The sequence below is a fragment of the Leucopleurus acutus genome (genome assembly GCF_964270905.1).
Source record: "Leucopleurus acutus genome assembly, chromosome: 8".
Classification (NCBI taxonomy): Eukaryota; Metazoa; Chordata; class Mammalia; order Artiodactyla; family Delphinidae; genus Leucopleurus; species Leucopleurus acutus.
In genome coordinates, this window is record NC_139151.1 from 109448310 (window position 1) to 109515889 (window position 67580).

Below are 67580 nucleotides of genomic sequence, written 5' to 3' on the forward strand. Positions count from 1 at the left end.
TCTTGGGTCTGAAGTCAAGCACGTGAGGATCCGTTTCACTTACGAATTTGTCCAACATGACACTTAGCCCCTAAGGCGGGCAAGTCAGAGCCTGCTGTTTGCTCACTGGGAGTAAATGAAGCCTAAAGACCCCCCTCCACTCCCCGCCCCCCCCCACCAACCTGGATGCCAATCCCAGAACCCTCCACTCCACTTGTGCAGTTTTTACAGGTCTGTGAGTTTTCGGAAAGAGTCACAAAGACGGTGCAGGGTCCCCCGTGCCCCGTCGCCTGGGGCGCTGGTCAAAGCTAAGAGCCCGACACGGCCGCCTTGACTCACGTCACCGGCTTTTCCGTGCGTGTCCTCTCCTGTTCCCGGCTCGTGCAGGACCCACCACGGCATCATCGCCACGTCTCCACGGCCCCTCCTGTCTGTGATGGTCCCTCCGTCCCGCCTCGTCCTTGGCTGCCTGCCTCTGGGGTCCGCTCACTCGGGCTCAGGTGAAAGGGCCTCCGGCGTCTTCTGCTGAGATGGGACTATAGGGGTTTTAGGGTGGGGTCATGTACTATCGCATCACATGCTGTCAGGAGGTCCCCGACATCTCAATTATATCACCGTGACCTTGACCTTCATCACCTGGGTGGGGGGCATCTGCCAGGTTTCTCCTCTGTAGGGTGAGTCTTTTTCCCTTTCACGCTTCCTTCATTAGTCACTGAGTCCAGCCCACCCTCGAGAGGGAGGAGTCTGCACCATCCTCCGGAGGCAGTAGCATAGAAGGATGTGTGAGGTCTGTTAATGCTGCCGCAACAGTTAACAAAGAATCGGGGAGACTCAGGGGCTCAGCACCATCCGCTTCCCCCTTAAGGTTCTGCCCGCTGGTTTTAGTGTCCGTCCGTCTGTCCAGGACGTGCCTGCAGCAGTCGCTCCTGCACAGTTCTCACTGGACTTACTTTTAGGAAACTCAGTACCGTGTCACACTGGTCCCCAACGCCCTGTGTGCAGTGGCGGCCCTCATGTTCCTGTTGTGTGTGCTCATAGCACAGTGTTTTCATCCATCTGCCTACCGATGGGAATTTGGGTTATTTCCACAATTCTGATATGAAATGTGCTGCTGTGAGCACCCTTGTCTGTCTCCAAAGGTGGCTGGCCCGGGGTGTAGTGTCTGGGACGGTCAACTTAGTTTCCCAAGTTCCAGCACCAATGTGTGAGCCACAGCAACACGTGGGGATTCTGCTGAGTCAGCGGGCTTTTTTTTTTTTTGACGTATAGTTGATTTACAACATTATAGTAGTTTCAGGTGATTTACAATATTATATTACATTCACTATTTTTATAGATCACCCGGGCTTTTTTTTAATATTTATTATTTATTTAGGCTGCTCTGGGTCTTAGCTGCAGCAGATGGGATCTTCATTGCGGCATGTGGGATTTAGTTGTGGCATGCATGTGGGATCTAGTTCCCGGAGCAGGGATTGGACCCGGGCCCCCTGCACTGGGAGCGTGGAGGCTTAGCCACTGGACCACCAGGGAAGTCCCACCCAGGCTTTTTTTTGCGGGGGGTGGGGGGCGCACCAAGCGGCATTGGTGATCTCAGTTCCCTGACCAGGGATTGAACCTGGGCCACGGCTGTGAAAGCACTGCATCCTAAACACTAGACAGCCAGGGAACTCCCACACCTGTGTTTTTAGAGCTGTCTGGCCGTAAAATGTTGGCTGCCAAATGGTGGAAGGTGGTGCCTCTTGGTCACCTGGCCTGCGTTTCCAGATGGTTCCCTAGCTCCATGGTTTCAGCTTCTGAGTGCCCCTCTTTTGTGAAGTGTGCCCACTTTAAACTGGGCTGTCTGCCTTTTCTTATGAATTCTGGGAGCTCTTTGTATAGATTTCCAAACCAGCCTCTGCCGGCCGCTTGTGCTGTAGCCTCAGTGCACGCACTTAGCCCCACCCGGAACTACCCCTTTGCTACCAGAGCACCCAGCCCAGGAGGTGCTTGTCTGCTGCAATGAGCCCCATCCTCCGTCTGCTCTTCACCCCCAGGGAGAAGAGAGCCTCCGGATCCTGGTGGGGACCGAAGGGGACAGCCCCCTGCAGATGGACATCAATACCACTGAGGTGAGTCTCTGCTTGAGTCTCTCCTGGGCTTGGTCCCACCTACTGCCCCATGGCCCGCACCTGGCCCGCCCTGGTCCCCAGTCCCAGTCCCCACACCTCCTTCTTCTAGACTGAGGCCTCCGAGCCATGGGACTATGTCCTTGTGGCTGATCACTGCACCCAGAGAAACCCCAGGCAGGTCCAGCGGCAGCAGCAGTTCCTGGAAGAGCTCGAGAGGAAGGGCTTCTGCTACAGGGTGGGCGGGCTGAGGGTCTCGCCTGGGCGCAGGGGTCACGTGGGACTGGGCGGATCCCGGGGAGGTGTCTGGGGAGGTGGGCTGAGGCCTCGTGCAGGAGAAGGATATGAGGGGATAGGCCATTGGCTTTGGATGAAGGGGAGGGTCCCAATGTGGAGTAGAGGGTCCCATGCTGTCCCCCACCCTCAGGCGAGGGAGGACCAGGCGAAGGTGTTCTTTGGGATCCGAGCTGACAACCGGGTCTTTGACCGGTACCGCAGACTTCTCATGGAGCCCGAGGCTACCGCCCCCAGAGGGGAGCTGGCCAGGCCAACTTCCATCCCAGCCACCACCAGGTGAGAGGCTGGCCCAGAGTGGGGCCAGGAGGACCCCTGCCCACCCACATGCCGGTCCAGACAGGCAGCAAGGCTCCCAGGAGTGGTCCCAGGGTGGAGGGCCCAGGGGGCAAGGGTCTGTGAGTCAGTTTCCATGTCTGTAATATGGGAAAATGACAGTTCTCACCTCTTGGAGTGTTTGAAGGTTACATGTGACTATGTCCCCCAGATGCAGAATAGAAACCAGCCTTAAAGGGTGGGCAGAATTTGGAGAGGCTGAGAGGATCCTCCTAGCTGTCCCTCCTAGGCTCTGAGGTCATCTCCCTGGATTCACATCCTGACTTCTTTCCTCCAGACCAAATGCCCCTCCCTGGACATCTATCCCCTGCTTCCCAGGCACCCAACACCTCCTCTCTCTCCAAGCACCTGCTTCTCCCCACCCCGATCCTCTAGGCCTCCAAGCCAGCCCACCTGCCCTCCCCACAGCCCTCCTCCATCATCTTCCTGGCTCCAGCCCCGGCCCCCTGAACTCATCTGGGGCCCGATCAGGGAGACTAGTGAAGGACACTCCTGGAATTTGGATACGAGGCAGTGGAGGGGGGCTTCCTGTGAACACAGAAGGACTGGCCGGTCTTGGGAGGACACATGAATAGAGGCATCTTGATGGGGCCTGAGAGGAGCAGGCTGTGGGGAGTGCCCTGGGACACTCAGGGGGACTGTATAGTCAGATGCCCGAATGTGCCGCTTCCTGGCTGTGTGGCCTTGACCAAATTACTCACTCTCTCTGAGCTTCAGTCGCCCCATAGGCAAAATGGCTCACAGGGGTGCAAAGAGGATTTGTGCACATAAAGAGTGTGCTCTCGACGTGTGGGGGCTCCAGGTGGGACGGGTGATTGGAGGTGGGAGGTCTGGGAGGGATCTGGGAGAGACTATTGCAGGGCTGAGCATCGGGGCCCTGGGAAGAGAGAGACCACCCTGAGGGAGGCCCACCTTGGAACCATGGCACAGCTAGACCCTGGGAGGATTTAAGGAGGTGGGCTCCCAGAGGAGTCCTGGATTCTGGGCTCTGGTCAGGTGGTCGGGGGGCTCTGCTAGGACACAGAGGACCTGGCCAGATAGAGGGCCATCCTGAGCCAGCTCTTGTGTTCCAGAATCCAAATTGTCAACTTTGTGCTGAACAGCAAGATGGCAGCTGGTGGTAAGGACTGGATGGCAGCAGCCCACCAGGAGGGGCAGTCACACGGGGAGAACGGGACAGGGTCCTCCCTCACCCCTCACTCCCTTCTGACCCGAGAATCCCTGTGGCCACCAGACACGCTCCTGGATTTGGTGAAGGATGGGGTCTTTGAGGCCGTGTTTCCCCTACACAAGGTGAGTGGTGGGCCGGCTGGGAGAGGACCTGAGGGCAGGACCTGAGGCAAGAAGCTCTCACCGTCTGTCGCCTGTGCTCAGGGGGAGGAAGACCTAAAGAAGAAATGGGCCTGGTGGAGAAACATGTTCCAAGAGCAGCCAATTGGTGACATCAGGTACTACTGCCCCCCGCGGACACACCTGCGCCCCCGCAGGCAGGCTGCGCCCCCCGCGGTTATACCCACGCCTCCAGCAAACTGCTGTGCGGACTCGCATTTAGACACACGTTTAGATGCCCTCAGTACAGACGCTCCTTGCCCGCCCCCGCATGTGGCATGCCTCACCCCGGCGTTGGCGGTGGACGGTCACCCCTGCTGGGAGTGGCCCTGACGGGACGGCTGTGCCCCTAGGAACTACTTCGGTGAGAAGGTGGCGCTGTACTTCGCCTGGCTCGGCTGGTACACCTACATGCTGGTGCCCGCCGCGGTGGTGGGCCTCATCATCTTCCTGAGCGGGTTTGCCCATTTCGAAGCCAGCCAGATCAGGTGGGGCGGAGTTAGGCAAGGGACGGGACTGGGGGGTCAGGGAAGGGGCAGGACCGGGGTGGGGGAGGTCACGGAAGGGGCGGGGTTAGGGCGGGGTCGTGAAAGGGAGGGACTGAGGGTGGGGAGGAGTCAGGGAATGAGCGGGACGGGGGTGTGTAGGGTCATGGAGGGGGCGGGGTTGGGGTGGAGTCACGTAAGGGGGTGGGACTGAGGGGGCTGGGTGGAGTCAGAAAGGGGGCGTGACTGGGGTGGGGTCGTGGAGGGGCGGGGTCGTGAAGGGGCGGGACTGAGGGTGGGGCGGAGTCAGGGAAGGGGCGGCCTGGGGCGGGGTCCCCCAGGGGCCACAGGAGGGGCCACAGGAAAGCGCCGCCGACAACCCGGTCCCTGCACCCCCAGCAGGGAGATCTGTGATGCCCACGACGTCTACATGTGCCCTCGCGGCGACCACAGCCCCAGGTACCAGCGGCTCTCAGAAACCTGCGCCTTCGCCAAGGTTTGCGCCGGGGGGTGGGGGGGGGCACTGCGGCTGCTCGCCCGCGGGGAAGAGGGCCCAGGGGGTCCTCCCAGGGAAGGGAAGGCCGCCCCAGCCCCACGCGCCGCTCTCCCCAGCTCACCCACCTCTTCGACAACGAGGGCACCGTGCTGTTCGCCGAGTTCACGGCGCTGTGGGGTGAGTCTCTGCGGCACCTGGGGGGCAGCCGAGCTCCACACGCAGCGGGGACACGCCGTGAGGCCTCTGCTTTCTCCCGGCTGCAGCCACCGTGTTCCTGGAGTTGTGGAAGCGGGAGCGAGTCCGTGTGGTCCTGCAATGGGACCTGTACGGGTGGGACGAGGACCAGGTGAGGCTGAGCCTGTGACCAGGCCCAGGGCCCACACGAGTCTGCTGTGTCTGAGGGGGTCCCCATGTATGAGTCGCGGTTCCCGTGGGTGAGGAGTCCCGTGTCTCAGGCGTGTCCGGTGCCGTCCACAGGAGGAAATGGTGCTGGGGCTCATTGCCTGCCCTGACTACCAGCCCCGGCTACGCGCGGAGTACCGTCATCCTCCTGCTGTCTCTGTTGATGGTACTCCTGGGGCGCCCCTGGTGGGGCTGGAGAGCAGGTGGGGCGGCCCCCGGAGGCCTGCCCATCCTGGCCTCCCCGACCCCCGCCAGATCTGCCTGATGATAGGCATGGCCCACGTCCTGGTGATCTGCCGCGTCCTGGTCGCTGCCCTTTTCAGCTCCGCTTTGCCCTCCCTGGGAGAGCAGGTGACCACGGCCGTGGTGGTGACCGGGGCCCTGGTTCACTATGTGAGAGCATCCTCGTCATGACCAAGGCAGGGGTCGGGGCAGGGCGAGGGTGCCGGTGGGGGTGCGGCTCTGCTGAGGTCCGAGGTGAGCCCTCCGTCTCCCCTCCCACAGATCAACAAATATGTGGCACTGAAGCTTTGTGACTTTGGTGAGAGGAGGGACCCCCTGAGCCCCTCTCTGGCTACTGGAGGGAGGATTCAGGGCGGGGATCTTGGAGCCCTGGGGTGGGGGAAGGGGGCCTACGAGAGGGCAGGGGCTCGCACCTGGGAGACAGGTGGGGGTCGCAGGTGTCCCTGAGTTGTCAGGATAGGGACAGGCTGGGTGCGGGCTGTCATCGGGGTGAAGGATGGGGGAGGGACGGCCCCACATCTCATTCCAGAGAAGCCCAGGACCTTCTCAGAGCGAGAGAGCAAGTTCACCATCAAGTTCTTCACCCTGTAGTTCTTTGCTCACTTCTCCTCCCTTATCTACATCGCCTTCATCCTGGGCAGGTAAGGGCCACCTGCTCCCACATGCCTCCCTCTAACTCCTTTCTCCCCACCTTGAAAATAGAAATACCTGTTCTTTTTAATTTTTAAAGTAAATCATGCTCAGAACACCTGGAAACCCAGTAAAGAAATATGTGAAGGAAGCCCACAGCGAACCCCCAACTGTCCAATCCTCGTCCTCAGAGATGACACTGTAACTGTTTGTTGGGTCTTCCCAGACTTTTTCACACATTTAAGTACACACACATACACCTATTGACATGAGTGATTTTGTCGCGTAAATAATTGTATCTGCCTTACACTGAAAACATACTATGGGCGTTTTCCATGTCTGCATGGGCGATGAGGCTTTGTTCTTAAAAACATACTATGGGCGTTCTTTTGTGGGATGCCCTTGCATTTATTTAACCACTTCAGTTGGTGGACATTCGGGTTAATTCCGGTTTTGAGGTTTATAAATAAAGCTGCAGTGGGCATCCCGTGTAACACACATGCACATGCACATGCACACACTTCCCCTCACCTTCCTAATTAATGAAATGAACAGTTTTCGTTCAATCAACATATCTTTTCTTGTCTTTTCTGAAGAAAATAATTCCTCTATGTGTTCTCTATGTTTGTTCAAATGTTGTAAGTTACACATATACTGCCAATTAATCCCAAACTCTCTAGCAGAACTTTATTTATTTGCAAAATTTATTTATTCAGTTATTTATTTATTTTTGGCTGCGTTGGGTCTTCAATGCTGCGTGCGGGCTTTCTCTAGTTGTGGCGAGTGGGGGCCACTCTTTGTTGAGGTACCCGGGCTTCTCATTTCTCATTGCGGTGGCTTCTCTTGTTGCTGAGCACAGGCTCTAGGCGTGCGGGCTTCAGTAGTTGCGGCACACGGGCTCGGTAGTTGTGGCTCGTGGGCTCTAGAGCGCAGGCTCAGTAGTTGTGGCGCACGGGCTTAGTTGCTCCATGGCATGTGGGATCTTCCCGGACCAGGGCTCAAACCCGTGTCCCCGGCACTGGCAGGTGGATTTTTAACCACTGCGCCACCAGGGAAGTCCTTCTAGAAGAACTTTAGAAGAAACCAACTCCTGCCAGTATGTTCAAAGACATCATGAGGTCCTTGGAGACGCCCTCGTGGCATCTGTCCCCTTCTCTTGGGGCTGTGCTTGGCCCTTTCATCCTGGGAAGCCCCTCACTCTCTGCCGTGTAGGATCCCAAGTTTTCCAGTGGCTTCCTGTGAAAGGGTACATGGGAAATCATATGTGCTGAGTTTCCTCTTTATTGGGGGCCTGACTGAGCGTCTGCTGGAGAAAGAGTTCTAAGTTGGATATGGTTTTCCTCAGACTTCTGAAGGGTATTTTGGTTTCCGGCTTCCAGCGTTCTGTTCCGCAAGTCTGGCGTTAGTGTTCTTCCAACTCTCTGTGCATCTTCTCACTGTCCCCCGTCTTCTGGAATTTCTCAGCCGTGTGACTTGGTGGGTCTTTTTCAGTCGACGTGCTTCGGTAATTCACATCTCTCTCCTCCACACGCCAGCTTTCCTCTCTCTGCCGGCTGATTTCCACCATCACACAAACATGCTGTCACAGTTCTTTCCGGAAGTCTTCTCATCGGCGAACCCGGTTTCTGGTTCTCCCGCCTCGCGCTTCTGCCTCCCCGGTACTCTCACTGCCTCCTGGCGCTGACCTTTGCTCTCCTGCTGACCTCGGAACGTCGCCTGGCCCCGAACCCTGGTCCCTCAGACTCCGCTCTTCCCTTGCTCCCCCTCCATAGCCGTCGCCACCCAGGACGTGACGCGCATTTATTTGTTCACTGTCTCTCTCAGAAATGGCAGCTCCCCAGGGCGGAGGGTAGGGCGCTTGTCCTTCGCTGAATGCTCAGCTCCTGCAGCCGGCCAGGCGTGCAGAATCAATGCTGGTCAAATGGAAGGAAATTACCGGGCACTCACTGGGCCTGGAGCCTCAGGGCCTTCAGTTTTGAGAGATTTTCTCATGTACCTGATAGTCTCCTGCTTCAGCTCCCTCTCCTCCCTTCTGAGGAATTCTTTTTGTTTGGAAATTGGACGTTCTGAATTGATCATCTACTTTTCTTGGCTTTTTTTCTCCCATTCTGTTCCAGTTTCTTGGAGTTTTTCTCAGCTGTTTTCCAACCCTTCTACTGAACGTTTCGCTTCTGCTTATGTTCTCATTTCAGAGCACTCCTTTTGACATGTCAGATTCTTCACAGCCTCCTCTTCATGTCACCTGGACACCAGGGCTTTTCTTTTCTGAGGATGTGGCCTCTCTTTTTCCCTTCTACTCTGGCATTTCTTCTGTTCCTTTCGAGTTTCTTTGATGCTCTTTCTTTGATTGGTCTCTGATTCTGGTGTTAGAGACCCCCCCCCCCCCCCCCCGCCTTAGATGTCTTTTATTCTTGGCCACCTGTCCGTAATTGAGAAAGGCGTGTGCCAGTGGCTTTGCTCTGGACTATGTGTCTCCTGTTGGGACCTCTTGCTGTGTCGATTCCTGAAGGGGAATCCCTGGTCTCCTGCCTGGAGGCAGAAGGATGCCCGTCAGTATGCTGGGAGCCCAGCTGGGGAAGGGACACTGTGGGGTCTCAGTGTCCATTGGCCCAACCCTGCGATCTGAATCTTTGGTTGTTCAACCCCCTAGAAATGTCTTTGTCTTCTTGTGTGTGTGTCTCTTGTGTGTGTGGGGGGGTGGATTAGGGGTTGGATAGGAGGCCCAGAGGTTCAGCCGGGCCTGCCTCCCATCCAGTGGGTGCTCCCAAGCTACCAGAGGTGCCCAAGTCCTGGGGTGTTCCAGGCTCTTGGGCAGGGTTGTGTTGCTATTCAGACATCTTCCCTGCAGGCTTAGATCCAGCCTGATGTCTCAAGTGGGCCGCAGGCCTCCCCAGTTCCCTTCCATCTCCGAGGTGATGCCTGGCAGTGGGTGTGGGCAGCCAGCCATTTTAACTGGGAGTCGGCAGTGCACATGTAAATTGAGAGACATTGCTAAAGCACCCTCCAAAAATGCTGTGCTGACTCACAAAGCCACACACTGTGTACGTGACTGCACACTCCACGTTGGTCTGATGAACAAAGACCTTAAAAGTGCGTTATTAAAACCTATTAGTGAGAATCCAGCATCTTTCCAGATATTCTTTGGCCATTAAGTTTCTTTTCCTATAAGTTGTCATATCATCTGAGCATTTTTATAACATCAAGGTCAAGTGGATTCTCTTCTGACTCATCATGTCACATTTTACTGTGCTTCTTATCTGACCGTTTCTTTGTTGTGCAGCTCTTTATTTTTCCTGTTGTTTTTAATTGCCTTTTTTCCTCCTTGCATGTCTTTATCTTATCAAGGTTATCCAGCCTCTCCATGTCAAACTGCCTATCGCATGGAGTCTCTTTTCTCCCAGAGACCCTCCATTCTCCCCACACTGGGCTGGTGGCTCTCCGTGCCTCCTGCATACCTGTCTCCCTGGGACTTCAATCTGCTGCTTTCCTGGGTTAGGACCATCATTTCCTGGACTCCCAAGCCTCCTTCTTTCTTGATTTTTGCTTTCATTTATTTTGAGAAGGTATATCTGACAGGTAAACTCTCTGAATTCATGTATGTCTAAAGGTGTCATGTTCTACTGTTGCACAAGATTGACATGGCTGGGTATAGAAATCTAACTTCAAAACACTTTTCCCTTCTAGAACTTTAAAGACATTGCTCCGTTGTCTTTGAACATGCAAAATGGATGATAAGAAATGTGCAGAAAATCTGATTTTTGTTTCTTCCTAGTTGACCTAGAAGCTTTAGGATCTTCTCTTTAAACAGGGGAACAATCTAGGGTGGGTCTTTTCTTCACGCACTGTGCTGGGCAATTGTTGGCACCTTCCGATGAAACAGCCCGTGTCCTGCTTAGGCTCACTACGTTTTCTTCTGTTTTTCCTTAGGTTGTTTTTAATTTTTATTGGAGTATATGGTTGGTTTACAATGTTGTGTTAGCCTCCACTGCACAACAAAATGAATCAGCCATACACATACAGATACCCCGTCCCTTTTGGACTTCCCTCCCATTTAGGTCACCACAGTGCATTGGGTAGAGTTCCCTGTGCTCTGCAGTATGTTCCCATCAGCTGTCTATTTTATACATAGTGTCGATAATGCGTATGTGTCAGTCCCAGTCTCCCAGTTTCTCCCACCCCACCCCTTTCCCCCTTGGTATCCATACATTTGTTCTCTACGTCTGTGTCTCTGTTTCTGCTTTGCATATAAGATCACCTATACCATTTTTCTAGATTCCACATATATGTGTTATCATATGATGTTTTTCTCTTTCTGACTTACTTCACACTTACTTCACTCTGTGTGCCACTCTCTAGGTCCATCCACGTCTCCACAAATGACCGCATTTCATTCCTTTTTATGGCTGAGTACTTTTCCATTGTATGTATGTACCACATCTTCTTTATCCATTCCTCTGTTGATGGACATTTAGGTTGCTTCCGTGTCCTGGCTATTGTAAATAGTGCTGCTGTGAACATTGGGGTGCATGTGTTTTTTTGAATTGTGGTTTTCTCTGGGTATATGCCCAGTAGTGGGATTGTTGGTTCAGGTGGTAGTTTTATTTTTAGTTTTTTTTGGTTTTTTTCCTTAGGTTTTTAAAAATATTTTTTTCCCCTCTGCTGTCTATGGAATGCCTGGTCCTCTTGGGTTTCTTATCTTTTTCTCTCATATATTCCATCTCTGTGTCTTTACATTCCACATCTGGAAAGATTTCCTTCACTTTGTCTTTTTGCCTTTTTTTTTTAATGTTTATTTATTTATTTATTTGGCTGCACTGGGTTTTAGTTGTGGCATGTGGGATCTTTAGTTGCAGCATGCGAACTCTTAGTTGCAGCATGTGGGATCTAGTTCCCTGACCAGGGATTGAACCCAGGCCCCCTGCATTGGGAATGTGGAGTCTTAGCCACTGGACCACTAGGGAAGTCCCTGTTTTCTTTTTTAAGTTTAACAGTTAAAGTCTTAATTTCCAAGAGGGTTTTTATTTTTTTATCCTTTTATTTTTTTAAAGTGTCCTTTTCTTGTTTCCACAGATACAGTACTTTCTTGAGGATATCAATGTTCTTTTTTCCCCTTAAGTTCTCATCTGTTTCCTCATTATCTCATTTCCTAAAGGGTCCATCTTCCTGTTCCTTTATTGTAGTCCTTCTCTTTTGTACAGCTGGTTTTCCTCGTGCCTGAAGATTTGTAGCTGTCCGTTCATACTGAAGAACGAAGGACTGAGTAGGTTTTCCCTGGCAGGATGGGATATGTCTTTATAACTCACGTCTGCTGACACTCACCCGTTCTATGCTAAGGGCCTCACATTCATCAGCTCTAATCTGCACAACAGCCCTATGGGGTAGGGACTCTCTAAACCCCATTTCACAGATGAGTAGACCGAGGCACAGAAAGGTTAAGTCGCACAGTCAGCAGGCGGTGGGGCAGATGGAAGCCTGAGTCTGGCGCCTTTCGTGTACTGGCCCTGCATGTGGCATCCCTGGGAGGAGAGGGCAGGAGCCTGTGCAGCCACTCGTGTTTCTCTGGAGGCGGTTCCTGTTTCGTCACGAAGGTTATCAGTGTGTCTGTTTATAGTTCCTGTTTTTCATGCCGTGCTCAAAAAGGCCTCCCCTCCTCAACATTAAAAACATGTTCAGGGGCTTCCCTGGTGGCGCAGTGGTTGAGAGTCCGCCTGCCGATGCAGGGGACGCGGGTTCGTGCCCCGGTCCGGGAGGATCCCACATGCCGCGGAGCGGCTGGGCCCGGGAGCCGTGGCCGGTGAGCCTCGCGTCCGGAGCAAAACAAAAAAAAACAAAAAAAACGTTCAGCTGTGATTTCCCTTAGACGCTGTGGTTTCAACAGTTTAAACATTTAAATCTTTGATTCACAAGGAATTTGTGTTGCTGCAGGCGGCAAAGGAGGGAAGCCTGTTTTGTTGTTTTCCAAGTGACAGCCAGTTGTCCCCAAACCATTTGTTGACTGTTCCATCGCCACCACCACCCTTCTGTCACACAGTAAGTTCCATCATGCACTTGACCGTTTTGGCGCTCCGTGGATTCTGATGACTCTGGTCTAGTTCCGTCATGCACTTGACCGTTTAGGCGCTCCGTGGATTCTGATGACTCTGGTCTAGTACATTTCTGTGTCATTACTACTGTAATGCTTTCCTGTCAGATAGGTCTGGCGTTAATTTTCTTTTTCTCTTCTTTTTCACTTTTCCTTTTTTGTAGTTATTTACGTGTTTATTCTTCTAGGTGAACTTTAAAATAATGTTTGTCAAACTCCATCAAAATTCTGTGGGATTCAGCTTAAGACTGCAGTGAAATTATGCATTATTTAGGGAGCATTGACATAGATACTGTGTTAATTTTCTGTTGCTGACCACGACTTAGTGGCTTTAAACAACACACATTGCGTACAGTTCTCGAGGCCGAGAGTCCAAAATGGGTCTCACTGGGCTGAACGCAGGGTGTCAGCAGGGCTGTGCCCTGTCCGCAGGCCCCCAGGGAGAGCCCACACTCTTGTTTTCTTCAGCTTCTAGAGGCTGCCTGGCCCGCTCCGTCCTGTGTCTGCAAAGCCAGTGGTGTCAGGCTGGGTCCTTCTCATCCTGCCATCTCTCTGGCTCTCCCTCTTACTCATCTAAGGACTCTGGTGATTACAGTGGTGATTACACCCAGGTAATCCAGGATTCTCTCTCCATTTTAAGGTCAGCTGATTAGCAACCTTAATACCACCTGCCATGTCAGATAACATATTCACAGGTTCCAGGAATTAGGATGTGGTATCTTTGGGGGCCTGACGTTCCACCTGTCACAAAAATACAAGCGTAAGTTTTTCTATCGAAGAACAAGTTTCCTCTATTCAAGTCTTGTTTTAATGTTCTTTAGCTGTGTTATAGTTTTCTTCTTATGGGTCCCCCATATTTCCTGTGAATTTCACTCTGTTTTATAGTTTCTGCCGCTATCTGCGACAGATATGTCCTCCTGCTACATTTCTCAGTGGTTTTGTTGCACCTAGGAAAGCAAAAGGGAGTTGAGCTTGATATCAATTTTATATCCACTCTGAGCATTTTTCAGATTTACCTGCCCAATCGTTCAGTTGATTTATTTTGGTTTCCCAGATATATAATCGTATTTTCTACAACAAGTTTTTCCTTTGCAAAGTTACACCATTCTGGAATAGTAGTTGTCATGAACTGTAGTAACAGGAGTGCTTGTAGGACTTCACCATTGAGCATAATAAGCCCAACGTTTGGTTAAATATACCTTTTTTATCATGGAAATCAGGTGATTTAAACACAAAGTAGCCCTGTGTGCACAGTTACCTGGGGAGAAACTGAGGCCCCTCCTCACAGCCTTTCCTGAGCCTGTGAACAGCTGAGAGGTCCCTGGCGGTCCTGTGCGCACGCAGGCCTGTCTGGGTTAGCCTCTGCTCACCTGTGGGGCGGGTCTCCTTCCTTCCCCTCCAGGCCCCACTGCTCCCCGACTCCCACTCCTGTCCTGCCCCCTCTCTCAGCCTCGCTGCCCTTCCCAGGATCAACGGTAACCCCGGGAAGTTGGTGCGCCTGGCAGGGCTGTGGAAGCTGGAGGTGGTCAGTCTGTCCGGAGGCCTTACTGCCCTCTTCCTGAACTGCCCCAACCCCCTGGTCACCCCCAGGCCCCGTGCCTGACCTCTCACCCCTGCCCCCGCAGTGCCATCTCAGCGGCTGCATGACGGACCTGTTCGTGCAGGTGGCCATCATCATGGGTCTGAAACAAACGCTCAGCAACTGCATGGAGTACCTGGGCCCGTGAGGACCACCCTCCCTCCCGGGGTGCCACTCTCACCACAGGGAGCCCCCGAACCCACAGGACCCCACCTCCCAGAGCCAGCAGTCCCGAGGGGTCCTCAGCCCCCCTCCCCGTCCCCCACCCGGTCCTCCTCGCTCGCAGATGCCTGGCCCACAAGTGTCGCTCGATGCGAGCCACGTCCCAGGACCCCGAGCTGAGGCACTGGCGGCGCAACTACCGCCTGAACCCGGTCAACACCTTCAGCCTGTTCGAGGAGTTCATGGAGATGAGTACGCAGGGCGGGGCTGCTGGGCGGAGGGGCGGGCACCGCGCGGGGGCCCACGGTGACGACCCCCACCCCCAGGGATCCAGTAGGGCTTCACCACCGTCTTCGTAGCCGCCTTCCCGCTTGCCCTGCTGCTGGCGCTCTTCAGCAACCTCGTGGAGATCCGCCTGGACGCCATCAAGATGGTCCAGGTGCAGCGGCGCCTGGTGCCCCGCAAGGCCAAGGACATCAGTCAGGGGCCCGACGGGGCGGCCTGAGGGCGGGCGCTCCAGCCATGGGGGCATGAGCCGCGAGGCGCGCTGGGGCCACGCCAGTCCCCTTGAAACCACCGCTCTGAGCCATGGGGGCAGGGCTCAGGCCCCAGGAAGAGGCGGGGCTGGCAGGCACCTCACAGGCCTTTCCCCCCCAGGGGTCCCATTGAAGGGCCAGCTGCCGCCCTGCGGAGGCCGTGCAGAACGGCTTGACTCTCAGGGAGCTGAGGGAGAGGGGTCCAGCAGCTGGGCACAGGGACTGAGAGCAGGTGGCCTTAGTCACCTTGACTGGCCTCGCTGAGGTGGACAGGTGTCAGGGATGAAGCCAGGAGTTGTGGCGTTGGACATAGGCAGTGGGAGAGAGAAGTGTGAGGGAGACTTGGGACCAGGTTAAGGGGGTCTGCCCTGGGGAGGGGACCCAGGAGGTGCAGGCCTGGGGGCAGCCAAAAGGTTCAGGCATAAGATGGGGGGCGGAGACCTGAGCCCCTCCCTGTCCACGTCAAGAAGAGGGGTGCAGGAGAGTGGAGGCTGCTCTCTGTTGGCCCTGGCCCAGGTCTTCCTCATCAGGGACCTGGCCCTGCGGCTGCCACAAGCAGAGACATGATGAGGCCCTTGACCATCCAGGCTCCCAGCTTCAGGGGATCACCAGAGGTGGGGGGGCAGGGGGCGGGGAGACAGTGCAGGCCTCACCCCCTGCCATGGCCCAGGGACCTGGCTGCAGGTGCTGGCGATAATCGGCGTGCTGGCCGTCACTGCCGACAGGATGGTCATCGCCTTCACATCTGAGTTCATCCCCCGAGTGGTGTACAAGTACCGCTATGGCCCGTGCCGACAGGGGGCCCACCCTGCAGTCGAGTAAGGGGACACCGCCACACAGACCCTGTCCAGAGACCCCTGGGAAACTGGCCCAACCATGGCCCAGCCCCAGGGGACCCCAGGGAAGGGCTCAATGCTAACAGTATTGCCTGGGGTGGGCTGCCCTCCCACAGCAACCTGCAGACCCTGAGTGGACCCTGGGAGTGCTGACTGGGACCCCAGTAGGGAATTAACGTCCCAGAACCAGCTGTTTTCTGAGCAAGTGATACTGGAATGGCTCCCCTTCCAAAGGCAGACCCTTAGTGGTCTGCATGCTGTCCTCATCCAGTTCCTCCAGCCCTGCAGGGGGGCAGGTCTCCAGGGGTAGGTCTCCTCCAGGAAGGCTGGCAAGGAAGCCTCGGCCCCTGGCAAGGAAGGCAGGTGGTGGCCTTCAGCCTCCCCCAGGGGCTCCTCTCCCATGTACAGAGACGAAGGAGGGGGGTCTGCACTGTGGCCCACCCTGATGGCCCCCACCAGGCAGGGGTCGGTTACAAGCCAGCACCCCAGAAGCCTGAAGGGACTACACCAAACTCCTCTCCCCCTCCCCCCAGCTGCCTCACGGGCTACGTCAACCACAGCCTGTCTGTGTTCTACACCAAGGACTTCCAGAATCCTGTTGAAATAGAGGGCTCAGAGAATGTGACTGAGTGCAGGTTTGGACCCCCATCCCCTGTGAGCACCCTCTGAACTCCTGACTCCTGACCTCAGGTGCTCCCCACCCCAGGTACTGGGACTGTGGCACCGCTCAGAACTCCAACTTCACTGAGCAGCCCTGGTTCCTCCTGGCCGTCCGTCTGACCTTCCTCATCCTCTTCGAGGTGAGCCAACACTGGGGACAGGCCCCAGGGCGGGGCAGCTCTCTGCAGCCCTCCCTGGGCCCCTGCCCCCTAAAGTCCCTGCTCAGCGCACCTTGACCTCCCCACTCTGGCCCTCCCAGCACGTGGCCTCATGCGTCAAGCTCATTGCTGGCTGGTTTGTGCCTGATGTGCCTCAGTGGGTGAAGAATGAAGTCCTGAAGAGGAAGCACCAGAGACTTGGGGAGGCGGGGCTGCCGGGGCCTGGCCCTGAGTCCCGAAGTACCAGAGACTCCGGCCGAGAGCACAGACATGGAGCAGGCCCGGAGCCGGTCAAGAAGCCAAGTTGCAGAGCTGCTGCCACCACCGCCCACCCCAGCCCTGGCTGTGTGTGTGTGTGGGCGGGCTTTAATTAGACCCGCGTATATGTGGGGGTCCTGGGAGCCCCTGTATGTTTGGGGTGTCTGTGAGCTGCACACCTGTCCATGGTCTGGGAGACCTGTTCCACCTGTGAGGGCTCAGGCTTGGTACTGCCTGACTTGAACTCTGAGTGACCCCTGCCACCCAGAGAACTGGGGCGGGGTTGGGGGGGGAACAGTGCAGGCCTGTCCTGTCTTCTCACGCCGTCTCGACAGGAAAACTGGCCCAGTTTCCTGGGCCCCAGATCCTGCCCCACCCCACTGGCTCCCCTCAACCAGCAGAGTTTTCTCTAATAAAATAAAACTGCTTTGTGTTAATTTCTGGGCTTCTGGCCGATTACGTCTGTCCTCAGGGCTAGCTGGGAAACTGAGGCCGTGACGGGGAGAGGCCCGGAATGTGGTAGCCTCCGCCCCGCTCTGGTTTTCCGTGGGCTTCCAAGTGAGGGGTGCCTTACAGAGGTCACAGAGGTCTTACCCTCCCTGCACCTCGGGTTTAGGAGCGAGAGTCAAGGCAGGCTTCCTAGAGGAAGACAAAGAGCTTGGGAGGAGGAGCAGAACCGCACCAGGTGCTCCTGGGGACGGTGGAATTTCCGAGGAGTTCCTGGGGCACCGAGACTCTCGGGGCTGGTCGGGCCGGTTTGGCCTCTGCCCCCAGGCGCGGCGGCCGCGGCTCCAGGGGGCCGAGCGCAGGACCGTCTTGAACACCAGCCTGAGGCTCGAAGCAGGACATTTGGGTCCGCCCTCGCCCCGGCTGCTGGGCGGGGCTGCACCTGCCACCGTCGCTGGGGCTGTCGCCGCTGCGCACCTGGCCCAGGTGAGCCGCTCCACCCTCGCGGCCGCGCAAGCCCCGGGTCTTGTCAGCAGGTGAGTGCCGATCGCGGCTCCTACCTGCGGAGGTGAGTGGAGGTCGCCGGCTCCCGGGAGCCAGAACCGGGCCTGGAGCTTGGGGGGCCGAGGCGCCTTTTGCCCCGGGGAGCCTCTGGGCCGTGGCGGGTGCGGTTCCGCAGGAAGCGCCTCGGAGCCGAGCCCGTTGCCCGCGTCGCCCGGAAACCTCAGCTCACCCTCGTTCCGGCCCCTCCGGCCTTGCGGGGGCGTAGGGCCGCTCTTCCCGCTCCGCCCGACTTGGCCCTCGGCCAGGAGAGGGAAGAGGAGCGCCGAGGCGCTGAGGGACCCCGCCTCCGCCCCAAAGTCCGAGGCCAGCCCCGAGGCCTCCCAGAGCGCCGGGGGCGGACGGAGAAACCTGCTGGAGCCGCTGCGCACTTGTGTCCGGGCGGCGCTACAGCCGTCCGCGCACCCCGCCCTTCCGTGCGCGCCCCCGACCTGCCCGTCCCCGCGCCCCCCAAACGTGCGCGCCCTGCCTGGCTCACCCCACCCGGAGGAAGGGGGTACTAACGCCCCTCCGGGAAGGCGGAGCGCGGGTGTGGGGTGTGTGGCGGGCCCGGGGGTGCAGGAGGGGGCCTCTCGGCTCGCGGGGCCACAGCGTTTTGTGCAAGTTCTTTCCTTCGGGACAGACGTCCGGGGATGAAGCACGCGCCAGGCGCAGAGGGGCCGCCGGTCCCAGATGAGGGGGAGTCGCTCAGAGACTGGGGTGCTGAGCAGCAAATCAGACGGCTGGGCGCCTGGGGACAAGGCGCGGGCGCGCGCCCGGCGGCCAGGCCGACGCCGAGGCTCCGGGGAGGCGGAGAGCCAGCGTGAGGCCGGCGGGTAGGAGGGGCTAGGGCTTCCTAGGAACCGCGCGGGTGCAGCCGAGCGCGGTGGGCGGTGCAGGGGGCGGGCTCGGATTCGGAAGGGCTGTTCTCGAGAGTGCCTGAGGCGACGTGGGGTTTTCTGCTCACTTTGTGGAGTGGGCCTGGGGGACAAGGGAGGGTGAGGGTGGGCGTTAGCAAAGGGTGGACGGGCGGCCAGTCGCGGCTGTGAGGTGGTGGTGCGGGTGGGCATGCCGAGAGGCAGGCAGTCTGGCGGGAGCTTTGAGAGGCAGCAAAGCAGGTGGGGACACCAGGGAGAACCTAGCTCTTTGCCTCCTGCCTGGGCTCTCCCGGGCAGGTCACTGACTGCTGGCGGCCACCAGCCTGTCCATCAGGTGCTTACGCTGTTCACTCAGCCTCAGGGCCCACTGGGGCTCCTTGGAGGAGCTGCGGCTCGGTGGGGAAGGCGTGCAGTCAGGACTTCTTCCAGTTCTATTGGACCCTGAGCCCAAGACGCACCATCGTCCAAGGGTCTTGGAGGCCACGGGGGGGCGGGCGTTGTGCAGGGTGCCTTGGACAGGGTCAGATTAAGGATGTAGGAAAGCTGACGCTGCAGTGAGGATGCTCTGCCCCTGGAGGGTGAGGGCAGGGACAGGGACCACAGGGGACCCTGCCCGATTGCTATGAGCAGCGCCATCAGCCACCAGTGCTGGGCCCTGAGTTCCAGGTCAGTCCGGGATGGTGGTGCAGGGGGGTCTGTTGTGACTCCAGGAGATGTCGGCTCTCCACCACCTGGGCTCAGAGCTGGGAGCCTCGCTGAGGCCTCCTGTTCGCTCCCTTATCTAGAAGAGGGGGCTTAAGGTCCATGTGATACCCCAGCCCCCTTGTAACTGCTCACCATTTGGGGGCTACACCTGGGAGGTGGGCAGGGAGGGGGCCAGAGAGCCCTGTTCAAGGGCCCGTTATTGGTGAGAGTTTCCACAGGAGCCCCACCCATCACCCTGGCAGGTCAGAGGTCAGAGATACATCGGGGCTGCTCACTGGGGCCCGGGGAGCTACGTGGAGACACCCGCCCCCCGCCCCGTCTCCTGGGTGTTGGGACCGTAGGGAGTGTCCGGGAAGCAGGCCATACTGCCCAGCTCCTCAGGCGTGTGCAGGACGGCCCTGACTGGGGGTCCGCTGGCCAGGACCCCCACATGTCACCGTGGCCCCCAGCCCTTCTGCCTCCTCCCCGCTCACCCAGGCCTGGCCTTGGGAAGGGAAGGACGGTGCCGGTGCCGGTGCCCGGGTGGGCTGGGGCGGGCCCTAGAGGAAGGAGCTGCTTGAGTCAGAGTTACAGGAAGAGTGGGGCAGGCGGGGCTGGCGGGGAGAACCACCAACTGCCCGCCCGCCCGCCAGCCCGCTGGGGAGGAGGGTGGGTGCCTGGGTGGGGTTTAGGTTGAGGAGAGGATGTGACTGCAAAGCCAGGAAGCTACGGGGAAAGTTCTTATTAAAACGCACAAACAAAAGCCAGGTCCTCGCCGTGCTTGGCGATGCGTCTGGGGCAGCCGTGGTGATTTGGACTGGGCCGGGGGCCCAGCCGAGCAAACAGTTTGCTCCCAAGCACACGTGAATGACCTCAGTGACGGACATCCCCTCCTCAGGAGGAAAGAGCTGGAACCAGGTGACTTCGTGTTCTCGCTGCTCAGCGTGAGCCGTGTTCTCGTCCTTGGATGCCTTTTCCGGCCTGAGCCCTCTCCTCGAAATCAGGCCTGGCTGAGGGGAGGCCCGCAAAGCACGTGGCTTGCGTGTGCACGTGTGTGCGTGGTGCGTGTGTGCCAGTGAGAGAGCGAGGGGTGGTGGGAGGCTGAGGGTGGGTGTGAGGTGCAGTGTGTGTGGTGTGGGGTGTGCCAGGTGTGTGGACTGCCAGAGTGTCGGAGGTGTGGGGAGTGTGCACGTGCAGGCATGTGTGGGGCGTGCAGGGGGCGGTCGTACAACACAGAGACGATACAGAGGACGGGGAGGGTTGCAGCGGAGGGTGTGCAGGGGGACACCTGTCGCCTGGCCATGTGGTTTGGCCTGAATTTCCAGGAGGGTCCGAGGTTGCCTTTCCAGGGGTAGGAGGTCTTCTGAGGTTACAGAGGCCAAGGGGCCACTGTAGGAGTTGCCCTGGGACCCGCTGGGCTGGGGGAGGGGGCGTGAGCCGCCCAGCCTCCCATAGCCCTCAGTGGGCTTGTCCTCCTGCTTCAAGGGCCTTCCCAGGACTGCCCTCCACTCCAAAGGACTTCTGGAAGGAGCCTCCGCACCAGCCCCCCGGGAACGAGCCTGCCGCTCCACCGATTTCTGAGGAAATTCCAGCCCAGCCAAACCAGGGGCTTCCAGCTGATCACGGGGCCACATCGGGTCACCCGTGCCGAAGGAATGGGGGGCAGGCTAAGACTCGTCCCTGCAAAGCCTCAGGGGCCCTACGGGTGGGGGGAGGGCCTGAAGGAGCCGGAGCCCTGGTGTGTCCACTTAGCAGGGAGCAGGGGGAGGACTAGGTGCCCAGTAAATACCCGCTGGGCACCAGGGAGGAGGTGCCCAGGGCCCGGCTGCCAAGGAGTCTTCCTCAAAGGCTCTGCCACTGGGGCTTCGTGCCCCGCCGTTCAGCCCAGGTCACTGGAGAGCTTTTTGGGTCAAGAGGCGTGTGGCTGCTGCCAGTCTGGCCGGGAGTGGTCCCAGACCCCGCAGAGGAGAGAAAGGTCACCGTGGGCGGGTGGGGGCTTCCCTTGGACAACTATACGGACAGTGTGGACAAAAGTGTCTGGGTCTGAAGATGACAAATGGGTGGAGGCGCCAGCACAGGACCCAGAAGGAGGGCTGCCCCGTGAGACCAGCCTGACCCCCCGCTCACCCCTCCTGCCTCGACACCTCGGCCCAGTGCAGCCTCAAGTGCAGGGTTCACGCGTGCGTGGTGCACCCAGGACGGCGTCCAGAACAAAACCCCATGGCTGGGAGCAAGGCTCAGTCAGGCAGCCCAGCACTCGAGAACCCCGAGCCCCCCGGAGCCTCGGTACAGGCTGAGTGCGGCTGTACTGCAGCCCCCCTGCCTGTGGGTGGCAGCCCTGTCCCAGGGGACCTGGGAACGGGGCCAACTCCTGGGCTCACGAGGTGTGCCGGGAGTGCTGTCCCACCCTGGGCTGTCACCGCGTCCCTGGGGCAGATGACGTGCGGTCTAGGCTGTGCCTGGTGCTCTGGGGCCTCCAGGCGGCAGCTGGGGCAGAGGCAGTGCTTCAGTGGCCAGAGTTACACGTTAACTTATCCTGTTCTTGTTTAACTTGCTTCCGGGGATGGCGGCAGCCTCTGACCCATCCTGGTGCCCTGACTGACTGGCCACAAGGACAGAGAGTGAATCCTGCCCAGCCCTTGCGGGATCAGTCTGCTCGGCCAAGGAGCCCCGGGGAGCCGTGGGTGGCACCAGTGTCCAGCCTGCCTTGAGGAGGCCCCGGCCAGACCATGGCAGGTAGACGGCCAGAGAGGGATGGGCACGGGCTCCACTCCCACCTCCTGCCCCTCAGGCTGGCTCCACGCTGCAGTGTGGCCTGGCCTCTCTGCTTGGCCTCAAGCCAGGGGTACAAAGACCTCTGTTTGCCCCTCCCCTATGGCCCGGGGTCCTGAGCCCATGGTTAGGATGGGCCCACACCGTCTCCTGCCCAAGGCCTCTAGACCAGGCTCGTGGGGGTCAGTAAAGCCCAGGGATACTGGGAGTGGGCGCGGTGGGCGGCCATGGGGGCGGGCTGCTGGGAGACCACACTACCAAGATGACGGCGGGCTTCTATGACTACCGGCTCCGGCTCACCACCCCAATTAAAAGATCTTGGGGAGGTGAGAAGGCTTGCCTGTAGCCAGGAGTAGAGGGTCCTGGAACCCCCAGCTCCCATACCAGGTGGAAGGTGCTGACGCCCAACCCCTGACTCCCCCAAACCACTGGTGTCCAGCAGAGGGGCCGGGGCCTGGGCATCAGAGCAGTGGGCGACAGGTGCACACAGGAAATGTGTGCTGGCTCACGTCCTGGGTAGACAGGCAGCTAGGCGGGCCCTGCTGAGCTGGAGGGCGGTGCTGGGCCAGCTCAGCCATGACTCCGTGCTAACATCTTCTCTGGGGACGGGCAGCCACATCTGGGGTAGGCAGAACACATACGAACCGGCTGCTGCTGGGGTTAGATGTGCCAAATGCCAGGCCCTGTCCCCCGTGGGACGTGTGGACAGACGTGATGCAGTTACCAAGCAGCACATGCCACTGGCCACCGTGGTTTTCTCCTGGCCCACAGACCATCTGTGGACAGTGGGAGGCTGGCATCGTGGGCACAGCTAACCCACTCGGTCCTCTCTCTGCAGGAGCCTGCGACAGGGCCCCTGACTTCCTCTCCCCATCTGGAAACCAGGTCCTGTGGCCTGCCCTGGGCAGTGTGGTCACTCTGAACTGCACGGCCTCAGTGGTCTCTGGGCCCCACTGCCCCTTGCCCTCGGTCCAGTGGCTGAGAGATGGGCTGCTGCTGGGCAATGGAAGCCACTATGACCTCCATGAGGACTCCTGGTAAGAGATGAGGGTGTCCAGGGTCAGGTGACCACGCTGGATATACCCCGCCCCCCCAGTGGCCTCTCTGACCTACACCCTGGTCTGTAATGACCTGGACATGGGCTGGGGAGTGACTGGCCAGACATGCCATGGGCAGAGTGCCACTCTGGACGCACACTAAGAGTCAGTGACTGCAGGGACAGATGGCCCCTCTAGACACTCACCTTGTAGACCACCCAGGGCCGTGGGTGCCAGCAGAGTCCTACAGCCTGAATTACTCACTGACCGTCGGGCCAAGCCTAGGATCTGAGGACCCCCAGGACCCAGACCCAGGATTAGGGTGACTGTCCCAAAAGAGATCCACACCCCCTTCATGTTCTGGCCATTTCTCTTAGCTTATGGCCCAAGGACTGCCCAGGAGGCCCAAATCTGCAGCCTCTCTGGGTGAGTCCCAGACAAGTGGGGCTCTGGGGCATCCGGTGATGCTGTCGAGCCCCAGGTGAGGGGGTGGGGCCTGGTCTCCCCAGGGTCAAGGCCAACTGGTCAGAGGTGCTTGTGTCCAGTGTCCTGGGGATCAACCTGACCAGTACTGAAGACTTCAGGACCTTCACCTGCTCCGTCCAGAACATCAGCTCCTCTTCCTTCACTCTTTGGAGAGCTGGTGAGTGGGGTCCAGTGGGGCAGAAGGTAGGAGGGAGGCCTGGGGAGCCTTTAGGCTTGGAGGGTGCTGGGCTGGCTCAGTCAGTGGCTCTGTCCCCAGGCCTGGCTGGACACGTGGCCGCGGTGCTGGCCTCACTTCTGGTCCTGCTGGTCCTGCTGCTGGCAGCGCTGCTATACGCTAAGTGTCGACTCAATGTACTGCTCTGGTACCAAGACACGTATGGGGAGGTGGAGATGAACGGTGCGTGGGGCGCGGATGCATGGGGAGGCGGAGTCAGCCACAGGGCCTCCCTAGGCTCAGCTCTGGGTGGGGGGGATTGGCTCTGGAGGTGGGGGCGAGGAGGCATCCGTCCCTGGAGGGCACTGGAGAGATCCCAGTCCAGGAAAGGGGGTTGTCTCTGTGCAGCCCAGGAGGGCACAGGGCCGGCAGAAGGGGGCCACGGTAGCCTGGTTCCAGGGCTCCACTCGGAATCCTGTGCTGAGGAGGGGTCTAAGCGGGGCCCGGGGCCGAGATCTGCTGGATCTGCGTCTGGGGGGCTGGCCTGGACCCTGGGGCACAAGGGGGGAGGTTTAGGGGGCCCCGAGGGTGGCAAGCCTAGGCCTGGAAAGCGGCCGCGCTGACCCGCCGCCGTCCGCAGACGGGAAGCTCTACGACGCCTACGTCTCCTACAGCGACAGCCCCGAGGACCGGAAGTTCGTGAACTTCATCCTGAAGCCGCAGCTGGAGCGGCGTCGGGGTTACAAGCTCTTTCTGGACGACCGCGACCTCCTGCCTCGCGCGGGTACGGCGGCGCCCTGCCCCTTTCCGCTCGGGCCCAGCCCCGATGCGGGGCGCAGGCCCCGCCCCTGTTCCGGCCCAGACCCCGCCTTTCCAGGGCCACGCCCCTCAAAGCCCGCCTCCTCCCCGTGCAGGGCCCAGCCCCATCTCTACTTGGGCCCCGCCCCTGTTCCGGCCCAGATCCCGCCTTCCTAGGGCCACGCCCCCTCGGGTCCTCCTCAGGCCCCGGCTAGGGCCCCGCCCCTTCTAGGGCCCCGTCCGCACCGCCCCCGCCGATGCCCGGGTTCCCGCAGAGCCGTCGGCCGACCTCCTAGTGAACCTGAGCCGCTGCCGGCGCCTCGTCGTGGTGTTGTCCGACGCCTTCCTCGGCCGGGCCTGGTGCAGTCACAGCTTCCGGTGGGTCCCGCGCGGGGCTGGGTGGGCCCCAACTGCGCCCCCCCTGACTGTGCCGCCCTCGCAGGGAGGGCCTGTGCCGGCTGCTGGAGCTCACGCGCAGACCCATCTTCATCACTTTCGAGGGCCAGCGGCGCGACCCCGCACACCCTGCGCTCCGCCTGCTGCGCCAGCATCGCCACCTGGTGACCCTGCTGCTCTGGAGGCCCGGTTCCGTGGTGCGGAGGGGCAGGGGGCGGGGAGGGAGGGGGCTTGTGGATGGGAGCCCGTGGGTGGAGGTGCCATGGTCAGCCGCCCAGAGGAGTGGGCTCTTTGGGGCCAAGGAGACCAGGGTCTTTCCGTGTTGGCACCCCCTCACCCCCCCCAATTGTTCACGCTCGCTAACTGCCCCACCTTGGCCTCCAGACACCTTCCTCCGATTTTTGGAAAGAGCTACAGTTGGCATTGCCACGGAAGGTGCAGTACAGAGCGATGGAGGGAGACCCCCAGACCCGGCTGCAGGATGACAAGGACCCCATGCTGATTGTGCGAGGCCGGGTCCCAGAGGGTCGGACCCTGGACCCGGAGCTGGACCCTGACCCTGAGGGGGACTTGGGTATGCCCACCGGCCCCACCCCTGACCCTGAGAAGCTCAGCCTGAGTTGGAGGGGGGCTGCATAAGGTGGAGCCCCAAAAAGGGTCCAGGTGGCAGGGACTGCTCCCTGCAGCCCGTGGATGGGCTTAATTCCCAGCACCTCCCACTGCCTTTTTCCATGAAGGTGGTCGGGCCCGGGGCCTGACTGGGAACCTCCAGGATCTCAAATGCCACCATGCAGGAGGGGCAGCAGGGAGTGACCCTGGCAGAAGGCAGGCTGTGGGCGGCCCAGCCTCAGGCCTGGCGGTACCCCTCCCCAGGTGTACGAGGGCCTGTCTTTGGGGAGCCAGCAGCTCCACCGCATGCAAGTGGGGTCTCGCTTGGAGAGGGCCAAGGCAGTGAAGTGGATGTGTCGGACCTTGGCTCGCGAAACTACAGTGCCCGCACGGACTTCTACTGCCTGGTGTCGGAGGATGACGTGTAGCCCCTGCCCCGTGGAGCAGCAGGTTCACCAGGGACAGCTGGGGCAGGGCTGGGGTGGGTTTTTTTCCCACTCAGCAGGACCACGAGCCCTGTCTACCTGCAGCCTTGGGACCTCGGGGAAGGAGAGTGGGCCCAGCGACCCTCCTTGTGCCAGAAATAAAGTCCTTTGGAATCCTGCCCAGGTCTCGGCCTCTCCTCCCCTGGGGCAGGAAGGGGGTATGCAGTGTTCTGAGCAGAACATCCCACCCCTCACTTCCGTCTCAGGCACTCCAGGGCCCTGGATCCCTTCCTTTTCTTGCTCCATGGCCACCTGGTCACCGCACCTGGGTGTCCCCTCAAGCCCACCCTCTCCCCATCCTCCTCCGTCCTGAGCCAGCTGAGGCGTGTCTCTTGCAGCGGCCTCCTCAGGTCTCCCTGCTTGGGGCCGTGACTGTTCCCAGTCCCACTGTGATCCAGACAGTTCCTGGGGGGGCAGGCCCCTTAGAGACTTCAGGTTCTGAGCTTTGCAGAAAAAGCCTGTTGTTGTAAAAAATGTCAGTGGGAACTTTACAACCAACGGGCCTGGCTTGGTGAGATGGAGAGGTCCCAGAACCTACTGGACCCCAAGCCTCAGACAGCATGAGTATACCTATCAGGGCACCTCCAGGCCCAGGAAGGCAGGGCAGGGAGAGGTGTTGGATGCATCTGCCGCGTGAGCACAGCCCGGCAGGGCAGCACCGAGGCCAGTAGGAGTCACAGCTGCCCCAGAAGTGCTCGTTCCTCAACACACCAGGTCCCCAGCTCTGCTGCTTCTGCATCTCACTTGGCTTGAGGCTGCCTCTGCTGTCTGCCCCATCTCCTGCATTCTCTCCGCCAGCTCTCCTGCTGCTGGACACGCCCTCCTCCCTGTCCTGGGTCCCCTGACCTGGAGAGGCCCGTGTATGGGCCCAGGGGGGAGTGTCCTAAGGGGCAGGCATGGTTGCAGGCATGGTTGCTCTTGGAGACATTGCTGAGTCCTTGGGTCCGACCCCCAAGTCTGACCAACCAAAGAAGCATGAGGGGCTGTGGCTGCTGTGTTCACGGCCACCTTTATTCCCATTGCTGGCTGTTCCGAGGCACTGCTGGGCCACAGCCAGAGCCACCTCTGCCAGTGTGACCTGGCCACCACCCCACGCATCAGAGCAGCCTCAAGCCCTGCACCACCCCCTGCCCTGCGGAAGCCAATTCCCCAGCCGCAAGCCCCTGTCCCCTCCCCCGTGACCCAGGCCTTCAAGTTGCACGTGGATGGGGCTCCAGCGAGAGCCCCTGGGCCGTCATCAACCTTCTCCTCCAGGCCAGCTGGCGAGCAGCCCTGAGCTGAGCCCTTCCCTTGGAGGCGGGTCACATCGCACGCTCCTTCTCCAAGGGAGGCTTCGCCTACGGGCCCAGGAAGTCTTCCTTTCGGTAGCCCTTCTGCGGCGGAGAGGGGCCTGGAGTCAGGGCGCTGCTGCTCTGCATCCCGCCCCCCCCAGACCCCTGGTCTTATGGGTGCCCTGGGCCACGTGGGTTTCCGTGTCCTTCCCTGCCATCCCGTGCCCGCGCCCCACGCTCGCAGCCCCGCCTGCCCTGGGCCGCGGGAACATACCGCCCGGAAGTCCCGGTGGAGCTTGTTGTACTGCCACAGGTTGGCCAGGAGGCTGGAGGCTGCCCGGGAGGACTTCTCACTGTCAGGGCTGGGTGTAGGGGGCAGGGGTCAGTGGGGTGACAGGCTTGGCCAGGAGGCAGGGCGAGCTGGGGGGTGGGGGGGGCGCGGGGCTCGGGCCCTCACCTGTCCCGCGTCTTCTTGATGAAGAACAGTTTGTGGAGCCCGTCGAAGTAGAGCAGGTCTCGGGCGGCCACGGGACTGGCCACCAGCAGGTTGTTGAGGATGGCTATGATGTTCACCAGCACGTCGGCCGGGGGCGAGTTCTCAGCCGGGCTGCCGGGCAGCTTCTCTATCAGGTGGCTCACCACCTTGGTGGCTGCCAGCAGGTGGGGGTGGTCAGTCTCCATTGCCCGCCCCCTGCCCCGCCCCCTCGGCGCCTGCCATTCCCTGCGCCCCCTCGGCGCCTGTCTGTCCACCAGCTCTGGCTTCCCAGAAGCCGGCCGGAGAAGCAGCAGTACAGACAGAGTCCAGGCACGCGCCCGGCCCCCAGGGGAGGCAGAACCCAGGCCTCGGGACGGCTGGACTCACACAGCTCATCCTTGTTCCTGGCATTCCGAGACAGGTTTCGGATGAGGCCGGTCAGCGAGCGCAGCTGGTGGTGGTCAGCCGTCCGAACTCGGTCCAGCAGCGGGTTCAGGATGCGTTCCTGCTCCAGAGCCAGCCGGCTCAGCACGCCCGCCCACTGCCGGCAGGAGAGGGGCTGGTGAGAATGGGTGCTGGTGCCCCGTGGAGGCCCCGGGTCTGCTCCCTCCTGGCCCAACCCTCCCGGCACCTTCCTTAAACTCAGTGCAGACCCCGGGGGCCGAGGTGGCATCCTCCAGCCGCATCCTGCCTGCCTTCCTCTTTCGCTCTGAAGTTCTGGCCCCCCGATGTACCATAACGTCCGGGAGAGCGGGCTCCTGTCCCCCGTTCACCCCTTGCGTCCCCAGTGCCTCGCACCCCAGCGCGTGGCCAGGTGTGGTCCCAGGCCACCTCACCCTGCGGTCGCCTGCGGTGATGTTCTGCAGCGCGCCGGCAGCCGCTTCCGTCGTGTGCCGGTTGAGCTCACAGCGCTGCAGCAGCCGGTTGTACAGCGCCACGACCTGGGGGCTCCACAGCCACTCCAGGCCCTTGGGGTCCTTAGACACCTCGGTGAAGGTGAGTGCGTCGGCCGTGAGGGACAGCTGGGCAGGAGGGCGTGGAGGTCAGCCGAGGTCACCCGGGATCCCTGCTTCCGCCCGCCCCCCTGCCCAGGCCCGCACCCACCTCTCGGAGCCGCCGGCTCTGTGGCGTGAAGCAGCCCACTGCCTCGCCTGGCAGCGCCCCTGCCGTATCCCGGCGGCCTCGGCCCTCCAGCCGCTGAAGGGCCGACGGTGGCATCTCGTCGTACAGGCGGTAGGACAGGTTCCTGAGCACGCACACGGCGTTCTCCACGCTCTGTGGACAGAGGGCGGACCTCGGTCAGAGCAGGCTGGAGCCCCTCGGGCCCCGGGGCACTGGCTGAGCCTCACCTTATCCTCGCACTTGCCCACGTCCAGGGCGTGGTTGATATAGGTGACCAGGGAGTCCACGAGCCCGTGGCACTCACGCATCTTCTGGCGAGTGGCCTGGGAGGCCGAGCTGAGGTTCCTTTGGATGGAAGCAGATCAGAGACCCCCACTGGGACCACAGGCAGAGCCCACCCCTCAGGGACCCACCCGATGCTGAGATCCTGAGCACCAATCCCCTCCTCCCCCGAGCTGGGCTCTGCCCCTCGGCACCTCCGCATGCCCATCCCCCATTCACTTCTCAAAGTGTCCGGGGCTCCGGGGAGGTTATAAATATCAGATCAAATCCCTGATTTAAAGAAATTTGAGCCTGCAGCCCCTAGTCTGTTGACGTCTGGCCGGGGGCCACACCTGGCGGCCCGTTCCACTCCCGCGTCAGCGCCTCTGCCTCTCTGTCCACTTCTCCCAGACCCCCACCCCCGGTGGCCCCGCCTTGTCATTCAGATCTCAGATCCTAATGCCCCTTCTCTGGGCCTCCCCTGCCTGCTGCCCATCGCACCTGAGGAAGCCCGTGGCGTTGTAGAAGATCTCCGCTTCCGAGGCGTTCTGCTGGGTGAGGAGCGGTCCCCTGGCCCCTGAGAAGGGGCTCAGCACCAGGTCTGTGAGCTGCTCCAGCGTGTCTCGGGCCAGACGGTCCTTCAGGTGGTCACTGGAGGACAAGTTCCACAGGATCCCTGTGGCAGGTGGGGCGAGGCCGTGGTCAGGGACGGCCCTCCAGCCCCTCTGCCTCTTCCGGGGACGGTGCCCAGGGCCCCGCCTGGCACTTCGAGCCTCACCCAAGAGCCTCGCTGGGGAGAGCCTGAGTGTGACGTGTAGGGTCACGGGGCCGCAACAGCGCAGAGAGGAGGACGCTTGGGGACACGGGGCCTGGGGCTGGAGTCCAACTCCAAAGAGACATGCCACAGGGATGGCCGTGGGGACCGAGGGAAGGGTGGCAGAGTGGCGGGCGGGGAGCAGGGCCACCTGTGACATTCTTGCGCAGCTCGTCGTCCTGCTCACGCAGCGAACGCAGCAGCTCGAATATGCCGTTCTCCTCCACCAGGGCCAGCTTGTTGTCCGCGTTGTCGTAGACAAGGTTGCGCATGGCGCCCGTGGCGTGGCGCTGCACCTCCTGGTTGGCGTGGTTGAAGAGCTTCACCAGCCTAGCCACAGCTTGCAGGCTGCGGGCCTGTGGGCATAGCCACACGGGTGTTAGCGCTTGTGCACACGCTGCATAGGTATGTGCAAACGTATGCAGGTGTATATGGATGTGTGAGTACATATGCAGGTGTATGGAGATGTATGCAGAGGTGTGCAGAAACATGCAGATGTGTGCAAGTATGTGCAGGTATGTGCAGGTATATAGAGACGTGTGCATACACATACAGGTGTATGGAGATGTATGCAGGTGTGTGCAGAAGCGTGCAGGTGTATTCAGATTTGTGCAAGTCAGTCCCTCCTGCTCCTCCTCTGCTGAGGAGGCCCTGGGTAGATGGGGTCTGCCCAGGCAGCTTGGGGATCAGTGAGGGGTGGTCAGGGACCAGACAGAGGACAGTGAGTGAAGGGGGGCCCGTGAGGGTGGTAAGCAGGGGTGGTCACCTGCTTCTTGGCTGCTGTGTCACTGTAGCACTTGTGCTGAATGTAGGCTGCTCCCAGCACCTGCAGGTTGGGATCTGAGGCCATGAGGTACTTGACTGCCGAGGGCAGGTCAATGTCATCAAAGCTGCGGAGAAAAAAGGCAGGTCAGGCTGAGCCTGGGGACAGGCCAGGGTTAGGGCAGAGGCCCCCTCCCCGAGCCAGGCCCAGCTCACCCGCTGCTGAGCCTCTGCAAAGTGCGGTGGCCACCGTAGCTGTCCAGCCCACGCGTGTCCGGCAGGTGGCCCGAGTTGCCCAGGCTGATGCTGAGGCTGCGCACAGATGGCGCCCGGGTCACGGGCTCCAGGACGCCCCCTGGCACTCCCCCAGCTGCCACACGGCTGCGATGGCCGCTCTGGAACCGCTGCAGCGTCCGCACGGCGGGGGCACGGATGGTCCGGCTGGGCGGCCCCTCGGCAGCCTCCAGCCAGCCCAGGCCCCCAGCCCGGCCAGAGCTGGAGCTGGCCCGGCGCTCAGAGGCAGAGGCCCTGTAGGGGGAGGCGGCCGCCGGCTCCAGCCACTCCTCCACCACTCCGTAGCGGTCATCCGGGCCCCCGGCCCCCAGGCTGAGCGAGTGCAGGGACAAGGTGTCGTGATCCGCCCAGCTCCCCACCCCGCCACGCTCGTGGAAGGACGTGGGCCGGGTGGGCGGGGGCGCGGCGGGCCGGGCACCCCCATACCCTGCGGCCCCAAGGGCGCTGCCCCTGCTCTGGGCTGAGCTCAGCCTTCGGCCGGAGCTCAGGTCCACGACCGAGCGGGAAGACCAGGAGACAGGGCTGCAGGCAGGCCTGGCGATGGGCCGGAAGGTCTGTGGGGCAGGGAGGGGAGGGCAGTGAGGGCCGCTGGGCTTCCTGACGCTGGAGCCCCCAGAGCCCCCAGAACCTCCCTCACGGGACTCCGGGCTGTCACTCACCGAGGTGTCCCCGCTCCGGCCCTGGGAGCGGGAGCTGAAACCGGCCTGCAAGGTGTGGTACTGAGCCCGGCACGCACCTGCGGACAGGGACAGCGCAGCCTGGCTGGGCCGATGGCAAGGCACTGGCCTCCTGCCTCCCCTCCTGCCCTGAGCCCTGGTGGGGAGGCCAGTGGACTCTGGCGCAGGTACCTTGGTTTCCGGTCCCTGCCGTCACCTTGTCATCCCTCCCACAGCCCCCGTCCCTTCCAGCTGTGCCCCTCAGCGGGGGACGGATGTGCTCACCCTGCTGACCTCCCGGCTACCTAGTGTGCCAGGGCCTCCTTCCTCAGCTCCCCGATCCCTGCCAGGGCACAACGCCTGGCCACTGCCCCCAGGAAGCCACACTGACCTCCCGGGAGCCCATCCTGTGCTGTTGGTCACTCGCCGCGGACACAGTCTCCCTGGACCAGTGCCCTGAGGCGCAGTGCCCTGACCCACCTGGCCGAGCCACACCCACCCCTAGCCACACACAAGCCGGGGGCACCGGCGCCAGCCCACCTGCATGGCGAGTGGACAGACGGGCAGGTGGATGGAAGGTGGAGGGTGGAGCGATGGGGGGAGGGCGGGTTGGACCATCGGAAGGATGGGTTGGATGAGCAGACTGACTGGTGTGTGACTGGTGTGTGAAGGGGTATCTAAGCCGGGAGGATGGATGCTGAAGGGACAACTGAATGAATATGTGGATGACAGGTGGCGCGGTGTGGTTGGTCGGGTGTATAGGAAGAGCTGAGAACACCCGGAGAAGAGTTGGGCAAAGGTCAAACCAAGGCAGAGCAGTGGGAACGGACTGGGGGGCGCATCACCTGGGCAATGCCAGGGGCGGGGTCTTTGGGTTGGGGGGGTATTCCTGGAGTGGTCAGCCTCTGCTAGAGCCCCTGCTGTGGTCACACCTGGAGGGGGAAGAGTCCCATCCCCCGAAGGCCAGGGTAGAGTGACTAGGCTGAAGGGATTCAGGGTGAGGGTGAAGAGAAGGAGGGGCCTTGGACCCTCCCACAACCTCTGCCTCAGTTAGGTCTGGGGGGACTCCCCCACCCAGCACGCTCCCCAGACAGGCCCTGGTTAATGAGGCTTCTGGGCAGGGGCTATTAACCCTTTGACGCTAGTGAGGCCCGGCCTTGAGGGGGCACGGCCCCCACCCCCAAATTCTAATCCTCTTTCCCCTAATTAACCCCTCCCCGCTCCCTCCTCTACCCCATGACCCCTGGGCACCCAACTTGGCCACCAGCAAGGCTGAGGCCCAGGGAGGGGAGGACGCAGGAATCCAGCCAGCCCTGGCGGCCCCTGTGCTGGCTGAGCCGCTTATCCCCCGACCAGCAGCTGGTGGCCAGCACTGGGAAGGGCCCTCTGGAGATCACGCGAGCCACCGTGGAGCGGGGTCTTGGCCCCGGACATCCTGGAGGCTCCTCTTACTGTCTGACCTTGGTCCCTGCGGCTGCAGCTGGCAAGGGAGGAAGTGGCATTTCTAGAAGTGCCCTGAACTCGCTGCACACACTCATGCACACACACATACACACTCACGTACACCCGTGCACGTGCCCCATGCACGAACCGGGGTTCCTACACAGGGAGCTGCCTGGCCCTGAGGGGCATTCCCCCACCCGCTGCTCTCATGGAGAGTATCCGGGTCACCCCAGCAGGGCCTCCCCCCAGCAATTCCGCAGGGAGACCCTGGCCCAGACAGGCCGTGGCTCTCCTCCAGGAGTCCCAGACCCCGCCCCTCACCTTTCTGTCTGCTTATTCCTGTGGGGCATGGGGGGTGGACGCTACAGTCTGGGCGTCTGTGTCTCTGCGTTTGTGTCTCCAGGGGAGTGACGTGTGTGTCTGCGTGTCTCTGAGACCGTGTGTGAGCCCGTGGGGTGTGGGACCGGACGCGTGCGTGTTCTGGGTTTGCCGACAGAGACAGACCTGGCCGGCCACATGCCGCTTCTCCCGTGCCCCCCCTGGGGGGGTGGGAGGCTCAGGGCCCGGTGGGCAGGTGAGGCCCAACCCGACTTGCAGGGAGGACCCCGGGGTCCCTGCCAGGAGGTGGAGGCCTCACCTCTGGCTTCTCCCACGCCTGCAGGGGTAGGGCGGTGACTCAAGGCGGGCCTGGGTGAGTCAGGGAGCTGAGTCCGGAGTGGCCCCACCGCGGCCTCTGGCCCTCGCACCACCATGCCTGCTGGGGCCACCTCCACCCGCCACCGACCGTGGGCACCCGGCCAGCGTCTGCCTACCTGTGGCCGCCCTGGCCGCGCCGTCGGGCTGGGCCGGCCCGTTCTGCCAAGGCTGCTGCCCCAGCTGCAGGAGGCGAGCGCGGACCTGCTCCTGGACACGAGCTGCACGCAGCCTCTCGGCCTCTGGCCCTTCGGTGCCCCGGCGGTCCAACTGTAGGTCCGAGGGCAGCGCCAGGGAGCACACACCCATCTCGGGCTGCAGGGCCGACAGTAGGAAGTTACCGTCCTGCATGGCGGCAGGCACGGGGGCCGGGATTTGTCTCCGCTGTCTCTTCCCGCGCGGCCCTGTCCCCGAAGTCCCCACCCCGCTGGCTTTGCCCAGGGCTGGCCCGGAGACCGACCCCGCCCAGCCCTGAGCTCAGCTAGGGGCGGGGACACCTGGGCCAGGTGGGAGGGAGGGGCCCCGCTTAAGGTGGAATTTGGGCGGAAGAACAGGCCCTGCGTGACCAGGCACTGCAGCCATGGTTGGAGTGAGGCCTAGCAGGGGTCAAGTGCTAAGGGACAGCGTTGAGGATAGAAGGCTTGGAGTGGAGCTTCAGGGTGGAAAGGGGCTCTATGGGGCCCTCGTCCTGGTCCTTGGTGCCCAAGAGACCCCAGAAGCAAGAGGCGAGACGGGCCCACCCCAGGCTCAAGACCCTCCAGACCTCCATCCTGCAGACTCCGGAAGTGCTCCCAGCACCCCCACCCCCACCCCGGCCTCTGCAGAGCCCTCCGAGGGGCTGGCTAGCCCTCCTGGGCTCCCGCCCCCTGTGGAGGTGGGAGGCCTCTCCCAAGCCATGAGTCAAGGCTCAGCTCAGCAGGCGCAGGCGGGGCTGCCCCAGGGGGTTGACTCAGAGGGGCCCTCCTGCCCTGGCTGGGGGCTCAGGATCTGGCGTGCTCCAGGGAGAGCTCAGGAGTCCAGGCGAGCAGGGTCGGAGTTGTGTGGGGAGGGGAGGCCCAGCAGTCGGAGGTGGGAGGGGAAGGGCCAGGCTTAGCAGCGCTCGCCCCAAGAAGGTCTCCCTGGAGTGCCACCGCCAGCTGGACCAGCGCGCTCCAAGGCGTCCCGGGTAGGCCTGGCTTGGATCCAGGACAGGCCCCTGGCAGACTGAGTGGGGGCTGAGCCCAGGAGGGCTGGAGGGGTGTGGGCTGAGTGGCCTCATGTACCTCCTGGGTTCCCCTGGAAAAGTCGTCCTGGGGCCACCCTCACAGGCCTTCCCTCCCATGGGAGGCCCTGACCCTGGGCCCTGGCCCCCTGAAGGCAGGGGACGTGAGCCCCAGGTGGGAATGGTGGCTGGGGGCAGTGGTCTGGGGGTGAGGCGGGGTCGAGGTCAGAAGGCAGCCCTAGGGGTGAGGTCAGTGCTAGGGAGGGGACTGGGGGTGGGAGTCAGAGGTTAACGTTGGGGGTGAGAGAGGGAGGGGAGGGTCCCTGGAAAGGACAAGGTGAACCCTGGGGTGGAGCCTCCCGGCTCAGGGGAGGTGCACAGTGGGCGACCTACCCTTCTGGTGGTCCAGATACTGCCAGCCCCCGGGCTCATCCCAGAGGCCTCTGCTGCCGGCTGAGGAGTCCTGGGCTGCATCCTGGGCCCAGCACTGCCGTCAGGGCCTCAGTGTGGGACAGGACTGCCGGGGCACCGGGAGGGCGGAGTGGGAACGCCCGCACGCCCAGCGAGCTCATCAGACCGGTTGCTTCCCTGGGAAATGTGTTTTGTGTGGAGAAATCCCGGGATACAAGTTTGTACAGCGCTGAGTGTGCCTGGAGGCCCGCCCTTCACTCGAGTCCTCCTGGGCCCACCTGGCAGGGCAGCGGGCCTCGAGGGGCAGACTGCAGGTGGGGTCCAGAGGCCCTGGGTGGTGGGACAGGGCCGCAGAGGGATGGAAGGGGCTTTGGTGGGGTCGGAGCCGCACGATGGAGAGGAGGCGCCAGGCAGATACCCCCTAGGTCCGGTTTTCCACAGCCTGCGGGGCTTCCCCCTCCTCTCGGCAGGGAGGGCTGCGGGGGCCCCCAGGCTGTGCAGAGCCTGCCTGAGGACCTGTGGACCCCTCCACCTCCCCACCTCAGATCTCCTGCCTTTGTGGCTCAGTGCCCAGGGAAACCCTGGGGATCCCGGGCGAGACTTCTCTAACCACTGCAGGGCCTGAGGGACTGGCTGTGGCTTGGAACCTGTGTCCATGTGAAGCTCAGAGCCCAGTCCAACCCCTGCGACCAGCCTTCTGCTCCGTCCTCCCTGAGAGCCCCCTCTTCCTGGAGCCGGTGTGTAGGGAGAGAGCACGAGAAGGATTTTGTGCCGGCTAGAGGGTGAACTTCCTGGGGGAGGGGACTCTGTGGCAGATGGGGGAAGATTCGCCCAGGGAGCTTAGAGAACAGGCGGTAGGTCCTGGGAGTCTGCGTTGGTGCGCTTTCGGGTTTGAGATCCCGGGACCTGAGGGCCTGCAGGGGTGAGTGATGCTCTTACTTGGGAGGTGGGGGGATGGGGGAGCCTGGACTCTGCCCTGGGGTCTGGGAAGGAAGGGCTACGGGGGCCCAAGAGGGGCAGGTTAGCATTTACAACCCCGACAGCTTAGAGGTCGGGCTGGGGTATTTACTGGAGGCGGGGGACCCCAGGCAGTTGTTACAAAAGTCTCTGGAGGAGGGGTAGCGGATGGGGGGCGATATGGGGTGGTTTTCAGGTACGAGGGCCAGAGTAGGGGGCGGGTGGAAGGACGGATGCCCTCCTAGTGCTGGCTTTGGTGACCTGAGAGGCGCTCACTGTGAAGGGGCTAGGGGCTGCCCGGTGTGTGCGGCCGGAGCTGGAGGAGGGGTACAGAGGGCGCCCCACCCCACCTCTGTGGGGAGTCTGGAGTGGGGCTATTGGGGGCAGGAATGGAAGAGAAAAGCTTGAAGATGTAGACAGCAAAATAATATTCAAAACAAGATTCAGGAGCGCGCTGGAGCACAGAGAAGTTAGGTAGATTGTCCGGGGCCACGGAGCCTGCAGGGAGCGGGATGGATCAGCGCGAGGGCGCGTACCAGGCGTGAGGGCGCAGCGCGCCGCGGGGGCCGCGGAGGTGCGGGTCTTGCTGCTAGGGCTCCAGCCGTGCGCGTCCCGGCGTTTCCTGTCAGCAAACTCGCGAGCGTTCCCACGTCCCGAGGGCTGGGCTCCCGCCAAACCCAGCCCAGCCCAGCCCAGGGTTAGGGTTAGGGTCCCTCCTCCATGAACCCTACCTGGACTTGCGCATCGGGCGCTGCCCCGGATCCCCCTGGGGCGGGGCATCCTCTGCGACCCCTGGCGCCTCGCCCGTTTGGCGGGGAAGGTCGCCAAGGGTTACAGCCCCACCGCCACCCGTCCACCCCCTCCCCTCAGGTCTTCCGTCCACCTTGCCGGTTCTGCGCTCTTCCATGCGCTGGCGCTGCTCCGGGGCAGGTGTGTGACCGAGACAGACGCAGCTCAGGGAGCGCTCCTTCTGGGGTCGCGGGGTTGGGGGGACACAGACACAGCGGCCCGCACGTAATGATGCTGGTCTGGGTGGCGGGGCAGCTGAGGGCCTCTGGGACAGAGGGGGCGCCATGCAGAGGCCCCAGAGAGGACCCTAAAGGGAACGGGGTGGCCGGAGCCCATGGTTGGGGGTGCTCCAGCAGGGGAGGAGGATGAATTGACTAAGGGGAGGGCCCCAGGGCGGGGAGGGTGGAGAGAAAGCTGCGTCGCGTCCCTGGAGGGGTGCAGGATGGTGCTTCCTCCCTCCTGAGGCCCGTCTCGGGTCCTGGAGAAACTCGTCACCACCCATGGGCACTGTTTGCGAGGGCTCGGCGGTGGAGGCTGGGGGGTGGGTGCTCTGTTTGCGTTCTGTCCTTAATCTACACAGGAGCGCCGGGAGGCAGAGCTGCGACGCGGCTCCATTTCACAGACCGGCAAACAAGTTCCCCAGGCGAAATAAGCTTCCACAAGTTACGAAGCAAGTGAGGGTGCGTAGGGAAAGGTCTCCCTGGGCGGGACAGGGCTGCGCTTGGGGACTGGCGCTGGCGGGGCTGGGCGTCCTGGTAGTAGTCCCCCAGCTGGGTCTGGGCCGCCTTCTCCACTGAGGTTGAGGGGCTTCGTTTGCCTTTTCCTCCCGGTGGTTTAGCTTTAGGCTTGTTCTCGAAGGGGTTCCCGCTCCCCTGGGCCCTTTCCCATCGCTGCCTGAGGAGCCCTTTGCTCTCACCATCTGCTCCGCTCCAAGACGCTGTTGCCTTTTTGGTTGAACAGCATCAGAGCTGGGTAACCCTTCAGGCTCCAGCTTCCTTTCCCGAAGGACCTCTGTCCCCTGGAGCTGTCAGAACCGGCCCAACCCGGGGGCCGGGGGTGGGGTGGGGGGCAACCAGGATCTTGTCGGTGTCTGGATTTTGGCCATTCTTATAGGTGTGTAGCGGTATCTCGTTCTTTTATCATATGCATTTCTCCAGTGACATAGGATGTGGAGCAGTTTCCCATGTGCTCATTTGCCATCTGTATTTCTTCTCTGGTGAGGGCTCTGTTAATGTCATTTGGCCATCTTTCAGTTGGGTCGCTCATTGTATTGTCGAGTTGTAAGAGTTCTTTCTGTGTTTTGGATAACAGTCATTTCTCAGATGTGTCTTTTGCAAATATTTTCTCTTAGTCTGCGATTTATCTTCTCATTCTTTTGACATTGTCTTTTGCAGAGAAGAGGTTTTTCATTTTAATGAAGTTCTGCTTATCAATTCTCTCTTTCATGGATCAGCCTTTGGTGTTGTGTCCACAGAGTCATCAGCACACCCAAGGTCATCTAGGTTTTCTCCTGTGCTCTCTTCTAGGAATTTTACAGTTTTGTGTTTTACATTTCGGTCTATGATTGATCTTGAGTTATTTTTTGTAAAGGGTGTAAGGTCTGGGTCTAGATTCATTTTTTGCATGTGGATGTCCAGTTGTACCAGCACCATTTGTTGAAAGACCATCTTTGCTCCATTGTATTGCCTTCGCTTCTTTGTCAAAGATCAGTTGACTGCATTTATGTGGGTCTATTTCTGAGCTCTCTACTCTGCCCCACTGATCTATTTTGTCTGATCTTTTGCCCATACCACACTGTCTCGATTGCTGTAGCTCTATAGTAAGCCTTGAAGTTGGATACTATCAGTCTTCCAAGTTTATTCTTCTTGAATATTATGTTGGCTATTCTGGGTCTTTTGCCTCTCCAGAAAAGAATCAATTAGTTGATTGGTGGGGGTTTTGATTAGGATTGCATTGAATCTATAGATCAAGTTGGGAAAAACTGACATCGTGACAATATTGAGTCTTCCCATCCATCAACATGGACTATCTCGCCATTGATTTAGGTCTTTGATTTCTTTCATCACAGTTTTGTAGTTTTCCTCATATAGATCTTATACATATTTTGTTAGATTTTAACCTAAGTATTTATTTATTTTTTTTGGTGCTAATGTAAATGGTATTGTGTTTTAAATTTCGAATTCCAGTAGTTCATTGCTAGTATATAGGAAAGCAGTTGACTTCTGTATATTAACCTTGTATCCTGCAACCTTGCTATAACTGATAATTATTATTTTTAAATATTTATTTATTTTGGCTGTGCCAGGTCTTAGCTGCGGCATGCGGACTCCTAGTTGCAGCATGCGTGCGGGATCTAGTTCCCTGACCAGGGATCGAACCTGGGCCCTCTGCATTGGGAGCGCAGAATCTTACCCACTGGACCATCAGGGAAGTCCTTATAATTGATTATTAGTTCCAGAAGTTTCTTTTTTTTTTTCTTTTCTTTTCCTTTTTTTTGGCTAATTCTTTTGGATTTTCTCCATAGATGATTATGTCATCTGCAAACTAAAACAATGTTTCTTCCTCCTCAATCTGTATACTTTTTATTTCCTTTTCTTGTCTTGTTGCGTTAACTAGTACTTCCAGTATAATATTGAAAAGATGTGATGAGAAGTGTTTATCATTGATTTCTAAAAATGTCTTCAAATGTCACCTCGGACCTCCTTCCCTTCCCCATCTGTGTCCTTGACAGCCTCATCAGCACCTCAGGGCTTTGCTGGGATGTCACCTTCTCAGGTCAGGCTTTTTCTTTAATAAAAATTTTGCCCATATTTTCTTCTAGAATTTTTTTTTTTAATTTTTGGCTGCGTTGGGTCTTTGTTGCTGCGAGCGGGCTTTCTCTAGTTGTGGCGAGCAGGGCCTACTCTTTGTTGTGGTGCGCAGGCTTCTCATTGTGGTGGCTCCCCTTGTTGTGGAGCATGGGCTCTAGATGTGCGGGCTTCAGTACTTGTGGCACGTGGGCTCAGTAGTTGTGGCACACGGGCTTAGTTCCTCCGCGGCCTGTGGGATCTTCCCGGACCAGGGCTCGAACCCGTGTCCCCTGCACTGGCAGGCGGATTCTTTAACCACCGCACCACCAGGGAAGCCTGGTCAGGCTTTTTCTGACCACTGTTTACAGTGGCAGCCACGCTCAGACTCGCTATTCTCTTTTCGGCTTTACTTTTCTTTACAAGCGCTGCCACCAGCTGATATACCGGATATGGTTTTACCGTGTCTGTCGTCTGCTTCTCCTCACGCTTCACTAGAATGTAAGTTCTACGAGGCAGGGATTCTTGTCTGTTTTGTTCACCACTTCTTCCACAGTGTCTGGCACATAGTGGGTGCTCAATAAACAGTTGTTAAAGTGGATTAATAAATTATGGTATACGTATAGTCCAGATTAGATGAAATGTTGTCTGACATTTTTTTCTGCTTCCAGAGGTAGTTATTTTTCTGATGTGCATGCTTCCCCTACCTGTTACACTCCCCCCGCCCCAATTTTTGGAAGTATATATTCTTTTTTTTTTTTTGCAGTACACGGGCCTCTCACTGTTGTGGCCTCTCCCGTTGCGGAGCACAGGCTCCGGACGCGCAGACTCAGCGGCCATGGCTCACGGGCCCAGCCGCTTCGCGGCATGTGGGATCCTCCCGGACCGGGGCACGAACCCGCGTCCCCTGCATCGGCAGGCGGACTCTCAACCACTGTGCCACCAGGGAAGCCCTGGAGTATATATTCTTAATTCCAGTGCTAGTTCTTTTCTTGTTACTAACATCTGTATCTGGGGATCATTTCTTCCGAACTAGATACTTAGGGAGGAGTGGGCAGTATGAGCTGGGGCATCTGGTAACTTCTGAGTAGGTGTGTGGCAGGTTAGCTGTGTCCTCCACCCTGCGGGCACCAGCAGGACTCAGGTCACGAGTGACTTAGTGTTCACAGACACCCGCGGGCTGCCCTGGTCAGCAGCCACAGAGCTGAATGCCCCGGGCCATCTCTAGGGTCTTCTCAGGGCCCGACTGGAGTGTCCATCTGGTTTCTCTTTCCCTGAAATCCTCCCTGCTGCCCTGTGCTCGTGGCAAGGTAAACCTTGCGAGGATTGTGTGGAGTGCTGGGCGGACGTGCTGCCTTCCCACAGAATGAGGCAGTACAGAGTAAAATTCCCAAAGATGCCCACGCCCTGATGCCCAGGACCCGTGGCTGCCACCTCCACGGCAAGGCGGACTTCGCAGATTAAGCAAAGGATGTTGCTTGGGATGGAGCGATTATCCTCGGTTATGCGGGTGGGTCCAGGGTCATCCCAGGGGTCCTTGTAAGAGGGAGGCAGGAGGGTCAGAGCCGGAGAAGGAGATGTGACGATGGTAGTAGAGGTGTGAGAGAGACAGGGAGAGTGATATGAAAATGGTGAGCTGCTGGCTTTGAGGATGGAGGAAGAGGTCATGAGCAAGGAAGTCCAGGTGGCCTCCAGGAGCTGGGGAAGGAGGGAAGCAGATTCAGTCCTAAAGGCCCCAGAAGGGGCGCAAGCCTGTGGAAACCTCGATTTTAGGACTTCCGACCTCCAGAGCCGTGAGACAGGAAATTGCATTTTGTTTGTGGAAATCTGTTACAGCAGCTGCAAGGAACTCATATGGGCAGGCGCGCCCGGTGCCAGGCAGAGCACTGGCCTCCCTGCCGTGACTGGGACCCCAGGGAAGGGGGGGCCCTCGACAGCATCATGCAGCCCGTCTGACTCTCCAGAGGGCTCCTGACCCCGGACTTCCACGAGACAAGTCAAGCAAACCCCCCGTTGTGTTTAAACCAGCGTGCATTGGGCTTTCCATTTATGGCAACTGAGTCCTAACTATACCCCAACCTGGTTGTAGCATGTCACCCGCCACCCCGGGGTGCCTAGTGTTCCCACATCCTTGAGGGTGACGCAGGACTGACATCCAAGGTCTGTTTTCACAACAAAGGGGACTAAGCAGACGGTCGCAGGTGGAAAGGCCTCATGCCACGCTGGTGACTGGCGGCTCCACGCACAGGGTGGTGAGGAAGGGTCCCCAACCCCCTTGCCTCCAGGGCCCGATACAGAAGCTCAAAGGGAAAGTGCGGGAAGAGGTGAGTGGTCTCGAGGGTGGAGAAAGGTGCGGTCAGCACGGCGGCTGCAGCTCAGGTCAGGAAAGGGAGTCAGCAGCAGGCAGTGCCCAGGGCCACTGCGGGTGCAGGGTCTCTTGCTGCCGCCCAGGCCCACCTCTGCCCTCCCAAGAGAACCAGGCCCAGAGGATGAGTCAGAACTAAAAAAAATATTTCATTTCATTCTGAATAAAAAACGGAACAGACAGAACTCTTGGAAATCCTGAAACAATGTCATTGCTACGGCAAAATTTCACAGAAATCATCGCACAGGGCATGGGGGGCAAGCCCAGGCCCCGCCGGCTACGACGGCCGCCTCTCTGGGGGGCGGGGCGGCCACAGAGGGGGCAGCAGCCTGGGGGGCCAGAGAGGGGCAGGCACGGGTGGTGGCTGTGCCCCCGGATGAGCCCCGCTGGGTCCCCAGGGTCCAGGCTCAGAGCCTGGCCTCCAGCTGCCACGGCAGGACAGCAGCCGGGGCTGGGAGGGGTCGCTGGTCCTCAAGGGGCCTCCTTGCGGGCGGCCTTGCGGCTGTGCACGCCCCACATCCCGCGCTTGGAGTGGAAGTGGTGGTAGAAGTTCCGCACTCGGAGCCGCTCCACCTCCAGCCCTGCCTGCAGGACCCTGGGTGGGGAGGGCGAGTCAAGGCTGCCCCTCGGCCCAGAGGACCTTTGGGGGGTGATCCAGACTGGGGGTACGGGGGTGAATGGGGCTGCAGGGGGAGGGCATGCCTGTCAGGGCTGCCCCTAGACTACAGAACCCTGGGGGTGGGCTGGAATGGAAGAGCTCACGCCCCTGGTCCAGGGCCTGGGGTGTCAGGGCTTCCACTACTGTCCAAGCCCAGCAAGAGGAGAGGGACCCAGGAGAGGCCTGCAGGGTCTGGGGGCAGAGCTGGTTCAAGGGCTTCCCCGAGTCTGTAGGATCCTGGAGCTGGGAAGGGGTTTAGGGGAGTGGGGTGGGGTCCAAAGAGCTCTCTAGGCCTAGATCTGGGGGTCGGAGGGGGAGGAAAGCAGAGTCCCGTCAGCACGTGAGGCCCCTCCCACCCACAGGCGGAGGATGTGGAAGTCGCAGTCTCCGCTGGGGGGAGGTGGTCACCTGTCCAAAAGTTCCCAGTCCTCGCCTCCCCACTGGTCCCGGAACTCCTCGGTGTTCATGCCTCCAACGCGGTCGAAGTCGGACTTGTAGATCCCAAAGAGGCCGAAGCCGTTCACCTCCCAGTAACCTGGCGGGGATGGGGTGCCCTTCAGACGCCAGGTCCTGCAAGCCCTTCCTCAGGAGGGCTCTCGGGCTCACTCCAATGTGTTGGTCATAACCTGGGAGGCCTGTGCATGACTTGGGTGTTGGAGAAGGTTCCTAGGGGCCGAGCATGGCCCTGGGGTTACTGGGGGGAGGACTTGAGGTCCTGGGCACTCTGGGGGTCCTAGAGGCCACAAGGAGTCCCAGGCGTTATAAGGGGCATTGATGGGGCCCTAGGCCTCCCTTGCGGGTTGGGAGGCCCCTGGGGGCCTGGGTTTTGCCCTGGCATGGGTGGGACCCCTGACGTTACCGAGGGGCATTCAGGGCATTACCGTGAGGGTCCCCTGGCGAGCTCCCGCAGCCCAGCCGCATGACCACAGGCGCAAAGGCCAGCTTGCCCTCCACGCAGTGCTTGCGGATGCCATCCAGGATGCTGGGGGGGAAGTGGATGTGCAGGTCGCAGAGGAAAACGATGCTGCTGGCATCCTGGAGACAGCGGGGAGGTCTGAGCCTCGCCCTCTCCTCCGGAAGGGCCCCCCCGCCCCCCATCTCATTCTCTCCACCCACACCATCCTGCCCACGCACCTCCACCGCGGCCACTCCAGCTTGCAACCCCGCGGAGCGCTCAAAGTTCCCGCTTCGCCTTAGGTATTGGTATCTGGGGGAGGAAGGGGATATGGGGCGGGAAGGCATAGCCACCTGTTTTTGGGGCAGGAAAACCCATGCCTGTCCGGGAAGAGGGAAGCTGCACCTGGCCCGCCCCGGGAGGTGGGGGCCGTTACCTGGGCAGTGGCGCCGCGCGGAGGGCCCTCTCCACATCCATGTCCTCGCTCTCAAAGTCCACCAGGATGACACTGAAGCGAGAGTCCCCTGTACGGACGTGCAGCGCAGCCATGTCTGCCAGGAACTGTACCACCCAGCGCGCCTGGTTCTTCACTGGAGGAGGATGGGGATACTGAACCCACCTGGACCCGACCTGGCGGTACCCTGCCCAGGACCGGTGGCACTCCCCCCCTCCCCATAAGGCCTGCTGGACAAGGCCCCCTACCCCCCACCCCCCCACAATCCCAGGTGGCTGGCTGGCCAGCCCCACTCCCACGCACCTGGCACGATGAAGTGCACCATCACATCCTGGCGCCAGGCCAGGCGCAGTGGCCGGCACAGCTCTGGGCGGCTGTCGGGGTGCACGGAGGCGGCTGGGGAGACAGCTGGAGCGGGCTCAGGACTCTCCCCGTCTCCATCTGTGTCGCCGGCACGTACCCGGGGCAGGCGCAGGAAGACGTACTCAGACAGGCGCAGCCGGCGCCCACCGCGCTCCTGGAGCTCCAGCTCCAGGAGGAATCGGCTTCCCCGCGCCGAGTCCCGGCGCTTCTCCACGTTCACGATGCGCAGAAGAGCGTACCGCCTGCGGGGCGGGACCCAGTCAGCCCCCTCGGGCTCCGAGGCTGCGCCCACGACTCCAACCCCATTCTTCCCACAAGCCGCCCCCAGCCGCAGAAACGAGGTGGCCACTCAGGTGACTTGGGGTGGGGTGCCGCACGTCCCCCGTCCCCCACCACACCACAAGGCCTGCTGGGGAGCTCCCTTCTCAGAAGGCAGGCCCACACACCGGGGCTCCCTCTCCGTGGGGCAGCCCACAAGGGAGGCGTCCCCAAGCCCAGGCCAGTCCTCTCCTCGGTGCCACCACCCCTGTCCACAGCTGTACGCTCAGAAACCTTTAGGGGCGCCCACGGCCCACGGCCGAGGCTCAGACGTCTGAATTCTAAGCCGGTAAACGGTGTCTACCTTGTGGCCTCAATACCCCGTCAGGTTAGATACGCAAGCTGCCCCTTCCCGTGGGGTCTTTGCCCTACGTGTCCCCTGCCTGGATGCTCGCCCCAGGCTCCCCGCTCTCCTCTCCAAGGTCCTGGGTGCCTCCTCTGAGAAGCCTCATTTTTGCCCCCCCCCAGCACCAGCGCAGGGGCTGCCCTGATCTCTGGGGAAGAAGCCTCCGGTCCTTCCGCCACTGGCTCTTCCCCAGCCCTGGCCTGGGAAGATAGGGCCCTGCCGTTGACTAGGTCACTCTCCCTTCTGCCGCACGTCCCCCCCCCCCCCCATCCACCTTTGCAGCCAGTATCCCTCACCCTCGGAGCCTACCGGTGTGACCTCCCAGGGGTCTAGATTCCTCCCTTCACCCCCTGCCCATCCCCACCATGCTCTCAAGTATCAGGGACTTTCTGCCCCAAATGCTCTGGGTCTGTGCTCTCATTCCTTGGGGCCACCCACACCCTTGCACGGCTCAGGGAAGGTGGGGCTGCAGCCATGACCTTTCTGCTGGACAGGTCCCCTCATGCCCATGGGACGATGAGCTGCTCTCAGGAAGCTCAGAGCCAAGCGCAGGCTTGCCTTCTCAGCCACCTAGAATCAATCTACCCCAGCCCCTGCCAAGGGTCCAGGCCATCCCATTGCTGCCCTGGACCAAGCCTGTCAGTCATGGGCTCCCCCTTCCACCCCCTCCTCTCCAACACAGCCACATGCTTGTCTATGAACCAGATGGGCCAAACCTGTGTCCTGCTCCAAACTGTGTGTATCGGAGGCAAGAAGAATGACTCCTGCACCTGGCCTTCAAGGCCCATGAGGCCTGTCCTCTGCCCACCAGCCTCCTGGCCAGCCTTTGCCTGTCTCTGAAGGTCCTGCCCCTACTTAAGGACTCAGCACAGCTCTGAGAACCCCTCAGGGCCTCCCCTCAGGTCAAATTGGGGCCCCCACTCTCCAACCCCCATACCTGCTTGGGGTGGAGACAAGACTGGATTCCTGGGGCCTGGGGGAGACCAGAAGGGCCAGTGGGGCAGGAACCCTGAGCCCTCCCCTGAGGACCAAGACCCCAGCCAGCGAGGTGCCAGTGGGGAGAGGGATCCAGGGGTTCTTAGCTTGACCTTCGTGCGTGTCTCTATCTGGAAGAGACCTGGGTGGCTCAGATCCATCCTCAGGTCCAGGTCCAAGGTAATAGGTGTGGGGTTTGGAGGTGCAGGACAGGGGAGCCAGCCCTGAGTGATGGGAGAAAGGCTCCTAGCACAGGACGGGGGCCCTGAGCAGTAAGGGGCCCCAGAAGGGTGAGAAGACACTTCCGGGGGGGCGGGGGGGAGGGGGGCGTGTACCATTCCCAGAGCAGTGCCCCGTTAAACCCTGGGGAAGTCTGAGGGTCCCATGGAGGCCAAGGCCGTCCCTTTCCATGCGCGCCCCTCCCTCGTACCCTCCATGGCGCGCGTTGAGACGCTCCATGTACTGAGCCACCACGTCCACGGCCTCGGCCTCCTGCAGCTGCAGATTCCCCGACACATTGCAGCGCAGGTCGTTCCAGTCCGAGCGCAGCACCTCGAAGTCCACGCTGCCCACGCTGAACGTGCGCTGCCAGTTGACAGCGTCCTCCCGCCAGCGGCCGCGCACCGCGCCGGCCTTCTCTTCGCTGTCCTCCAACGCAGCCTCTTCGCCCTGCGCCCCTTCCTCGTCGTCCCCTTCCTCCTCTTCCTCATTCTCCCCGGGCACCTGGGACAAGCTCAGGAAGGAGGTCACGGGCTGCGCTTCGGACGAATAGTTCGAGTCCGTGGTGGGGGCCGTGAGTCCCGGCTCGCGTGCCTGGCCCTCTCGGCTCCCCTGGGTGGTCGGCGCCGGGGCCGGGGGCCTCAGCTTTGCGGCCTGGGGGCCGCCGGTCCTGCGGCCTCGAGCCCGGGGTGGGCGTGGGCGCGCGCGCAGCTGCACCCTGGGTAGGGGTCTGGGGCGCAGGAAGACGCCAGGGAAAGGTGGCCGGGGAGGGCCGCGTGGGCTGAGCGGTGCCGGGGCCTGGGGCGGGACCCGCAGTCCCGGCCGCACCCGCGTGACGTACACCTTCGGGGGCCGCTCCGCCGCGGCTGCTGGGCGGGGGGGAGGGGCACGGCCCCAGAAGAGGGGAAGGGGGCGGGCGGCCCAGCTCAGCGCCCGCGAGCGCCGGGGGGTCGGCCGGCCCAGGGGGGCGGGAGGCGTTGGCAGGGCAGGAGTGGCCGGGGCCTCGGTGGGGGCCGCGAGCCGGCGGCCGCCCTGCGTTCCGGGCGCCTCGGTGGGCTCCAGACCGTCGAGCAGCTCCCCATCGTCCTCGTCGTCCAGGAAGTCTGTGGGCAGCGCGGGCGGGGTGAGCTGCTGCGCCAGGGCGGGCCCAGCTGAGGGGGTGGGGGGCGCGGGAGGCACTCACCGTCTGGGTTGAGGAAGAGGAAGGCTCGGCGCTGCACCTCCTCCTCTTCGTCTTCCTCCCCCTCCTCCCGGTCCATCTTCATGTATTTGTAGAACCCAAACCTGGGGCAGGGGCGGGGCGTCAGAGACCAGGCTCGGCCGAGGCCCCGCCCATTCCTCCTTGGGCACCACCCACCCACCTTTCCAGATACAGCGGCGACTCGCGGTAGAAGCACTTGTTGTCCGTCTCCATGTGAGTCAGGCGTGTGTGGTCATTGGGATAAACGAAGGACAGGTACACCTGGGGCGGGCAGAGGGCTCAGGTTGGGGCGTCTTCCAGAGGGCCTGGAGGAGGCTCCGGGGACCCTGGGAAGAGGGAGGCCTGGGTCTCAGGGAAGACCTTGGTGAGGGGCACTTACAAACTGCAGTCCCTGGTATCTTGCGATGGGAAAGTCCTTGACGACGTAGGTGGGGGCGTAGGTGCAGGGCTCCAGCACATTCTCCAGACTCCAGGGCTCCACCCGAGGCGCTACGGGAGGCGTGGTCACATTGTGACCTGGAACCCCTGCCCTGCCCCACCCCGCCCCCCACCCCACCCCGGGGGTCCTCCTCTCACTGAGGAAGAAGGTGTCTCGGGGATCGGGCCGCAGCATGTCAGCTCTGGGCTCCTCCTGCAGCAGGCGCCCCCCAACGTGGCTGGCTGGAGACTGGGGCACGTGGGCCACGTGGTCCATCTTCAGGGCTGACTCATCTAGGGGCAGAGGATGTGTGGGGACCCCAGGAGTTCCTAGAGATCCCTCCTCACCCATATCCAGACACCACCCCAAAGAGACCGCCCATCAGGAGCCCTCCCCTTTCCCCACAGAGGCACTGGGCTCCGCACCTGTGTACAGGGAGATGTGAGCAGAGCCTATGACCTCGAACTTCAGACCCGGCAGGAAGGCTCGCCACTGGGGGTTGGAGAGGGTGGTCAGGGCCAAAGGATGGGGGTCAAGGTGGGAACACAGCTGGGTCAGGGAGGAGTGAATCTTCCCTGACGTGGGGCTGGGGAACTAGTAGGGGCAACCCCTTCACGGACGCAGGAAGCTTGGGGTGGGGGGGGTGGATGGGAGAGCAGTCCTGAGAAGGCACAGCAGGGAAGCTGGAGAGGCCTAGAAGGCTGGGGTCCCTGGAGGCAGGTGAGGATGCCTTTCCTGACACCCTGGGTGCTTCCGGACCTTCTGGTTATGGCCTCTGCCCCCACCTCCCCCCGGTTCTGCAGACACTGCCCTTCTGGAGGTCAGAGCTGGCCCCCCAGCTCCCCGCTGGACCTCCCCATCCCCACTTCCCCCACTTCTGTGGCTGTGCCTTCCCAGTCTCCCTTGCAGACTCTCCCTCCCCCACCGCTCTCATGTTGGGCTTCCTGGGGGCTGTCCCAGGCCCTCTTCCCTTCCCAGCTCATCCTGGGCCCTTAGTCACTCCCCCGGCTTCCACAAGATCACCCCAAATCTGCATCTGCAGTCTGGGCCCTCTGCTAAGCTGAGCTGGGGTGATACCCACCACACACAAACTAGACACCTGCAACCTCCCACCACCCCCTAGCCCACCCTGGTCATCACCCCACACCCAGCCAGGCTCAGGCTCTCAGTCGCTGGGCATCTCCCCCCGCCGCCCCCCCACCCTCCCCCGGACCTTCCACTTCTTCTATTCCCACCTCCCTGGTTCAGGGACCGATGGATGGCCACCCACGAAAATCCCTCCCAACAGGCAGTGGCCAGAGGGTTTTCCCTGAAATGCAGATCCAGTTGCCTCGTCCTTAGGAGGAAGCCCTGCTGGATCTGGCCACCAGACTGCTTGGAGTTCCAGGAGACTCCAGGTGGTTCCATTCCTCTGCTGTTCTCGAGACCTGGAATTCATCTTTGCACCCCAGATTCTCTCCTCACTGGTCTCCCTGTGAATGTCTCTCAGCTCTCAAGAACCTGCTCAAGGGTCGCTTCCTCTGTGAGCACAAGCCCCGCCCCTGAGCACCTGCTTTGTCAGCTAGAGGGGAAGCTTCTCTGGGGGGGCGGGCGGGGTCCACATCGTTGTCCTGCGGGGAGTGGCCGGAAAGAGGAGGGCAGGGCAGGGGAGGTGGGGTCTCCAGAAGCCCTCAGAGGGCAGCCGCACTCACGCCCACTTCCACGTGGTCCGAGCCGCGGTCATCCTGCTTGTGCAGTAGCTCAAAGTAGTACCTCCGGGAGGCCATGAGCCTGGGGACAGGAGGAGTGAGGGGGCGGGCCCGCCGTGCCCCAGAAGCCCCAAACAGATGGGGAGCCTACAGGAGGCGGGGCTTGAGGGGGTAGCATAGCAACAGCGGCTTCACGCATGCACGTGTCACCCAGTCCTCACACACAGACACACACACGGGTACGCACTCATGCACACACTCCCACAGTCACTCACCGCCTGGGCTTGGACACCTGGGAGCTGAACTTGGTGAATTCTCCAGGTGCTGTCCACTCCGAACCAGTCTGGAGGGTAACAGAGAAGGGGCAGGGGGCTCACCCTCTCCTTGGGGCACCAGCCCCATCCAGTCCCCACTCCTGAGAAGCTGGAGGGGACAGGTGACCAAGCCGCAGGAGGCCCACGAAGACAAGGGGTGTGGATGGAGGGGCTGGGCTGCGCGTGGGGGTACCTTGCCCACAAAGGCCACCAGCTGGGCACCCGCCGGGCTCTCGGTTGGGCTCAGCCAGAACTCAGAGTTGTCATCCGAAGCCACGGAGAACTGGACATCTCCTAGGCCACAGGACAGGGCTCAGGGGTCGGTGGGGGCTTCATGACACCCTGCCCCCCAACACCCCCGTCCCCGCACCATCTCTCGCCGGGTGGATGAAGCCGAAAATCCGGAGGCCGTAGTTCTTCCACTTGGGGGACACAGCCAGCTTCTTCACGGTGGTTCGAGTCTGGGGGGGCAGCGGCCTCTGATGTCAAGGCCCCCGCCCACCTGCGGGCCAGCCGCCCCCCACCCCAGCACTCACATGAGGGAAGAGCGGGAAGTGCAAGTTCCTCCTCAGATGGCCCACGGCGCCCCCGCACCAGTCCTCGAACACGTGCAGGTTCACCTGCCCCTTGTACTGGGGGTGGGAGGAGGGCTTACCTTCTGCACAGCTGCCCCCGGCCCTCCCCAAGGCCGAGCCGCTGAGCAGAGCTCACCTCCTCCCGCCACGAGGGCGCCTGACGGGTGAGGTTGAGCGACAGTGGCCTTCCAGCCCCCCAGGGAAACAGCGCATCTGGGTCCCGACCTTCGGGCTACGGGAGAGAAGGGGCACCAGGGTCAAAGCTGAGGAACGTGAGGGCAGGAAGAAGCCCCACAGCCACACGCACGCGCACCAGACACAGCGCGCGACACAGCCCGCCACACCCGCCGGCTCACTTCACAGAGATCCCTTCCACGTGCAGCCACGAAGCCCTGACTCCATCACGCCCCGGCCGTGCACACCCACCCGAGCAGACCCTTGGCCACCCCACATGCACCAGATGCGTCCACCCAGGCTGGGGCCACGCTCCGTGGTGGAGCACAGTGTGCTGCTGTGTCCTCACGGCCTACAGGTCCTGAGGCCACCGGCACAGGACTGGCCTTGGGTCTCGTGTGTGCTGTGGTGTTCTTCCCCGCAGCCCTGCTCACCACCCGCTCCTCCTCACGGCTCTCGCTGGAGTCCTCTGCCCTCTGTGTGGACAGTGCAGCCCGGATGCCCCGGCCATCTGTCACACCGCTCAGCTTCTCACCATCTGTAGGCGGCACATGAGGCGGGGCTGGGGTCCAGGCTCTCCAAGGCCACAGCCCCTGCCGCTGGGGTCAGCTGGGGTCAGGATGGCCGGTGGTGTCTCCACTGAAGCCCTCCCTCCCCACGTCTGCCCCTTCATGCTACCCGATGCCCCACCCTACAGCTGGAAGTGCTCTCGGCTGGGCCCTTCTCCCACATCCCACCTCCATGGGGACGGCCCCTGCCTGAGTCCCCCACCTGGCTTTTCCCAGCCCCCACTGGCATGAGGGAGCAGTTATGTGTGTGCACATGCTAGCACATATGCTTGCACACACACACCCGTGGGGCTGTTGTCATCAGTGACTCTGCCTCCAGGAAGGCCCCCAGGATTGCTCTGTGCCCTCAGCACTTTTCCTGTGTGCTGGAGTGTTTGGTGTCTGACTCCTTTACCAGAACTGAGAGCCAAAGGTTAGTGCTGGAGTTTGTTGTCAGGTGAGCTGGTCTTGTGGTCTTGAGGCTACGCCAGCCCCGGCCCATGGCACGTGTGCCACCTGCTGCCCTTGAGGCCAGGGCTCAGGACCAAAGGAGCCCTGGTACCCACCTGGGCAGAGGAGGGATTGGCACTCTGGTCCAGCTTCCAGAGGACATGGGGCCAAGGCGGCCCCGGAGGGAGACTGTCCCCCTGGGGATCCCTTCTGTGGACACCTCTAGAGCTTGGCACCCCCCTAACTCCCCACGCCTGGGGCAGACCACCTCCACACCCCTGCCTCCCTCTGCTTCCCAGACCTCCTCCCTAAGCTGTGGGCCTGGGGTTCCATACCCTGGGATCTGAGCCTCCGAAGGCAAGGCTTCACTGTGCGCCACGTCTGCCTCCCCTGGTGCTCCCATCCGGGGACCCCCCATCCAGGAACCCCTCTCCTCCAGGGCCAAGCCTGGCCTTCAAAGTCTATGCCCGTCCCTCGATCCAGACCCCAGGAGCTAGATTCCCGGACTGACACAGTTGGCCTGGGCCCTTTCTCTGGGGGAGGGGGCTGCCCGCGGTCTCGTGCCTGTGAGGCTCCGGTGGTGCCTGCCCACTTGCTTCTCCCCCCCAATCACTGTCACCTGTCCAGCTGGGAGGTGAGCCCCTAAGAGGCTCCCGGCCAAATCCCCACAGCCTGGCCCTGATGCTCCCTGCCCACAAAGGTAACTCTGTGGGTACTGGGAACCTTCCACAGTGGGGTCCCAAGCCAGGATGCCATCACTGTCCTGCAGGGGCTGAGCCCCAGCACAGCGAGATCCACACGGGCCTCCTGCCTCCTGGCTGCCAGCACCTCTGCCTGCGCAGGCTGCTGGACCCCGGGAAGGTAGCCTTTCTGGTGGGAGTGAACACAGTGCTGACAGGACAGTCAGAAGGGCCTCAGACATGTCCAGCTGCTCAGCTTCCCACAAGCCCTGCCCTGGTGGGAGCCCAGGTAGCGGGACAGGAGGCGGGGCTGCAGCCCCGGGGGCGAGAGCCCCGGCTGGGTCTGCTCCTGGCAGGAGCTGCTTGAGGGTTTGATCTTCCATAACCTTGAACAGCTCCTGCCCACCGAGGAGCAGCAAGGACAACTTCCTCGCTGGTCCAGCTGAGAGCAGAGGAGGCCTCAGAAGTGGGGTTCCCACACCTCCGCCCCCTCGCGGTTGCCGAGTTAGGCTCCCCGGCTGCCCGGGAAGTCAGGCTAGGGAGGACTGTGGTTGCTCAGAAAACACAGGGCAGCTGAGCAGGAGGCTGGTCACGTCTGTGTCACTGGGTCACGCTCCGGGGTCCTGCCTTATTTGATGGTAGCTGGGGGGCCTCTATGAGGGACTGAACAGTGCTAGGGGCCCCTAGAGGGTGTGGTAGCTGTGAGATGCGTGGACTCTCGGGGTGGGGTGGGGTGGGACAAGCCTGTGACCCCTGGCCTGGGGTGTCTGTGGTGCCAGCTGTGGGGCTGAACAGGGAACTCTGGACCCCTTGGTGGGGTGGCCCAGGACTTCATGGGGCAAGATCATGGTTCTGAGTCTCTGGGAAGCAAGATTCTCACCACCCATCCTAAGGACACCTCTCTTCCTTGAGAAGGGCCAGGAGCAGCTTGGCTGGGACCATCCCTGCCCTGAGGTGCTTCCTTCTCTCTCTCATCACCGCCCCTCCGCCCCCCCCCCCCAGCACTCTACTCCTCCTCTTCCAAGTGTGTGTCAAAAGTCACCACCTCCAAGAGGCCCTCTGGGATCCCCCTAGCTAAAGTGGCAGGACTCCTCCCCAACTCTTCCCCACATCGCTCACCAGGACCTGATTTGTGGGTTCACTGTCTGTCCCCACTAGAGCGTGAGCTCGAGGAGCCTGGGAGAGTTCACTCCAGGCCGTTCGGTGCTCCCCAAGCTGGGTCCCTATCCCTATGCCTCACCCCGCCTCAACACACAAGCGTCTCAGTCCCTGATCACAGGTTTACCTAGGGCACCTCCTCCAGGAAGCGTTCCAACTGCAAGGGTCAGCTCCCTCCCGCCAGTCCCCTCTCTCTCCGTTCTGAGGTTGGGTCTCTGCCCCTCCCCAGCAGATGCGAAAACCGAGGCTCTGCTAAGCAGGCACGTGTCGGAGGCGCAGCCAGACTTGGCCTCTCGGAAATCCCAGCATGCAGGGCCCGGTAGCGGAGATCTCCCCAGGAGCCCACCGTTAACCCCGTCACTCACTACCCGCTCCAGGCCAGACCCCGGCATCCGCCGGGGTTCGGGGACGCTCCCCAAGAGGGTCGCGCACGTCACTGCTGACGTCATCGGCGTTCTGGCCGGGCTGAGCCGAACCGCGCCCCCTGCCCCAATGTCGCCGAGCTGGGAAGCGCGGACGGGGTCTCCGGGCGGGTCTGACCCACGCCGAGGCCTGGGCGCAATGGGAGGGCCCGGGACCCGCGTTGCTCGCGACCCTCACCGCCCCCCGCCCCCAGGGCGCGCGCCCCCTCCCGTACCTCGCCCGTAGCCCAGCCGCTGGCGCAGCGCGCGGCCCTGGCGCACCAGGCTCAGGTGCACGTACGTGAGCCACGCGGCGCAGGTGAGCAGCAGCAGCAAAAGCAGCAGCTTGATCTGTTTGCGGATCTTCTTCACCGGGAACCACGGCATCGCGGCCGCCTCCGCCCCGGGCCGCGCTCAGCGGCGCCGCCGCGGCCCCCCGCTCCAGCGCGCCCCGCGCCGCGTCCCCCGGCCCTGCATGGCCCTTTGTCCGCCGCCCGCGGCCCCAGGGTGCGGCCGCGGCCCCGGGCTGCCCTTGGCCGAGGGCACGGGGTGGGCGGCGGAGCTGCTGCCGGCGGTGTCCCCGCCCGGCCCCGCCTGGCCGCTCGGGCTCCAAGCTCCTGGGGGCCTCGGCGGGACGGAGCAGCAGCCACGCTGCGGTGCTACCCACCGTGAAACGGGCCCGGCCACCGCGCCGCGCGAGCCAATCCGGGCCCGGCCAGCCTGAGGGGAGCCAATCCACGGCGCGGGGGGCGGGGCCGGCGTGTTAGGGTGTGCCCGCCGCTGGTCTCCACGCAACGCGCGCGCATCCACCTGGGCGCGCCGGCCCGCGCAGCGCGGGGACGCGGGGTCCTGGGGTTGCGGAGGACCCGGGCTGCGGTGTATGGGGAGGAGTGAAGAACCGGGGACAGGGGTCAAGGGGCAGAGAATGCACGAGACAAGGAGTGGTGCATAGGACCGGGGGACATAGGGACTCGGGGTCACGGGGTGTAGTGATGGAGGCCGCGGGAGGAGCAGGCTATGGGTCGGGGGACAGTGGGGACACGGAGAACAAGGGTGTAGGGACGCGTGATGGGGAGACACTAGGAGCTTGGGGAACGTGAGGGGAAGGATGCGGGCAGCCTGGGCTTGCAGTTGGAGTAAGCCTCCTGCTAAGAATGCGGCCAGGAGGAATGGGGCTCAGACAACGTGGGAAGAAGAAAAAGGAAGTTTGGGGGAGAGACATAGTGGGGTAGGTGATGATGGTGGGTCAGGGGGGCTGGGGGCGCGTGGGTGCACAGGATCCATGCAGACAAGACTGATGAGGGTCTCAAAAGCACCTGGCTTCACCCTGAGGGGCATGCGCAGCCACCAGAGGACTTAGCGTGGAGGGCCAGGGTCTGAGCTGGCTGCCAGGCGGACAGCGGCAGCAGAGGGGCGAGCTGGCGGCCTCCACTGAGGGCAGGGTGAAGATGGAGAGGAGGTGCCCCGGCTGTCTGGAAGGGGGCAGGAGGGAATGTAGCCCTCCCGTTTCTGACCTGAGCCTGGGGTCCAAGGTGTGGCTCTTGCTGAGCTGAAGGTGGGAGGGGAGTGTGGGCCGATGCTGAACTTTGCCCACTTGGTTCCCATTCCTGCCTGGGCCACTGCCACCTCTGCCTGCCCTGTCGTCTCCTCCAGCCCTCCCTCTGCCCAGCTGCCCGGCTGACTCCTCTCTCTGTCCCTTCCTCCATCCGTTAAAGTTTTCTGTCATTGTGTAACGAGCCACCCAGCATCAGGGTTGTAAAGCAACTGTTAGTTAAGCTCCTGGAGTCTGTGGTTCGGGACTTTTGACAGGGCCCCGCAGGACAGCTCTCCTCTGCCCCAGGATGTCTTGGGCCTCAGGTGGGAAGACGTGACCAGCTGGGGGCGGCGACTCCGGTGGCTGGGCTGGACTCACCGGGAGACTTCTGCACCCTCGTGTCAGGGCCTTGGCAGGGACGGTTGGACTTGGCCAGGATGATTAACCAGAGCACCAGGGTACGGCCACTCCAGGGCAGCGGCCTCTGGGCTCCAGCAAGCAGGGCAAAGCACCTGGAGAGTCACGGCATGCCAATTCTGCCACACGCTGTCATAGGCCACCCAGCCTTGAGAGGAGGGGACGTGGACCCCACCTCATCTTGGCAAGATCATCCAGGAAGTTGCAGTCTTAACACGGCCACACTACCCTTTTTTCCCTTTTATTTTGACCTCGGGGCATAGAATCAAGTTGGCCACTTTCCGCCGTTCTGTCGATCTGTCGTCTGTCCTGTGAGCAACACCTACATCTCTTCAAACCTTCCCCCACCCCATTCTTGTTTTTTCCCCTCCTCCAATCCCCTTTCCATGTCCATGTTATCTGCACATTCATTAAGATATACATCACATCGTGTGTATTTTAAACATATATCAATAGTTTTGTGCTGTAAATCTCATTGTGTCTCTCCAGACCTCATATATACAAATGTATATCTCCATGTTGCCGTGTGTGCACTGCTTTCCCTCTGCCCCCTGGTCCTCCACCATGTGCCCATTCAGCCAATAGATACCTGGGGTCCTTGTGAGCCAGAGACTTAAGGGGCAAAGTATCTAACAAGGCAGATACGGTCCCTTCTTTCATGGAGTTTCTATTTTCCTAGGCAAAGGCACACGTGAGCAAACAATAGTTTCCAGTGGTGATAAGTGCTGTGAAGGCAATAAAACACGATGATGGCCTAGAGAGAGGAGGGGGAGGGTTTCTTCTTCCTCTTTTTTTTTTTTCAAATGTTGGGTTTTTAAATTTTATTTAATTAATTTATTTATTTTGGCTGCGTTGGGTCTTCATTGCTGCACGGGCTTTTCTCTAGTTGCAGCGAGCGGGGGGCTACTCTTCATTGCGGTGCGCGGGCTTCTCATTGCGGTGGCTTCTTTTGTTGTGGAGCACAGGCTCTAGGCACGTGGACTTCAGTAGTTGTGATACGCGGGCTCAGTAGTTGTGGCTCGTGGGCTCTAGAGCGCAGGCTCAGTAGTTGTGGCACACGGGCTTAGTTGCTCTGTGGCATGTGGGATCTTCCCAGACCAGGGATCAAACCCGTGTCCCCTGCATTGATTCTTAGCCACTGCACCACCAGGGAGGTCCAGGGGGAGCGTTTCTTCTGCTAGAGTGATCACTAGAGGTTCACTGTTTTGGGAAGTGACATCTGATCTGAAACATAAATGAAATCTTTAGAAAGCAAGCATCAGAAAGTGGGTGCCAGGGACTTCCCCCGTGGTGCAGTGGTTAAGGCTCTGCGCTTCCAATGCAGGGGATGCGGGTTCGATCGCTGGTCAGGGAACTAAGATCCCACATGCCGCAGCAGCACGGCCAAAATAGGTAAATAAATAAATATGTCGATTGTCTTTAAAAATGCGAAAAAAAAAGAAAGCTACTTGAACGTTAAAAAAAAAGGAAAGTGTGTGCCAGGAGGAAAGTGTTGGGGACACTATTGCCTGGGAGGCTCCAGAAGGTCTCTTTCGGCCTGGAGGCCAGCAGGTGGATGAAGGGCAGGGGGCAGAGAGTGAGTGAGAGGCAGGTTGCCTCTGCTGGACGCGGCTGCTCCATCAGCGACCACGTGTGGCCACGACAGCCTTTTCAGAGAGTAGCAGCCACCACCCACTGCTGTGTCTCCAACTTCACACAAGTTCCTCTTTTGCCCAACTCTGACCCAAACCATACAGGGAAGGGGATCTTGGGAAATGTATTCCCAGCTTAGCAACAGAATCCCTCGCAGAGAGGCTCCTTGGCAACTCGGCACACACACACACTTCTACTATTTATTTATTTATTTTTTGGCTGCTTTGGGTCTTTGTTGCTGCGCGTGGGCTTTCTCTTGTTGCGGCAATCAGGGGCTACTCTTCTTTGCGGTGAGCAGGCGTCTCATTGCGGTGGCTTCTCTTGTTGTGGAGCATGGGCTCTAGGCACGTGGGCTTTTGTAGTTGCAGCATGTGGGCTCATTAGTTACGGCACGTGGGCCGTAGAGCGCGTGGGCTTCAGTAGTTGTGGCATGTGGGCTCAGTAGTTGTGGCACGCAGGCTTAGTTGTTCTGCGGCATGTGGGATCTTCCCGGACCAGGGATCAAACCCATGTCCCCTGCATTGACAGGCGGATTCTTAACCACTGCGCTACGAGGGAAGTCCCACACACTTCTACTTTAAACCATTCTTAACTTCCAAATAAAAACAAAGGCAAAATTATGCTTCTGCTTAATATGATGCAAGTATCCTGGCTAAAAAGAGGCTAATCTCTCCAGAAGAGACTGATGGACGTTTCACATCACTTTATCCATCTTTGGGTGGTACTGACTCTAACTGAACAATATGTTCTCTTTAAGAATGTTGAACACTTGAACACTCTCAGAGAGAGTGTGTGAGCATTCATAACAAACACTGGGATGTGAGGTCAGCTATTGTTAACATACGTTAGACAGAAGGGGTGGGAGAGGAACAGGGAGGAAGGAGGGCGGGTGGAACTGGTACAGGTGTACCTTGCGTGAAGGTAAGGATGAGGTTCTCGTTACTACGGCAGCCACGTGGCGGTAGCCGGCGCCTGCGTCCCCTGTGCACTCCATGTCCCCGTGTCCCCAGCCACCACCTCAGCTGCTCATGGCTCTTTGTCTGATGGAGTGACCCCAAGGGTCTATGCCTCTTTTGGGTGGTTCTAGTTTTCTGTTGGTGTTTACTCCAGGACCAAGGGGCACTCAGAGACACCCTGGAGTGTCTCCTGCCTTCCAGACGTCGCCTGCTTACCCAGCTCTGTCATGAAAGCTCAGCCCCCCTCTATGACCGTCATCCCCGCCGGCGCAGTGAGCGTCTGTCGATGCCCTGGTGTGAAGAGCCCCCAGTGGCCAGGTGGCTGTCAGCTGCAGTCTGACATATGCCCCCTCGTGGATGTGCTCTAGGGCTTGCCTGGGACTGAGGGGATTCTAGGATGTGGGACTCTCAGTTTTAAACCTAGGAAAGTCCTGGCAAACCAGGATAGCTAGTCACCGTAATGCACCCCTCCCTTGGAATCTGAGGCCACTGGACAAGCAGAGCCCAGAGTTGCAGGGATGGGAAGCAAACATTTCACTGGTGGACCCTTTGGGTTAGTAGAACACTGCTATTCCTATCTCTTGAGAGCTGGTCCCGTGGACCTTGGCTGTGCGAGACCCCGTAGGTTGCTGATTGAGAGCATTAACCCATCTCCATAGTCACGTCTCACAAAGGCCATTCCACCCTCTGTCCACCGTTCTACCAGGCTGGCTGCTTCGGGGAGACGGGAACATGCAGGACCGGTGGACTCCATGAGCATGGGCCCACTTATGCAGTTTACCTGCCGTGAGGTGAGTGGCTGGTCGGGAGTCGTGCCGCGTGGAGGACGGCATAGGTGGATGCAGCTTTCTGTGAGCCCACGGGGAGCGGTTCTGGCAGAAGCACTGCAGGCAGGGAAGTGTCTATTCTCGGACGAACGAGGCGCTGCCCCCAAGCCGCTGCCCCTGGGAGGGGAGAGGGGCTAATGCTGGTCTCTGCGTCTGGCAGTTGGGCTCTCGGCAGTGACAGCAGCCGGCTAAGCCCTGGTGGGCGGATGTCCAAGTTGTGACGCGGTGCAGAGCCTCCCTTCCCCCGCCTCGGCCACTTGGCTCATAAACCGACTGGCCAAGGGCGAGAGGTGCCGGGGCAAGAGGCTGACGTGCCCTCAGAATGGCCACCTTGTCCTCCTGATGCTAAGGCCCTCCTCGACTAAGGCAGCACTCGTGCGACACAAATTCTTTATACTTTGTTCACACCCAGAGAAGTCCGTGTGCATACTTTTCCCCAGACGTCCTCGTCACCAGTTTTCCAATCACATCCCTTCCTAGTGTCCGAGCATCCAGCCAGCTGGAGAGCTAGTCACTGCCCGTCCCCAGGGTAGGTCTCCGCCTCTTACCTCGTCCTGCAAGGCGGCATGAACAGCCAGGGCACTGCTTGTCCCTCTCTGAGGGCTCACCCTCGTCTCTGTCCTGCAACCCCCTGACCGTCCACGTCTGGGCAAGGCCCGCAGCCCCGTCTGTAACCAGGCCTGAGCTCCTTCCTTCTCAGGCACCTGGTCATCGGGAAGCCCCGCGAAGCCTTGCTGCAGGTTGGGAGGGCTGAGGCGATGCGACGGCTACCCGGTCACGCTCGTTCATGACTCTCATGTGACTTCCTTGGGTCTCCGGGACCTGCTTGAGAGCAATCACATACACGCCACTTCCACTGACAGGGCACCGCTGTGCGCCTGGCCGTTCAGCTCGGGGGTCACACACCCGCCCACGACGGCAGCTCTGGCGGTATAATAACCGTGGCTCATGGCCAAGCGCGTGGTACCCAGGCGGTTATCTTCAGAACGTGGCAGAGCTCTGTGACACCGCGGGGCCACACTCAGGCACCTCGGGCTCTGCTGGGTGGTGCGGCCCCTATGGCAGGGTGACCTGCTGCCGGGCTGCCTCTTCTCTGAGCCTCTCAGCTCCAGGGTCAGAGTGGTACAGCCACACGGGGTGAAAGTCACCTCCCGGGAGCAAGACATGTCAGGCATCAGGCCTCTTTCTTCCTGGTCGAAGGCACTGCACGCAGCCACTTGCCTGCGACTTGGGGAGGGACGTCTAGGTGTGCACTGGGCTGCTGGACCCCTAGGCATTTCAGAGATGGCCTGGGCTTTTTGTGGAGTTTACCTTGCACTCTGGTGTATGTTTGTCCTACTGAGGGTAGTTGCTACGTTCTGCTCATCGAGTTCGAACAACATGGCATCACCCATGGAAGGACCAGTGCGGCAGCTGTGGGAGGGACCAGTGGGCCAGGTCCCCAGGGACTTGGTGTGACGTGGGGTTGCTCTGTCTCTGAGGGAAGGCTGTGGAGGGGTGTTGCTGCCTCTTGAAAGCCGGCTCTTCCGACAGTCTCTACTAGCCGGGATGGAAAGACCCATCGCTCGACGGCTGGGCTCCCGGCTGGGAACCAGTGGGGCTTTGCTTCAGCAACGAAAGCACGTCAGGAACAGCGGCTGCGGTTGGAGTTGCCACCTGACTAGCTTTGCAGTCATTATCTGTCGTCTGCTGCACAGGCCCAGTAGGAGAGGGCTGTGCTGGGAGTCCCCCTCCTGGGCCCTAGGTCCTTGCCGTGGCACCGACCTCTGCACTCCCGTCGGGGAGGCCTCACTGCTTTGCTTCACTATCTTCCTTGGACCAGGAGGTCCTGGCGGCTTCCCCTCCGCCTTCCCCACATAATAGCCCTCCCTCTGCGGGACAGGAAACCAGCATGGGTTCTGCCAGCTGCTGTGTGTACCCACTCCGATGACTGCATTCTGGAACGGGGGCTGACCACACATGGGTCCAGGGGCCCCTGGACCCACCGTTAGATAGACATGACCCAAACATTGTGGATCACCTGAGCGCCGTAAGCCGCTGCTCTGACTGGTGGTCACAGGGGTGGTTTGGGTACCCTGAGAAGCCTGAGGTTTTGCTTCCCCATCCTCAGACACCTGGTAAGTGTCCCTGAGGGGCCTCAGAGGAAGGCGCGGAGGAAGATTCACAGTACCTTTTTGGTCGAGTGACAAGGTCCTTCCTCAAGGGCATGGGCCTCACCCTCATCCAAGGAGGCTTTGGGTCTGTGGACCAGCTCAGCCCGGGAAATTGGTCGGGGGTCTGTGGCTTTCTGTCACAGTGATTTAAGTCAGGCTTCTTGTCATGGACTGAACGTTTGTGTCCCCCCTCCCCAAATTCACATGCTGAAACCCTAACCCCCAATGTGATGGCGTTTGGAGATGGGCTTTGGGGAGGTAATTAGGGTTAGATGAGGCCATGAGGGTGGGGCCCTGGTCTGATGGGGTTAATGCTCTTACAGGGAGACACCAGAGCCCTCGCGCGCTCTCCACGCACACCCCAAGGAAAGCCCGTGTGCACACGGAGGTGGCAGCCACCTGCAGCCAGGAAGAGGGTCTCACCAGATGCTGACCACACTGGCTCCCTGATCTTGGACTACCAGCCTCCAGGGCTGCAAGGAAACAAATGTTTGTTTATGAACAAACTGGACTTATGAACACGCTCTCGGAACGGGACTCTTTCGTGTGGAGCAGACTTACTGTATGGGTTTGAAGGATGAAGACGATCGAGGTAAAAGACCCTTTTCGTCACACCGTGTCCAGGGTACATAGTATCAACGTAATTTATGGCTGTTGACGCTGGCTGTGATCACCTGGCCGAGGTGTGCTTGTCAGGCTTCTCTGCTGTAAAATTACTCCCCCTCCCCCTTCCGTCGTGTGCTTTCGGGGAGGAGGTCCCCATGCACAGCCTGCACTTAAGGGTGGGGGGAGTCCAGCTCTCCCCGCTGTGGGGTGGAGTGTTCACAGAATTTATCTGGAATTCTCAGCATGGGAGATTTGCCTCTTCTCCATTTATGAATTTGTTCCATCATGTATGTCAGTGTGATCACATGGATACGTATTTTATGCTTTGGGTTATGGTACAATATTACTTTGTTGATTTTGTTTCTCAAGTTATTCCAGCTCTGGCTGCTGGGAACTCTGTCAGTTGGCTCCTGTGTCCCTTTGACTCACCCCATCTTCGTGTTTTTTGTTTTGTTTTTTTTGAGCACCTCCTTACCTTCCGGCTACAAGATGCTCCAGGCTCATCCTGTATATTTCTAGTTCCAGTCCTAGGGTCAGCCATTTCTTCAAGGAATTCTGGTTCCTTCCTTTTGTTAGAGAATGGTCTTAGAAACCCAGATCTGGGAGATAGATGTGTTCATTGCTGCTGCGGTCTTGTTTCTTTGTGCCTCCTCAGCAGACAAAGCAAAGAAATATATGTGCGTGCCAACCTTGCATACACACACGTTACAAATATTCCTGTGTGTAACCACCTGTCTCTACATTAAACGAACGTGAGTTCTCACTGACGTCTCCAACCAGCATCTGTTATCCACGGATCATTCTCCCCTCGGTCGCCTGTAACCTCCCACTCCTCCGGGGTGAGAATCCTGGCCCCCACCATCCATGTACTTTCCTGTTCAGTCCCAGCGCACGTGTACAGCAGGGACACATGGGAAACAACTTCACCACTAGAGCCCAGTGCTGTGTGCACACCCTTTGGCTTCAGGCCTACAGAGCCCACTCATTTCCAGAGTGACTGAGGTCAGCACCTTTCATCCGGCCCCTCTGTGAGGGGGCTTCACACACTGTAAGGCAGGTACATTCTCCTGTCACAGTCTGCATTCCTTCCTGGGGTTATTTGTTTTCTTATCACTGAGTTTTAAGAGTTCCTTTTTTATTTTGGACACAATCCTATATTGAATATATATTTTGGAAATATTTTCTCCTAATCTATGGCTTGTCTTTTCATTGTCTTTACAGTATATTTAGCAGAGCAGAATTTAAAAATTTTAATAAAGTCCAACTAATCAATTTTTTTCTTTCAGGGGCTGTGCTTATGTTGTTGTAGCTAAAAAATCATCACCAAATCCAAGCTCACCTAGATTTTCTCTTATGTTATCTTCTAGAAGATTTATAGTTTTGGTCTATGATAAATTTTTAGTTAATTCTTGTGAAAAGTATAAGATCTGTGTCTAGAGTCATTTTTTGGCCTATAGATGTCCACTTGTTCCAGGAAGTTTGTTGAGAAGACTATCTTTCTCCGTCATATTGCCTTTGCTCATTTATCAAAGATCTGTTGACTATATTTGTATGGATCTATTTCTGGACTCTATTCTGTTCCATTGATCTATTTATCTCGTCTTTTGCCAAAACCAGGCTGTCTTAATTACTGCAGCTTTGTAATAAGTCACACAGTATCAGTCCTCCAACTTTGTCATTCCTTTCAGCATGATGTTGGCTAGTCTGGATTTTTGCCTTTTCCTATAATCTTTAGAATCAGTTTGTCAATATCAACAAAATAACCTGCTGGGATTTTGACTGGGATTGCATTGAATCTATAGGTCAAGTTGGGAAGAAATGACATCTTAACAATACTGAGTTCCTATCAGTGAACATGGAATATCTCTCCCTTATTTAGATCTTTGATTTCATTCATCAAAGTTTTGTAGTTTTCCTTATGTGGATCCTGTACATATTTTTTTCTTTTAGATTTATACCTAAGTATTTAATTTTCTAGGGTGCTAATGTAAATGGTACTGTGCTTTGAATGTCAAATTTCCATTGTTTAATGTAAAATAGATAGCTAGTGGGAAGCAGCCGCGTAGCACAGGGAGATCAGCTCGGTGTTTTGTGACCAGCTAGAGGGGTGGGATAGGGAGGGTGGGAGGGAGGGAGACGCAAGAGGGAAGAGATATGGGAACATATGTATATGTATAACTGATTCACTTTGTTATAAAGCAGAAACTAACACACCATTGTAAAGCAATTATACTCCAATAAAAATGTTAAAAAAATTTCCACTGTTCATTGCTAGTATATAGGAAAGCGATGTACTTTTGTACATTAATAACCCTGTAATAATTGCTTATGCATTCCAGGTGTTTTTTAATTTTTCGTTTTGTTAATTCTTTGGTTTTCCTACATAGACACTCTTGTCATCTGTGAACAAAGATAGTTTTATTTCTTCTTTCCCTATCTGTGTATATTTTATTTCTTGTCTTATTTCATTGTCCTGGATTTCTAGTATGATGTTGAATGAGAGTAAATGAGAGAGGACATCCTTGCCTTGTGCCTGATCTTCAGGGGAAAACATCCGGTTTCTCACAATTAAGTATGATGTTAGTGGTGCATTTTTTGGTAAATGATCAAGTTGAGGAAAGTCCCCTCCATTCCCATTTTGTTGAGAATTTTATTTTTTTTAATTATTTATTTTAAAATTTTATTATTTATTTATTTATTTATAGCTGCGTTGGGTCTTCGTTGCTGCGCGTGGGCTTTCTCTGGTTGTGGTGAGCAGGGGCTTCTCTTGTTGTGGAGCACGGGCTCTAGGCACGTGGGCTTCAGAAGTTGTGGCACATGGGCTTAGTAGTTGTGGCACGCGGGCTCTAGAGCGCAGGCTCAGTAGTTGTGGCGCATGGGCTTCTTAGTTGCTCCGCTGCATGTGGGATCTTCCTGGACCAGGGCTTGAACCCGTGTCCCCTGCATTGGCAGGCAGATTCTTAACCACTGCACCACCAGGGAAGTCCCGAGAATTTTAATTATGAATTGGTGTTGGGTTTTGTCAAACTCTTTTCTGCATCAATTGATAAGATCATATTATTTTTCTTCCTTAGCCTGTAGATGTGATAGGTTACATTAATTGATTTTAAAAATATTGAATCAGCTTTGCACACCTGGAATAAATCCCACTTGGTAGTAGTATGTAATTGTTTTGTGGTGTATAATTAATTGTTGGATTTAATTTGCTAATATTTTGTTGAGAATTTTTACAGTTCTATTCATGAGAGATATTGATCTGTAGTTTTCCTTTCTTCTTATGTCTTTATCTGCTTTTGGTTTTATTAGGTTAATGCTGACCTCAGAATGAGTTAGGAAGCATTCTCTCTGTTTCTATTTTCTGGAAAAGATTATAGAGAATTGGTATCATTTCTTCCTTAAATGTTTGGTACAATTCACCAGTGGAACCATCTGGGCCTAGGCCTTTCTTGTTTGGAAGATTATTAATTGTTGATTCAATTTCTTTAATAGATACAGACCTATTTAGTTTATTTCTCCTTGTGTGAGTTTTGGTAGTCTGTGTCTTTCAAGGAATTTGTCCATTTCAGCTGCGTTATCAAATTTGTGGCATAAAGTTGTTCATAGTATTCCTTTATTAACCCCTTAATGTCTGTGGAAACTGTAGTGACGGCCCCTCTTTCACTCTTTCATTTCTCATTGTAGTAATCTCTGTTTTCTCTTTTTATTTCTGGTTAACCTTCCTAGAAGTTTATCAATCTTATTTACTTTTTTTCCCTCAAATAACCAGCTTTTGGTTCATTGTTTAGTTTTTTTTAAATTGATTTCCTATTTTCAATTTCCTTGATTTCTGTTCTAGTTTATATCATTTCTTTTGGCTTATATTACCTTTCTTTCTCTAGTTTCCTAAATAAGAATTTTACATTATTGATTTTAGGTCTTTTTTTCTAATATATGCATTTATACTATAGATTTCCTTCTAAGTGCTGCTTTCACTACATCCCACAAATTTTGGTAAGTTGTGTTTTCATTTTAATTTAGTTCAAATTTTTTTTTAAAAATTCCTCTTGGAACTTATTTTTTGATTCATGCCCGAGTGGTCTTGGGTTAAGCTACGTGCAGCAACTGAGGCTGAAAATGCTCAGTGACACTGCTCCCATGGTTTTTTTTGGGTTTTCTTTGGTTTTTTTTCTGCGGTACACGGGCCTCACACTGTTGTGGCCTCTGCCGTTGCAGAGCACAGGCTCCGGACGCGCAGGCTTAGCGGCCATGGCTCACGGGCCCAGCTGTTCCGCGGCATGTGGGATCCTCCTGGACCAGGGCACGAACCTGTGTCCCCTGCATCGGCAGGCGGACTCTCAACCACTGCGCCACCAGGGAAGCCCTGCTGCCATGTTTAAGCAAACCCACGTGCTGGAGACCCAAACCAGATTCAAGCTGGGCCACCTGTTCGGATGTGCGGATGTTGGGCCTCAGATGCCTCTGCATGGGAGAATGGGGCTACCTTCCAGCCATCATCACCTCTGATTATTGCCACTTAACCCCCATCCCCAACCACGTGCTCTCACTGGACCCCCAGGTTGTCCCGTCTTCATGCCCAGAGACCATGGTCAGAACCCCGTCTACCAGGCTGGTGAGATTGCCCAGCCCAGGTCAGCACCTGGGCGGGTCACGATGGCAACAGATGGCCGGCTTGAGCCTGCCCTGGCTGAGTGGGGAGGAGCGTCTCCTCCCACGTTTGGGTTGATACCACTGTCAGGCCCTCAGAAAAGAAGCTAAGGGTCATTGGAGGTGCGACCTGCACCCCACCTGGGACTCGTGAGGGTCTGAGTCAGCATCCCGGGAACATGGCAGCGGTTGGGTCTGTGGGTCGCCTCACCCCGCAAGTGGACTATCGAGCAAGTGTGGGACACACTGAGCAGGAGTGGCCCAGCCCCCGTCAGCCCCTCCGACCTGTGACAATTTGAGTTTGGCTGGGGGTAGGATTATCTCGAGGGAAGCTATTGGCAGGGGGCCCCCATGCACCCTGTGTGTCCTTGCTGAACGGCTGGATTGCAGGGCTGACTGTCCGAGGCCGAGTGCTTTCTGTCGCCATGACGACTGCCACTAGGCAAGTCAAGGGGACCCGGGGGACCACCATCGACTGCCCACTCCTGTGGGGAGGGACTTGTGTCTGCTGCTTGCCCCAGGGCCCCAAGTCCCTCAACTGTGATACGACCCACTCTGCATGCAGCCCATCACATCACCCTGGAACACAGGGCAGGGACCTGGTGCTGCTGTGTGAGGCCTGTGTGCTGTGACCCCGAGTCCCGCCGGCTCCTGTCGGCACCTGTGGGTGGTGAGCGGTTTGTTCTCGGCACCCTCTATGAGCCTGCAGTTCTACCACCTCCCTGCAGGGGCTGCTTAGCCCCCGCATGGGAGGCCAGACCGCTCACCCAACACTGGACCAGCACAACGCAGGCCTCGCCACTGCCCCGTGGCTGTCCTC

At 59.4% G+C, this 67580-nt stretch overlaps 4 protein-coding genes across 5 annotated transcripts; 2 read left to right on the plus strand and 2 right to left on the minus strand.

The window, feature by feature from the left end:
* Nucleotides 1-556: 556 nt before the first annotated feature.
* On the plus strand, nt 557-16703 carry ANO9 (anoctamin 9; the record flags this gene model as incomplete). Its single annotated transcript, XM_082845057.1, is given in 27 exon segments — nt 557-619; nt 2013-2087; nt 2197-2322; nt 2512-2657; nt 3788-3834; nt 3949-4007; nt 4089-4162; nt 4397-4531; nt 4928-5024; nt 5141-5201; nt 5288-5370; nt 5502-5545; nt 5547-5592; nt 5682-5822; nt 5825-5845; nt 5931-5967; nt 6199-6257; nt 6261-6310; nt 13849-13906; nt 14007-14104; nt 14247-14374; nt 14449-14456; nt 14460-14601; nt 15329-15476; nt 16028-16129; nt 16201-16294; nt 16414-16703. Coding segments are annotated over 27 exon segments (2415 nt in total). The 3' UTR covers nt 16687-16703.
* Nucleotides 16704-17987: 1284 nt separating this feature from the next.
* On the plus strand, nt 17988-25969 carry SIGIRR (single Ig and TIR domain containing). 2 transcript variants are annotated; one of them, XM_082844661.1, is made up of 10 exons: nt 17988-18074; nt 21693-21855; nt 22730-22928; nt 23438-23571; nt 23671-23811; nt 24209-24352; nt 24642-24744; nt 24809-24959; nt 25147-25336; nt 25636-25969. In XM_082844661.1, the coding sequence occupies exons 2-10, from the start codon at nt 21849-21851 to the stop codon at nt 25797-25799; spliced, it is 1233 nt and encodes a 410-aa protein (XP_082700787.1). In that variant the 5' UTR covers nt 17988-18074; nt 21693-21848; the 3' UTR covers nt 25800-25969. The 2 variants fall into 2 exon arrangements, with proteins under 2 accessions (XP_082700787.1, XP_082700788.1); XM_082844662.1 differs by lacking the exon at nt 23671-23811.
* Nucleotides 25970-27084: 1115 nt separating this feature from the next.
* PKP3 (plakophilin 3) lies at nt 27085-35322 on the minus strand (the record flags this gene model as incomplete). The annotated part of the gene is made up of 14 exons (XM_082845158.1): nt 27085-27229; nt 27402-27489; nt 27585-27777; nt 27990-28143; nt 28439-28624; nt 28707-28877; nt 28952-29069; nt 29487-29661; nt 29951-30155; nt 30566-30689; nt 30778-31409; nt 31515-31591; nt 33767-33962; nt 35242-35322. 14 exons carry the CDS (start codon nt 35320-35322, stop codon nt 27194-27196), a joined length of 2436 nt encoding a protein of 811 aa, XP_082701284.1. The 3' UTR covers nt 27085-27193.
* A 7305-nt stretch (nt 35323-42627) lies between these two features.
* B4GALNT4 (beta-1,4-N-acetyl-galactosaminyltransferase 4) lies at nt 42628-54797 on the minus strand (the record flags this gene model as incomplete). The annotated part of the gene is made up of 20 exons (XM_082843773.1): nt 54228-54797; nt 51189-51292; nt 50717-50812; nt 50542-50637; nt 50376-50466; nt 50199-50299; nt 49967-50034; nt 49695-49773; nt 48429-48495; nt 48162-48296; nt 47965-48074; nt 47746-47846; nt 47568-47668; nt 46596-47487; nt 44467-44768; nt 44146-44299; nt 43949-44021; nt 43696-43849; nt 43223-43349; nt 42628-42751 (listed from the first exon to the last, which is right to left on the minus strand). The coding sequence occupies exons 1-20, from the start codon at nt 54376-54378 to the stop codon at nt 42628-42630; spliced, it is 3126 nt and encodes a 1041-aa protein (XP_082699899.1). The 5' UTR covers nt 54379-54797.
* Nucleotides 54798-67580: the final 12783 nt, after the last annotated feature.

Coding starts and splice junctions, on each gene's coding strand:
- SIGIRR (XM_082844661.1), top strand. Junction 22,929..23,437: donor GACCTCCATGAGGACTCCTG/GTAAGAGATGAG, acceptor TGGTCTCCCCAG/GGTCAAGGCCAACTGGTCAG. Junction 25,337..25,635: donor TGACCCTGAGGGGGACTTGG/GTATGCCCACCG, acceptor ACCCCTCCCCAG/GTGTACGAGGGCCTGTCTTT.